The 72089-nt window shown below is 37.6% G+C and overlaps 4 protein-coding genes and 2 long non-coding RNA genes across 9 annotated transcripts in view; 2 read left to right on the top strand and 4 right to left on the bottom strand.

Annotated features, from left to right (window-relative positions):
* LOC139980385 (uncharacterized) overlaps window positions 1-529 on the bottom strand; it is a 4882-nt gene extending 4353 nt beyond the window's left edge. The window contains exon 1 of the long non-coding RNA XR_011797554.1: window positions 368-529. This is a non-coding gene — a long non-coding RNA (uncharacterized lncRNA). The remainder of the gene's footprint in view (window positions 1-367) is intronic.
* A 17923-nt stretch (window positions 530-18452) lies between these two features.
* On the bottom strand, window positions 18453-20843 carry LOC139980303 (uncharacterized). Its single transcript, XR_011797520.1, has 3 exons — window positions 20061-20843; window positions 19130-19472; window positions 18453-18589 (listed from the first exon to the last, which is right to left on the bottom strand). It is a non-coding gene; the product is annotated as an uncharacterized lncRNA (long non-coding RNA).
* Window positions 20844-26145: 5302 nt separating this feature from the next.
* Window positions 26146-35076, bottom strand: LOC139980380 (uncharacterized). The gene is made up of 4 exons (XM_071992020.1): window positions 34914-35076; window positions 30725-31236; window positions 29024-29179; window positions 26146-28206 (listed from the first exon to the last, which is right to left on the bottom strand). The coding sequence occupies exons 1-4, from the start codon at window positions 34936-34938 to the stop codon at window positions 28087-28089; spliced, it is 813 nt and encodes a 270-aa protein (XP_071848121.1). The 5' UTR covers window positions 34939-35076; the 3' UTR covers window positions 26146-28086.
* Window positions 35077-44029: 8953 nt separating this feature from the next.
* Window positions 44030-50292, top strand: LOC139980381 (2-oxo-4-hydroxy-4-carboxy-5-ureidoimidazoline decarboxylase-like). Of its 2 annotated transcripts, none has more exons than XM_071992022.1 (3): window positions 44030-44165; window positions 46037-46236; window positions 46772-47585. In XM_071992022.1, exons 2-3 carry the CDS (start codon window positions 46050-46052, stop codon window positions 47125-47127), a joined length of 543 nt encoding a protein of 180 aa, XP_071848123.1. In that variant the 5' UTR covers window positions 44030-44165; window positions 46037-46049; the 3' UTR covers window positions 47128-47585. The 2 variants fall into 2 exon arrangements, with proteins under 2 accessions (XP_071848123.1, XP_071848122.1); XM_071992021.1 differs by having other exon boundaries at window positions 44044-44154; window positions 46772-50292.
* A 1243-nt stretch (window positions 50293-51535) lies between these two features.
* On the top strand, window positions 51536-69263 carry LOC139979795 (uncharacterized). Of its 3 annotated transcripts, none has more exons than XM_071990906.1 (8): window positions 51537-51849; window positions 53814-53869; window positions 54758-54884; window positions 55733-56533; window positions 56764-56980; window positions 58052-58198; window positions 58549-58724; window positions 60400-69263. In XM_071990906.1, the coding sequence occupies exons 3-8, from the start codon at window positions 54784-54786 to the stop codon at window positions 60653-60655; spliced, it is 1698 nt and encodes a 565-aa protein (XP_071847007.1). In that variant the 5' UTR covers window positions 51537-51849; window positions 53814-53869; window positions 54758-54783; the 3' UTR covers window positions 60656-69263. The 3 variants fall into 3 exon arrangements, with proteins under 3 accessions (XP_071847008.1, XP_071847007.1, XP_071847009.1); XM_071990908.1 differs by having other exon boundaries at window positions 51542-51849; window positions 56794-56980; XM_071990907.1 differs by lacking the exon at window positions 53814-53869 and having other exon boundaries at window positions 51536-51849.
* Window positions 65119-67587, bottom strand: LOC139979794 (uncharacterized). The gene has a single exon (XM_071990905.1). The coding sequence runs from the start codon at window positions 67585-67587 to the stop codon at window positions 65119-65121; it is 2469 nt and encodes an 822-aa protein (XP_071847006.1).
* Window positions 69264-72089: the final 2826 nt, after the last annotated feature.

The raw sequence follows: 72089 nt of genomic DNA, 5'->3' as shown, positions 1-72089 counted from the left end.
TTGGTACGCTGCGCGCTGATCGATGATGGCGGTCCGCTTAGATAGTACTTACGGCCGGAAAACTCCAATCGATTACGCCCCCCCCCCACGTTTCAAATCAGTTTGACGCCCCTGCTAATGAGGGTATATCAATCAATCAGAACAGTGCTAATGTACAATTGTTTGAATGTAAACTTTGTCTACGACCCAACACGGGCAATGGCACAGGTTGAATTTTGTGGATCTTGTAAGATGTTAGTCGCAAATAACTTCAATTTAATCGATTGAATAGTCAAATCTAATCTATTTTAATCAAGTCAAATTAAAATTTGGCTTAAAAGCTGAAGATGGTTATAAAAAAGCAAAAGACAAAACTAGACGTACTCACCAGTAATTTCAATGAATGCTTTATATTGCAGGTTTTGTGTAGTGCTAAATACAACTGACGACAGCAAAGCTTATAGTCACCCCCGTAATATAACACCACTGCAATGCTTTACTGATCCGTGCATACGTTCGTCATCGCTATAAAGACCATGAATGAAGTAATCCGTGCAACCTATATACAGCCATAACCTGCATAACTAGCTTGGTATGGCTGCGTAGCCATTCATGGGAGGACAAAGTCATTTTGCTTTGTTCCTATTTTAAGAATCAGGAAGTTTAAGTTTAATGAATGGTTGTATTGATATGCATGCATGCATAAGGGCTGTATCCTTATAACAGCATTTTGCGTCCTTTTCTATGGTTTTTCACAACCTCACTGATTCCACGATACTATAACGACATACATAACTAGCTTATCTATGCAAATCTTACTTCTAATGGTGGCATAAAAGTCGAAAAATTGACAACTTTCAACTTTGTTTTTCTCGTAGATATTTTTCCGATGGGATCCAAATTAACCGCGCCCATAATATGAATATTTAAAAGTGTACGAACGTCAATGGCCAATGCGTAATACAACACCATGCTTGATTTGTGTAGATTGTCTATGGCAGTTGAACTAGGGAGTTGACCTTCACAACAGGGGTATATATATATATATATATACACGCGTTATGATAGACCATATATAGTATATATATAGATAATTAGTGAGAGAGGGGAAATGGAAACGTCAAAAATGGAGGGGTAGGGTGAGGCACACGCCCCTTCCGAAATCCTTCATCCGTCATTGGCTACCCTGTGTATGTAGGGATCAACGCTGTAATGATGTCACTGTTCCTCTTTCTCTTCCCGGTGTCTTGGCGTTTTCTTCTTCTCCCTCCTTTTCTCCTTTTTCTCTTTCTTCTTTTCTTTTCCCTTCCTTCCTCTCCTCTTTTTTCCCCCTCTTTTTTCCTTTTCCTTCTTTTTTTCTCTCCTCTTTTTCTAACCCGGGGGGGGGAGCGCGCTCCCCAACGCCCCCCTGGATACGCGCCTGATAAATGTATAACTATGTTTGAATTTTTCCTGCTTGGGAAACTCAGCAACTTAACCAGAATTCCGCTGTTTGTTTAAAAGAAAATCAAAGGTTATTATCAAATGTATATCCCCGTTTTGAATTCTATTGTCTGTTAATTCAGCAGGGAATTGACTTATTGTTCTTTTCTTTTTAATAATCTAAATGAAATGCACCATCACCATGGATATAATGTGAAGGTCTGTGCAAAGGCGGCGGAACCGGGTGGGCACAGGAGGCGCGTGCCCCCCCCCACTTTTCCTCAGGTTAAAATTGTGCCCTTTTTCTACATAAAAATTGAGGTGTCTCAAGTTAGCAATTAGAGGCCAGGGAACCAGAATGAACACTCGGGAAGGGCCGTTTCCGGCCATCTGAGGGGTTTGTAAAACCAAAAATTTTATTGTACGCTCCGCGCCAACTAATGGTGGCGCTCCGCTCAGATAGTCGTGCATACACATTTGCAAACCCTGGCTACGCCCCTGACTTTTAATGAATTTCTGTGGGTCAAACTCAAAGCTATTTCGAATGGAAAAAATTGTTAAGACATTAACAAGAAATAAACTCTGTTTTGGAAGATTCCTGCATTAGCAACTAGCTTGATTTCACCTCATTTTGTCTCAAAACAAAACTTGTTCCTTGTTTCCCTATTTGCACATTGGATATTGCAGTGCTATATGCATATTTCCTTGCGGTCGGGGGGGGGGCGTTGATGGCGTGATGTGTATACGCAAATAAGATAATACAATAAGAGTTATAAAGGGTACTAAATATAAGGCTGCATCAGTCCAATCGAATTTCTGCAAAGTGCCCTTTGATGTCGGTGCCCCCCCCCCAGATTAAAAGTGCTTCCGCCGCCCTTGGGTCTGTGTAGTGATTCGAGTGTCACCCTCACTATCTATATAGTTTCCCTGTTCTCAACCTCACCAGGAACCAGATTCCGTTGACCTAAAGTATTCAGATCGTGGATACATGGAAACAAATTATACATATTTAGTAGTTAGAGTGCACCAGATTCAAATGCTGCATGTTCAACAATCGTGCAAATCGAAATATTCTCTACGCAAGAAAAACAAGAAAAGCAAAACAAAAAGTTGACGGGGAATCGAACCCGGGACATCGCGCACACAAAACGGGGATCATGCCAATACATTACAATCATTGTAATAACAGGTCCCGGGTATCGACGTTCTATCACATTAATTTTATTCCTCTTTTCTAGATATTTTGGGCCAAGACCTCCTCGATGATTTTACGACATTTTCAAAATAGGCAGTATGTCCACGTCTCAACGTACTAGTATTGTTACACTTCTCGTTACACTGCTAAACAGTTACTACAAGCTGATTTCGAAGATTTTAAAATCAGAATGTATTAATTTTTTTATCAGCAGACACTCCTAGGCTAAGTGCTGGTAACTAATATTGTAATTTATCCTCTTTTTGGTTCCGTTGATAATTGCAGTCACGCATGCGGATAAGGGTGTATGTGCGCGCGTGTGTGTGAGTGTGCGTGTGTGTGTGTGTATGTGTGTGACGCCTTGCTTGTAAACACGATATCTCAAGAAAGGAAGCTTGAAACTGAATCTCATAGTTCGTGTGTAGGAGTAACACGTTGAGTAGAAGAAGCCTATTGAAGCATTAATGTTATTTGGGATCACCAGGGGTCAAATTGTGTACACCTTGTAAACACGATATCTCAAGAAGGGAAATTTGGACTAATCTCATATTTAATATGTAGTTGTAGAACGTTGAGTTCATGATCCCTATTGTTTTTGGTGGAAGTCAAAGGTTTTGGGGTCACAGTAGGGGTCAAATTGTGTTTTAGGTACCTGTTGCACAAATTGCACAGGACCTCTCCTGTGTTTATATTTGTTTATTAAAGATAATGGTCAGTTCCTAGTTGCTTTTAGCCAGTTGTTATATAGTTAATGATGTGCTCTTCATTACTGACAAATCTTCTTTGCGCATAATATTGTTTTCTGTTATATTTTTTTCTCTTGAGAAGCATAATTAGTTAGTTATGATTCCTTGCACTCTGTGCATTTATAAGCTAACTAATAAAATAAACCTTTTCTTTGCATAATGATGGTAGCGTTGTATCATTACACCTGTTGTTCTATTGTTAATCTCTGTAGGCTTTGTCAGGTGTTAAATGGTTAGCTCAAGGATACTGAGTTACAATAGTATTGATGAACACAACCGACCATCTGTTATTGTAGCTGTTTCTAACGAAGCTCAAGAACAGTACATTAAAACATGCCGATGTGAATAATATCTTTGAATTGTATGTGGGTGTGATGTGAGCTAGTTTAGCCTTGTTACAATGAGGCTTCCCACATAGTGCCTATTTAGAATATTGTTAATTAAAATTGATCTGGAGATTAGTCGAGGGATTTGCACCAAATGTTTGCTAATGCAACGTTAAGCATTCAAAGTTTCATGATATACAAATATATTAGCTGTACTAGAGGTCATTGTCTTAAACTCCAAAAGTCGCATAGTTGGATTAATATTCGGCATAACTTTTTTTCTAATAGGGTTGTGCATGGGTGGAATGGTTTGCCTGAGAAAGTTGTACTTGCAAGTAGTGTCAATGGGTTTAAGAATGCTTTGGACAAGCACTTTAAGCATTGTAATCGGGTCTGAGTGTTTCTGTCTTCAGTTTTTTTTTTCCTCTCTGTAAAGGGTCCTTGATGGGGACTTAAGTGTCCCTCCTGATCCTTTTTTCTACTAAACTAAACTATATACACACGTACGAAAACACATACACAGAACATGGCAAAGTAACCTCGTTTATATACACAAGACTATAGTTCTAACAGAACAAAAAGGTAAATAGCCAAAACCGTTTTTGCAATCCACATAACTGAAATGATCTTCTCTGAGACTCTAACAGTGAACTTGATATATCCTTTAATCAATGTTAACAAAATAGATGACTTGAAAAAGAAGTACGCAAACCCCACGATTGAGATGGAATGTTTCATTAAACAGTCGATAGCTTGTCAAAGTACTTCCTCGATTTTTGGTATTTATACATGTGTTACTGAATCACTGTAGTTAGGTAGGCGGCGATGCTTCCTAGAACACTTCCTTAGTTTCTGAACTATGTGATATATTAATGTAGTCAATAATGTGAAATAGTTCATCTGACTGCGGAAAATAAATCAATGAAATGGAGTTGTGTGTTTCCCTGTTTTTCAAGAGAAATTCAACATTGTGGGATATTATTAAAATGGCTAAATTACCTGAGATCTTAAACGATAGTTTCCTTGCTCTAAAATAATGGGTAGGCGGGACGCGAATTTTTTTTTCCCAAACAGGTTCTCAATTGTGTATAAATAGTCGCTCATGATTGGTCGGAAAAGTTACGTCATAACAATAAAACCCTTCACTTCGAGGTTATCAATATGTCTGCATCCATTCGTTGCAACGAAGATATACCCGTTCAAAATTACCCGCAGCTTTTCGTAAATATATGTAGATGTGTTTGGAATTGGTTTAGACATAGTGAGCACACTAGTATTGTATGATCTACTTTGATCGAAGATTTCTGTGAAGGCATTTATCGATAACATCGCACAGTGAAAGTTTCGTACAGGGGTACATAACACATGCGATATAGGCCTATATGTATTATAACTGTGTACACAGTGCAGTGACGGAAATACATCATACTGTAGCATGGTGGGCTCATAATTGACGCACTTAAGGATTTGATCAACGATTTCTATCAAGGAAAAATCAAAATCACTCAACTGTATGTGTTTTTCATATGTGTGGTTCCTCAGAAATGTAATGATCTCAATATATTTATTGTTCTGTGCATATGCAACGTACAATTGAGCAGAACTTGACCACAAAATGTCTGCCGTGTCAAGTTCTTCCATACCGGCCTAAATTGACACATTCGTCGATAAGCTAACAGTAGTGAAGGCTTTAGTATACATCCATTGACTTTAGATGCTGTTGGCTATACTTTGAGCCTCTAAGTTTAGACAGATCAGGTCCCAGAGAGTAGTGTTGTCCATGATATTGAGGAAATGTTGGTTATTTGTAGGGTGCAAGATTTCCAAATGCCCAAAAACTGAACGTACAAAACCGGGGGAAGGGTGTTAAAAGCTTAAAAATTCCACAATTTAGTCATCAAATAGCTGAAATGGATTCAAACTCATGAAATATGTAATTCTGCTTGACTGCAAAAAGTTTAGGTGGCCTGCTCTATCGTTGCTAGTAATAATTGAAGGTGCGTCAATTACGGGGGTGCGTCAATTATGAACCCTTGACTATACACTAAACTGTTTTGTGTATATTCATTCAAGGCTGAACTCGCGTCGTGAAGTTGATTTTGGTGTAGGCCTACCCATTCCACGAAACGAATTCCGATTTCAATAGAACGGCTGACGAATCTTGGATGGCGTAAACACGAAACCGATAGAATGTAGCGTATGTTTCATAAGTAAGGTCAACATGTTATCCAAGCATTAAAAGTAAAAGTTAGGGCGTTTGCAGGGAAACCGCGTAACAAGACTTTATTAAGTGTCAGTGTGTAACTCAGTGTATGTCTTCGAACTATCAAGCGTTTGATGCTGACGTCCCGAGCAATCTGATTGGCTGAAAACTCCGTAATTGAGAACCTGTTTGGGCAAAAAAATTCGCAGGCGGGACACAGAATATAATCTAAATATTACGAGCAGCAACCGGTATTCTCGTGAAATTGCCTGCAAAATGTTCTGTTGGACGTACAATTGAGCAGCCCATCATTACAGCGGGGACATGGGATACCATTACATATTCATTGCGCTATTATGAAATATGTGTCGGAAAATATCAGAGTGAGTGAAATCGTCATTGGCAATAGAGATCAAGACGTACTTGTTTAATCTAGTATGTACAAACCATGTATTCAGAGTGTAAAATAACATTCTTAAGATTTGATGGAATATAGAGTGAAAACATTATGATATATTTAAAGTTTCGGAGCTTGTCACAATCTGAGCCTCAGGTTAACAAAGCATAGTAAAGGGCTTAGAAGAACATGCATGCATCATGAGCAAATAGCAGATCACATAGCCTACTGTGATTCATTTCATGGAGAAAACGTCACCTGCGAAAAAACCATACATAGATCTTAGATATTAATGTGTAATATCAAGGGCGTAGGAACCGGGGGGGCTGGGGGGGCGCCAGCCCCCCCAGTGAAAAATGTGGAGGGGCGGAAGTATCATTCCGCCCCCCCGCTCCGCAAGTCAGAAAACCCCTGTTTCATTTCCAAATGAGAAAAAAATCTCATTTGGAGCACCAAATTGCATCTAAGGCCAGGTGAAAATACAAAATTAAGTTAACAAAATGGAGTGGGTGTTGAAGTGTGCTATATTGCACCAAATTGCATCTGAGGCCACCTGGAAATGCAAAAAATTCCAAAGGGGAGGGGGAACCCCCTCCCCTTAGACCCCTCCCCCAGGCCGGCCATCAGTCTTCAGCCCCCCCACTCAAAAGTACCTTCCTACGCCACTGTGTAATATTTCATATTCTTTCCAACAACTAATTTGCACGTTGCAGTAAATGTGTCAAGGTTTGTTGTCTACATGGCTTGTGCAATTATCGGTTGTTTGCTTTGTTTAGTCAGTTTGTATTGTCAGTTTGTATTGTCAGTTTGTATGGTCTTCTGGAAATTCCAAATTTGGCAATGTTCATTAAACCGTAACAGAGCAACGACTAGCTCAAATACGTCTTGCAGATATTGCGGATGGGCATTGTAAAATCTGAAAGGCAAAGCTAAAAAAGAAGATAAAAGAACATTTACAGTGCACCATTATGTACTAATTAACAACTGGGACTACTGTAAATTGATTACAATGGTGTTCCTTTAAAAAACACTGTACTGTGCCAGGGTCCGTGTTATTCCGCCATCGGTACTTTCCGCCATAGAAATTGTGCACTTTGCGCCATGTTGTACACGTGTGTAGTTAGTTCCATAATAACATGTTTGATTTTGAATGGCAAAGAAAAAAAGTTAAAGAAATCATGGTTGAGCGCCTGGGGAACTGCCCCCCGAGGCCCTGCCCATGCCCTCTTTTCGTCCCGTAGGACCTGGCGAGGAGTTAGTTCCATTTATACCTTCTAAATAGGTTACACATCGGGTTTCCAAACAGTTTGAAAACAGCCCTCAGCAGTCTGTCCGTTTGGTCTTGTTCCGGTCTCGTACCCATCCCAGCACCTAGACAGTCTAGCCTGTATATGGATTGTCAACCTTCATTTGCAGTTGGAAACTTGATTGCAACGCAACATTGAATACACACCTACATATCTCATTCATAATTAACAATTTATTCTTGCACAAAAGCGGTTTTAATTGATCAATCAGATCAACCAGACGCTTAGACAATCAGATCAAGCCGACGCGAAGACAACCAGAGCAACCAGACGCGAAAACAGCCAGGTCAACCAAACACGCAGACAATCAGACACGTAGATCAATCAGACGCGCAGATCAATCAGATGCGCAGACAATCAGATACGCAGACAATCAGGCACGCAGACAATCAGACACACAGACAATCAGACACAGAGACGCGAAAAATCAGACACTCGGACAAACAGACAAACAGACAATCAGACAATCAGACACGCAAACAATCAGACACGCAGACAATCAGACACGCAGACAATCAGACACACAGACAATCAGACACGCACAATCAGACACGCAGACAATCAGACACGCAGACAATCAGACACGCAGACAATCAGACTGTCAGACAATCAGAAACACAGATACTCAGGCAGGCAGAGACACGGACAAACAGACAATCAGACAATCACACACGCAGACACGCAGACAATCAGACAAACAGACAATCAGACACGCAAGCCATCAGACAATCATCCACGCAGACAATTAAACAATCAGACAAACAGACACGCATATAAGCAGAACACGCAAGAGCATCAGAAACGCAGACACGCAAGACAATCAGACACGCGGACAATCAGACACGCGGACAATCAGACACGTGGACAAAAAGACACGCACACAATCAGACACGCGGACAAATAGACACGCACAGACTCAGACAATCAGAAAATCGGACACACAGACAATCAAACAATCTGACAATCAGACATGAAGACAATCATACACGTAGGCAATCAGATAATCAGATACGCAGACAATCAGACACGCAGACAATCAGATACGCAGACAATCAAACACGCAGACAATAACACACGCAAGACAATCAGACACGCAGAGACTCAGACAATCAGACAATCGGACACACAGACGATCAGACAATCAGAGATGCAGACACGCAGACAATTAGACACTTAGACACGTAGACACGCAGACAATCAGACACGCAGACACGCAAGACAATCAGACATGCAGACAATCAGACACGCAGAAAATCAGACACGCAGACAATCACACACGCGGTCAATCAGACACGCAGACAATCAGACATGCAGACAATCAGACACGCACACAATCAGACACGCAGACAATCAGACATGCAAACACGCAGACAATTAGACACGCAGACAATCAGACACGCTGAAACGCGGACAATCAGACCCGCAGACAAACACACACGCAAACATACAGACAAACACAAAAACAGACAATCACACAATCATACACGTGGGCAGTCAGACAATAAGACAAAGAGCAAGCAGACAATCAGACATGCAGACAATCAGACTATCATCCACGCAGACAATAAAACAATCAGACACACAGATACGCAGACACGCAAGACAATAAGACAGGCAAGACACACCAGACAATCAGACACTCAGACACGCAGACAATCAGACAATCAGACACGCAGACAATCAGACAAACAGAAAATCAGACCATCACACACGCACCCACGCGGACACGCAGACACGCAGACAATCATACAATCTGATACGCATTCAATCAAAACCTAGCTAATCATGCACGCAGACAATCAAACATGCAGACAATCATACACGCAGACAATCAGACACGTAGACGCGCACACAATCAGACACGCAGAAAATAAGATAAGCAGAAAATCAGATACAAAAACAATCAGACACGCAGACAATCAGACCCGCGGACAATCAGACACACGTAGACAATCAGACACGCGGTCAATCAGACACGCAAACAATCAGATACACAGACAATCAGACACGCAGACAATCAGACCCGTGGACAATCAGACACACGTAGACAATCAGACACGCGGTCAATCAGACACGCAGACAATCAGATACGCAGACAATGAGACAGGCAGACAGGCAGACACGCAAGACCATCAGACACGCAGACATGCAGACACGCAGACAATCAGGCACGCAAATACTCAGACACACAACACTCAGACAATCAGACACGCAGAGACGCGTACAATCAGACACGCAAACAAACAGACAAACAGACAATCACACAATCAGGCAATCATACAATCACACACGTTAACACGTGGACACGCAGACAATCAGACAAAGAGCAAGCAGACAATCAGACATGCAGACAATCAGACAATCATCCACACAGACAATAAAACAATCAGACACTCAAACACGGAAGACCATTAGACACGCAGACACGCAAGACAATCAGACACGCAGACAATCAGGCACGCATACAATCAGATAGGCAGACAATAAAACACGCAAGACACACAAGACAATCAGACACGCAGAAAAGCAAATATGCAGACAGGCAGACACGCAAGACCATCAGACACGCAGACACTCAGGACAATCAAACACTCAGGACAATCAGACACGCAGATCAATCAGACACGCATACAGTCAGACACGCATACAGTCAGACACGCAGACAATCAGACACGCAGACAGGCAGAGACGCAAGACCATCAGACACGCAGACAGGCAGAGACGCAAGACCATCAGACACGCAGACACCCAGGACAATCAGACACGCAGACACCCAGGACAATCAGACACGCAAGACAATCAGACATGCATACACAATCACACACGTAAACACGCATACACGCAGACAATCAGACTAAGAGCAGGCAGACAATCAGACATGCAAGATAATCAGACAATCATCCACGCAGACAATAAAACAATCAAACAATCAGACACTCAAACACGCAAGACCATCAGACACGCAGACACGGAAAAGAAGACAATCAGACACGCATACAATAAGACATGCAGACAATCAGCCTCGCGGACAATCAGACACACGGACAGGCAGACACACAAGACCATCAGACACGCAGACACCCACGACAATCAGACACGCATGCAGTCAGACACGCAAGAACATCAGTGACGCAGACACCCAGGACATTCAGACACGCAAGACAATCAGACACTCATACAGTCAGACACGCAGACAATCAGACACGTGGATAATCAGATAATAGAATATGCAGACAATTAGACAAGCAGACATGCAGACAATCAGACAATCAGACACGGAGACAATCAGACACGTAGACAATCAGACATGGAGACAATCAGATATGCAGACACGCAGAAAAGCAGGTACGCAGACACACCTACAATCAGACAACGGAGACATCAGATACGCCGACATGTACCATCAGACACGCAGACAATCAGACACGCAAACACGTAGACAATCAGACACACAGACATGCAGACACTCAGACACGCAACACTCAGACAATCAGACACGCAGAGACGCGGAAAATCAGACGCGTAGACAAACAGACAAACACACAAACAGAAAAACACAAAAACAGACAATCACACACGTGGACAATCAGACAAAGAGCAAGCAGACAATCAGACATGCAGACAATCATACAATCAGACAATCATCCACGCAGACAATAAAATAATCAAACAATCAGACTCAGATACGCAGACACGCAAGACCATTAGACACGCACGCAACGCAAGACAATCAGACACGCAGACAATCAGACACACAGACAATCAGAAAATCAGACACACCGACAATCAGACAATCAGACCTGCAGACAATCAGATACACAGACACGCAGACAACCAGACACGCAGACAACCAGACACGCAGACAACCAGACACGCAGACAACCAGAGAAGCAGACAACCAGACACGCAGAGACATGGACAATCAGACACGGTGACAAACAGACAAACAGACCATCAGACCATCACAGACGCAGACACGCGGACACGTGGACATGCTGACAATCAGACAGTCAAACACCAAAACACGCAGACACTCAGACAAACAGACATGTAGACAATCAGACACGCAGACAATCAGTCAATCAGACAATCATCCACGCAGAAAATAAAACAATCAGACACGCAGATACGCAGACATGCAGACAATCACACTCGCAGACAATCTGGGACTCAGATAATCAGACACGCAGGCAATCAAACACATAGACATTCAGCCTCGAAAACACGCAGAAAATCAGACAAACAGACACGACAATCCGAAACGCAGACAAGCAGACACGCAGACAATCATACAATCTGATACGCATACATTCAAAACCTATTAAATCTGACACACAGACAATCAAACATGCAGACACGCAGAAAAGCAGGTACGCAGACACACATACAATCAGACAACGCAGACATCAAATACGCCGACATGCACCATCAGACACGCAGACACGCAAGACAATTAGATACGCAGACAATCAGACATGCAGACAATCAGACACGCAGACACGCAGACAATCACACGCAGACAATCAGACATGCAAACACGCAGACAATCAGACAATCAGACACGCGGATAATCAGACACGCAGACAGTCAGACAACCAGACACGCAGACACGCGGACAGTCAGACATGCAAGACAACCAGACACACAGACATGCAAGACAATCAGACATGCAGAAACGCAGACAATCAGACACGTGGACAATCAGATACGCAGACAATCAGATACGCAGACAAGCAGACAATCATGCACGCAGACAATCATACCTGCAGACAATCATACACGCAGACAATCTGATACGCAGAAAATCAGACAGGCAGACAATCAGACACGCAGACAATCAGACACTTAGAGACAGAGTCATGCTAGACTTGAAAGCATACATGAGCGGAAGCCTATGTACTATGTTATTACTACTTTGGAATAATTAACAAGGACATTCAATTGAAATGTTCATTCAATTCCTCAGAACCAGTTTTTTTTTTCTCGAGATAACAACTTGTAATGCTAACACTTTTGGCAGTAGAAGTGAACTTGAAGCAAACAGACAATTAACCACCTTAGACAATTAACCACATCCCTAACTAATCCTAATGCAAAATAAACAAAGCATTATTTTGTTAGTGTGCAGACTAATCTAGGAATATGTGTAGTTTACACAAATTACGTGAAACAGATTTATCAATGAATATATGTGGATTACAAAACTAACATAGTTCACTTATCTATGAATATATGTGGCTAACACCACTTTACATTATGGATTTATCTAGCAGTATCTGTGACTTAGAATACATACGAATCATATTTATCTATATATATCTATGACCTAAATAATAGATTAATCAATGAATATCTGTGGATTACACCACTTTACATTATGGATCTATCTATGAATATCTGTGACTTGAACAAATTTACTTTTGTTAATCTAATAATTTCTATGGCTTAGAATACATATGAATCATATTTATATATGGGTATGTAAGACCTGCATGGCAGAGTAATCTACCAACATATGTGGCTTAGAATACTAAAGAATAGGATTAATCTATAAACATATGTGGCTACATCGTTTACAAAATGGTGTATCTATTAATATTTGTGACTTAAAATATTAACACAGTTAACCTATTCATGAATATATGTGGCTTACAATAGTTACATAGCTCATTTCCTTATGAATATCTGTGGTTTCGAATACTTACAAATAGGATTAAACTATGAATATCCGTGGCTTAGAATACTAACGAATAGGCTTAATCGTTGAATATATGTGGCTTAGAATACTTACAAATAGGATTAAGCTATGATTACTGTGGCTTAGAATCCTTCCATTAGGACTAATCTATGAATATATGTGGCTTAGAATACTTACTTATAGGCTGAAACTATCAATTTATGTGGATTAGAAAAAGTAAAAATAGGCATAAACTATGAAAATCTGTGGCTTAAGGCCCGGTCACACTACAGCGATATTTTATCGGAGTACGGTCCGATTTTTCCGATTTTAGGCCGAAGAGTGAGGTTTGTAGTAGTGAATGTAATGAATGCAGTGGAATATTCGAATACCTACTCCAAATCTGAGGGGTTCTGGAACGGACTACATTCTAAAGTGACGTCACATCGAAAAACGATAAAAATCGGAAGAGAAATCGGATAGCTATCCGATAAAAGGAAACGGAGTCAATATCAAAAGTTAGGAGAGGGCTATTCCACATCTGAATGGCTCAACAGATAGCAAATCAGGTCCTATATCACTGTGGCTAGAAGACCCGAACGAAAAACTGGCTGTTTCGATTCCTCCGGGAAAATTGGATAGTATTCCGATAAAAAATCGGTATAGTGTGACCGGGCCTTAAGAATACTTACAAACAGAACTAAAACATGAATATCTGTTCCTTAAAATACTTAAGATAGGATTGAACTATGAATATATGTGGCTTAGAAAAGTTACGAATAGGTTTAAGCTATGAATATATGTGGATTAGAATACTTACGAATATGCATAAACTATGAATATCTGTTGCTTCGAATACTTATGAATACCTTTAGGCTATGAACATATGTGGCTTAGAATACTTACAAATAGACGTAAGCTATGAATATCTGTGGCTGAGATAATTTACAAATAGGCTATAGCTATGAATAAATGGGGCTTAGAATACTTACGAATATGATTATACTATGAATATCTGTGGCTTAGAACACTTACGAAAAGGCTTAATCTTTGAATAACTGTAGCTAACAATACTTACGAATAGGATTAAATTACGAATATCTCTGGCTTGGACCTTACAAATAGGATTGATCTATGAATATCTGTAGCTAACAATACATCTTATATGTTAAAGCTTTCAATATCTGTAGCTTACATTACTTACAAATAGGTTTAAACTATGAATATCTGTGGCTGAGAATACTTAAGAATAGGAATAAGCTATGAATATATGTGGCTCAGAAAACTTACGAATAGGTTTAAATTATGAATATCTGTGGCTTAAATTACTTACGAATAGGTTTAAACTATGAATATATGTGGATTAGAAAAGTTACAAACAGGATTAAGCTATGATTACTGTGGCTTAGAATCCTTCCATTAGGACTAATCTATGAATATATATGGCTAAGAATACTTTATAATAGGCTGAAACTATCAATATATGTGGATTAGACAAGTTACAAATAGGCATAAACTATGAATATCTGTGGCTTTGAATACTTTCGAATTGGCTTATTGTTTGAATGTATGTGGCTTAGAATACTTACGAATATGCATAAACGATGAATATCTGTTGCTTCGAATACTTACGAATAGGTTTAAGCTATGAACATATGTGGCTTAGAATACTTATGAATATGCGTAGCTATAAATATCTGTGGCTGATATAATTTACAAATAGGCTATAGCTATGAATATCTGTGGCTTAGAATACTTACGAATAGGCTTAATCTTTGAATAACTGTAGCTTACAATACTTACGAACAGGATTAAACTACGCATATCTGTGGCTTCGAAAACTTACGAATCTGTGGTTTACGAATAGGATTGATCAATGAATATCTAGAGCTAACAATCATACGTATATGTTTAAGCTTTGAATATCTGTAGCTTACATTACTTAAGAATAGGTTAAAGCTATGAATATCTGTGGCTGAGAATACTTAAGAATAAGATTAAACTATGAATATCTGTGGCTTAGAATACTTACGAAGGAATTAACTATGAATATATGTGGCTTAGAATACATTCGATTAAGATTAAACTATGAATATCTGGGGCTAAGTAATTACGAATAGAATTAATCTATGAAAATCTGTGGCTTTCAATACTTACGAATGGAACTAAAACATGAATATCTGTTTCTTAAAATACTTACGATAGGATTGAACTATAAATAAATTTGGCTTAGAAAATTTACAAATGGGCATAAACTATGAATATGTGTGGCTTAGAATACTTTTGAATAGGTTTAAACTATGAATATCTGTGGCTTAGAATACTTACTTATGGGATTGAACTATGAATATTTGTAACTTAGAATACTTACAAATATGATTAAGCTATGAATATATGTGGCTTAGAATACTTACGAATAGGCTTAATCTTTGAATATCTGTGACTTAGAATACTTAAGAATATGCTTAATCTATGGATACCTGTGGCTTAGAATACTTACGAATGAGGCATAAACTATGAATATCTGTTGCTTAGAATACTTACAAATAGGTTTAAGCTATAAACATATGTGGCTTAGAAAAGTTACAAATAGGCATAACTATGAATATATGTTACTTAGAATACTAACGAATAGGTTTAAACTATGAATATATGTGGCTTAGAAAAGTTACAAATAGGATTAAGCTATGATAACTGTGGCTTAGAATCCTTCTATAAGGATTAATCTATGGATATATGTGGCTTAAAATACTCACTAATAGTATGAAACTATTAATATATGTTGCTTAGAATACTTACGATTAAGCTTCAACTATGGATATCGGTGGCTATGAATACTTACGAATATGCTTAAACTATCAATATATGTGGCTTAGAAAAGTTACAAATAGGCATAAACTATGAATATTTGTGCTTAGAATACTTTCGGAGAATTTAAACTATGAATATCTGTGACTTAGAATACTTAGAATACTTACGTATAGGATTACTTAGAATACTAACGAATAGGCTTAATCTTTGAATATCTGTGGCTTAGAATACTAAAGAATCGGCTTTATTTATGGATACCTGTGGCTTAGAATTCTTACGAATAGGCTTAAGCTTTGAATATCTGTGGCTGAGAATACTTACAAATAGGATATAGCTATGAATATATGGGGCTTACGAATAGGATTATATTATGAATATCTGTGGCTTAGAAAACTTACGAATAGGCTTAATCTTTGAATAACAATAGCTTACATTACTAACGAATAGGTTAAAGCTATGAATATCTGTGGCTGAGAATACTTAAGAATATAATTAAACTATGAGTATCTGTGGCATAGAAAACTTAAAAATAGCCATAAACTATGAATATTTGTGGCTTCGAATACTTACGATAGGAGTGAACTCTTAAATAAACGTGGCTTAGAATACTTACAAATAGGCTTAATCTATCAATATTTGTGGCTTAAGTTCTTACGAATAGGCTTAATATATGAATATCGGTGGCTTAGAGTACTTGCGAATAAGCTTAAACTATGAATATCTGTGACAGTGAAAACTTACGAATAGGTTTAAACTATGAATATTTGTGGCTTAGAATACCTACGGATAGGATTAAACTATGATTAAACTAACATAACAGCTGTATCTATGAATTTATGTTGCCTACAACACTAATATAACAGCTGTATCTATGGATATATGTGGCCTTAAACACTAATATAACAGCTGTATCTATGAATATATGTGGCCTGCAACTCTAACATAACAGCTGTATCTATGAATATATATTGCCTACAACACTAATATAACAGCTGTATCTATGAATATATGTGGCCTGCAACTCTAACATAACAGCTGTATCTATGAATATATGTAGCCTACATTACTAACATAACAGCTGTATCTATGAATATATGTGGCCTTAAACACTATCATAACAGCTGTATCTATGAATATATGTGGCCTAAAATACTAACATATAATTGATGTAGGTCCCTATCTATGAATATATGTGGCCTGCAAATTAACATCACATATGTATCTATGAATATCTGTGGTCTACAACACTAATATAATAGCTGTATATATGAATCAATGTGGCCTTCAATTCTAACATAATAGATGTAACCATGAATATATGCGGCCTCCAACACTACCATAACATATGTATCTATGAAACATGTGGCCTACAACACTAACAAAGCAGCTGTATCTATGAATATATGTGGCCTACAATACTAACATATAATTGATGTAGGTCCCTATCTATGAATATATGTGCCCTACAAAATTAACATAACAGCTGTATCTATGAATATCTGTGGCCTACAACACTAACATAACAGCTGTATCTATGAATAAATGTGGCCTGCAACTCTAACATAATAGATGTAACTATGAATATATGTGGCCGCCAACGTTAACATAACATATGTATCTATGAAACATGTGGCCTACAACACTAACAAAACAGCTGTATCTATGAATATGTGTGGCCTACAACACTAACAAAGCAGCTGTATCTATGAATATATGTGGCTTACAACACTAACAAAACAGAACAAAACAAACTTTATGAATATATACACTTCAACAATAGAGCATTAATATGCCCACATTTTTTACATAAATACAAACAACTTGTGACAGCGTAAAACAACGTTGTGATAATTAAATAAATTACAGTAGGACCTCACCGAAAAATGCACCAATCACGGTTTTATTTTCAGGATTGGTTGCAGCTGGTGTAACCGGTTCCAGAATGCCTCGCTTTGGCCTCTCTTTTGGCGATACCGTCAATACCGCATCGAGAATTGAATCGACATCGGCAGGTACGGAACTGCCGTTCGGTATAGTGCGTTTGTACATAACCTTTCGTGGTCTTCCGTTCGCGACACTTTGTACAAGTGCATAAGTTAAATCTAAGTCGTACCTTTTCGGGAAGGGAAGATAAGGTGTGGGCGAGTGCCAAAGTATTGTATGTGGTTGGAAAAGTAAAACCAAACGAGCTAATATCTAGAACATTGAGATATTTCCTAGCGAGGCACGGTGTGAATAATTGGGTGAAATGCTTGTACTCAAGCGACATACTTTCATGAAAGCAAAATTATGTACTCTTTCGCTGAATAGTAGGTGTTCTAAATGAATAAGATATTTAAAACAAAATGTATTACTCAACTTTAAATGCAAGTGTTATGTCATTGTAACGCCTTCAGCTGCATAATAATGTTCCCCCAAAATAATTCTTTACAAACGTCCGCTCGCTGTAAATCAAAATTGAAAAGTGGTGTACAGCAAAATACTAAATCTGTTCTTTTCGCCATCATCGATGAAGATACAAGTGAGCTACGAGGAAAAAGAAAGAATGGATACTTTCGTGGTCTTCAAATTTGAAGAACGTGGAGAGAACGTAGAGGCATTCGCTAAATATTGTTCTCTCTTAAAGGAGAATGAAATGTCAGATTTCTTTTAATCGCTGTTTGTAGTTGATCCACTTATCGGCGAGATAAGTTATATAGATTTGTGATGAGAATTAAGTTAAATTATTGAGCACGTTTTGTATCGATTAAAATTTGTTTAATTTCCCATTTGTAATTAGATTTTTAAAAATTATTTAAATAAGTCCGAGTTTTGAGTACACGTTTTTCATCGATAAAATAAATGGCTTATATTGACTATGCGTAGTTAGTTTAGAATTACAAATAATTATTTATAATTACGTTGGGATTTGTAATTCATTACGGTTTGTTTGGTACCTGTTAAATAAATGGTTTAAATGAGTCTCAAATGGGGTCTCAATGCACGTCAATAAAATTGTTTGAGTGCAACTTCTTCCAGTGTTAGTAAGACGATCCAGAACATTTAGTATAGAAAAAGTGTACTCACTGTTTTTCTTCTTCATCTGTTCCCTTCCTTCCCTTGGTCCCCTTACTGTCCCCTTGATACTTACCACGGACCGACAAAGTAAAAGATCAGTCGATCACCACTATTGACAAATTGAATCCGACACAACTTAGATTGGAAATAAAGATATCTCTTGCATGTATCCAGGGCAAGGGAATTCAAAATGACGCCGTTTGATTGTTTGTGTTCGGTACGGCGTATAAGCAGAGAGCCTCCTTATCCGGGGCAGAGGTTTGACAAAAGCAGTTCATTGATCTACGCAGGTTAGTTTTTAATCCAATCACTCCGAGAATGCACGGAAATCCTGTGTTTCGTTCCAAAAATCCTGCAAATACACACGAATAACAATTATCTATGAAAATCTATGGCTTACATCCCTTCAATAATAGATGAGTCTATGAATATCTGTGGTGTAAAGTACATACGAAACACGTTTAGCCTATTATATCTGTGGATAAGACAACTGACATAGCTAATCTATTTATGAATATGTGTGTGTATTACATCAATTACATAGTATTTTTACGTAGATGAATATGTGTAGCTAAGAAAACTTTTATGTTTGTTTATATGTATGTATTTATGTACATATGTATGTATTTTTATATCCTCCTGCAAGCAGGAACTCGCGAAGAAGCCATCATTGGCTTATCAAAGCCGCAAGCTGACCGAAGTCAGTTACTTAGATTCATATTAAACGTCCATGATTATGAGTTGTCAATTGTCAACAACTCTGTAACTGGACGACATACGTCCATCTTGGAGTGACTCGAACTCGGGACCTTATGATTGAAAGGGTTAACTTATCATGAATATATGTGGCTTACATCACTTACAAAGTTGATGTATCATTGAATATTATGTATACATATACGAAACAGGCCTAATCTAACTTGTAAAAAAATCTACTTACAAAATGAGCAGAGAGCCTCACACTCTGGACAAAGGGTCTCCATAAGCAGCTCTTTGATCTACGCAAGTTTCGTTATAAATTCAATCACTCTGAGAACGCAAGAAAATCACGTAACTAGTTCCAAAATCCTGAATTTAGTTACGAAAATGTTGAATTTCGTTCCAAAAATGTTGTATTCAGTTCCAAAAATCTTTGTTAGTTCCAAAAATCCTGTTTTTAATTCCTTTCGAATCCAATTAGCCTCCGAGAACGCAAGAAATCCTGCATTTACTTCCGAATTACGGTAAAGTGGGTATCAAAAATATATATAGATTCGTTTTTCAGTTCGAGACCAATTGTTATGCTGCAATGAAAGTAACATTACGAGAATATTGTTGTCAACATTTTTGGTGTATGAAACCATAATATTGCCGAAATCTCCGGTATGTCCAAATTTTGGTATCATGCGCTCCATATTGTTACACGAGTTTGAATTGTTCGCATTGACTTATACCAGACTAATTCTCCAACAGCTTGTTCATGTGGAATAAACGCGAGTTTTTCCGGTTATATTATCTGTCAAGGATAATATATGTAATATTGTTCCATTGAAAACCGCGATAAGGTACATGTGTCCGTAAATATTATTGGTAGTAACATGAAGATAATTCAGTACCAAAACTGTGGAGAAGATAATCCATCCCGAAGTTTGCAAATGAAGTTACTATTTAAGAAAGGTCACCCAAAATACAGCCTGTGTAACAAACAACTTGTTCCACACTCAACCCCAGTCTCATTGAAGGTATAGTGGTGAAGTTAACGTCTGCTTATAAAGGCTATATACTGAAAGCCCACGTACAGGTGTACACAGACAGGCCTGCACGTGCATCGATAGATCAGATAAAGCAGTCTTTTATCTTTTCCGTATTGGAGTATAGCTATGAATTTAAATAACAATATAGCAGTTAAATTCCTGCATACTTTGATGAATAGCTGATGGTCACGACATTCGTGATTATCTGGATGAAGGTATACTTACCCTGATGCGCTTAATCTGACCACTGATAACAGAAACACAAAGAGTAAAGCCTTTTACAACAGTTTGGATGGAAGCATCATGCAACAGACTGCATGAATACCCATGTTCCGTCGCCAAGGAAAAGAGGGGGAAAAAAGATGATTTAGCTTTATATTGGCTATATTGTATTTACACTAATTAATTGTGAGCGCTTAACAAACTTACATTCCCGTAACATTAGAAATATCCCGGTACACTTTATTCATCTCGTATCAAAACGATCAAGTCATATCTAATGAAATTCTTGCACAGATTTGAATAGATTAGTCTTACATTACATACATTTGTTCAGAATTCTTTAGTTGGATTTGCATCTGACGTCACGGCAGATAACGACGAGTTTGGAAAGATATGACTGTAAGACCGACAATGCCTGTATGGTGACGTAACACAGCCTTCATGTGTTGACTTTGAATTTATTGGGAGCCAATCAAATATATTTATTAAATGTATTGAGATCGGTTAATACTTAATGAAAATTAAATTGAAACTTACGGATGCGGTTAAACTAGAATAGATTAATTCCAGTACATATCTTTTTTGTTTCTCCTTTCAGGGAAAATGATTTCAGAAGACATTTTGCTGGCTACTATAGGTCATGTTTGGAGAGCAGACAACAAACTGCAACTGATTATAATGATGAATATGTATACACGGAACACAACAAATTATATTAGTTTACTTCTGATCTCTCTCCTTTGGAAGATGAAGAAAATTCGGATTTCGCCACAATGACGTCATTAGTTAAAACGGGTGCACCGTATGGACTTTCTTACACTCAAGAGACGCTTTAGTCATTTACGTATTTATGTGAATCGTGTATAGTCTCATAATTCATACCTTGCGCTATATTGGCTTATGTTTTTATATGTGGATTTTTCCATTTAAAAAGAGATCTGTTGAGATTTATCATTTGAATAAATCTGAAGTAGCCTTCCTCATATCAAATTGCTTTTACGTTGTCATTCATGCAAATGTTTTACCAGACTGTGTTTACTATAGTTTGTACCATAAATGAAATAACATATCAATATGACTGTTTCTTGGTCCCAAAGGGTTGCGATTATCCGACAGTTTTAATCAGTTATTGATGATTAATCATAATATTTTTTACAATTCGTGGTCATCCCTATACGTGTGTGTGTCTGCCGTGAAGGTATTACAGCTACCAGTGCCGGATTACCCGATAAGAAGATGATGCGAGAACCAAACCGAATATTTTTCTTTTCGATATATATAGTTTTCTTATAATCTAAAATCATTAACTAAACCTTATAAGCTAATGTGTATGAGTGATATGTATTCAGTCCCCCCCCCCCGCCCCCATTTGGTAAGAAAGAGAGGTCAAGTTTTTCCAATAAGACATCTATTTTCTTGTGGGGGGCAATTTCCCCACCCCCGTGGACGTCCATTTTCTGTTTCAGATACAAATAAATACAGATGTTTACTGGAGATGGAGCATTAGGCTAAGAAGATAATCGATCCAGCGAAGCAATCCAAACTAAAGTTATCCCAGAGGTAAAGTTATTACCACGAGGTAAAATCTAAACTAAAATGTTTGTGTGATCATTAATCTGTTGATCTAAAAGTTCGTCGGGTGGGTGGGGGGGGGGTTAAACATTGGCTATTTCATAGATGAGTCACTTCTCCTTGGTATACTGTATATACTGAGTATATTCAGCTTTAAGCATAATTTTTGTCTTGATGTGTTTTGTCCAAAAAAAAATGCAATATTTCCAAGCTATTCCGGGTTTTTAGATATCCACCTTTAAAATATGCTAAATCTATGGAATGGTCCTTTAAGGCTAAAGTGATGATGACGTCGACTACTCGATACAGGCTTTAATGTTAGATGTTCATCCATTATGTTATATAACTCAACCAAATATATGTTATTTTAATTTCATGTAAACAATATATAGCATCGTTGGATGATATCCAACAGCATTTGTTGTTGAGATATTTGTAACAAATTATAAACATGTCATTTGAGGTCATCAGAGTCATATGCTTTCCCACTGGGTTTTGTGTTGCATCTGAGTTGCTGACCTAATGCTCTGTGCGTTAGACTACACAGGCCAGTCACTTGAACTGATGAACCTCATCTGAAGTTAAAGGGATAATTTCTCAAGAACTAAACCTGTTATATATGTTAGAACCTGGACTGGTAGAAGTGGCTTTTAGTGGTCTACTTCATATCAAAATGAAATAATCTTCGTTTTACCACATTTTAGTCCTTGCAAATAATTGACTATTGACAATTGTAACATCGCTAGGCTTATTACAAAGCTTGCAGCTGTCGACTGAACTGTAAGTCTTGTTAAATAATAATGTAGATATTGCTTACTCCCAATTGTTTCAAATTTTCCGTCAAAGCTTCAACAGTTGCTGTCCGATCACCAAAGTTAAACTAAGAATAAACAATCAAAAATCACCATGGATTACACTTGCAATCATTGTTTCTATTAAATATAAAAATAAACTCTATAAAAAATATTAGCAAATACATTCATGTGATCACAAAGGTTATCTCCAATTATAAAATAAGCTTACATATGTTATCAGATAGGAAAAGAAAATGTACTAAAGCAACCTCATTGACTTTAACAAGAACGATAGTGCTATAGTGTGGAAAGTATCAACAGTATTGTCAACAAAAAAAGTGAAACTGATTGTAGTAAAGCCTTTATTTGTAATGATGTTCTCGTACAATTGCTAATAATTTTATGATGTAATTTTCTACAGTTACCAAGTCTTTGGCAGTCAGACTAACCAATGGGAACTAAAAATACTTTAAGCTACATCGACGCAAAAATACAAAACTCTTTTGTTTTGTTTCCTATTATACGCATTATGAAGTCCTTCATGTTATTTCTAAGCTAAAAAATGGTAAACGTCATGGTTTCGATAAAATCCTGAATGCCATTCTTTAGAAAGTTGGACATTCTTTCACAGTTCGGCTAACACATATTACTAATCTACCTTTTGCGAAAGGTATTTCCCATCTGAACTTAAGATCGCAAAAATTATTCCTATTTTTAAATCTGGTAATGAACAACTGATGTTTGACTATAGACCAATATCTGTTTACCTTCAATATTTATAATTATTGAACGACTTTTTCACAACTGATTATACAACTTGATACTTAAACACGACTTATTGTATCCAAATCAATAGAGTTTCCGTTAAAAGCACTCAACAAGTATGGCGGCACTCAAATCTCTGAAGGATTGGGTAAGAAGATATGTACAGCTGCACTCTTCCTTAGTCTTTCAAAAACTGTTGATAACATTGACCACCACATTATTCTACAAACACTTATTGTTATGGGGTACGTGTAGGTTGGTTACTTTAAATTTGTTCCAGTGTTCGTTATCACTTTGTGTCGTATAATGGTATAAGCATCACGTATTTCTTGCAATATTGGCGTTCCACAAGGTTCCATTTTAGGACCACTACTTTTTATCATGTATATAAATGATATTTATATAAATGATAAGGTTTCCTTTATTACGTTTGCTGATGACAGTACTGTTTTTTATCCAACACAAACATGAGGAGAATGCTCTACAAAATATTAGTAACGAATTTCTCAAAATTTTGATTGGCTAAAATCAAATAGATTGTCGCTTAAAGTATCAATGTGTGTTTGCCAAATTTAAAGTTCGCTCTTTCCAGCTAACTGCCCTAAAAGCTCAGTGAAAAAGACACCGTTATATGAATTTACATTTTAATTTTCATTATTTTTATTCAGTTTATCTGTTTTAAAAATTTTGAGCTGAATCAAATTTGCCAGATTTATTAACGAGTTCGTAGATTCTACAATCTTCAATCAAAATTTGCAAGCCCCGCCCAACAGATCATGTGCAAATCAAATCCTTGTTTTGTTTTGGAACCGTTAGGAATATGATTACTTTCACTTTCGTGGCTAGCCTGTGGTCGGTTTCTTCTTATGAATAGTATCTTTGTTTGGTCTTACCGATGTAGCTTGCAAAATTGTGTCATTTCCTTCCATTGCAATAAATGAAGGCTGTTCCCAGACGTTTTCTCAGTGGAATCGGGTAAGAAAAGTGGACGGTACGAGTAAATATATATATAGGTTACATTTGTGTAGTGAACATGTTGATATGGGCGGTCGCAGTGATTTTACGGTAAATCGTTCGCGCTATAAGGGCAGCAGAAAATAAATTTCTTTCTTTCGATTTCGACAGCTTTTCTAAATTCAACCTATATATATTTACTATAACTAAGTATTAATAAATGTACTTCATTGTGATTTAATGACAGAAAATAAACGAAACAAATCAAATCGCCCACAAACGATCTGTGGTGTTTTCTTGAATTACATCATATATTTGTATAGTTCCTTTAAAACTGCACGGATAGATATATCCACGCATATCATATACACGGCATGGACAAAAGTTAATATTGACTTGTTCTTTGTAATGATATCCGTAAAAACTACAGCTTTATTATGGCTATCAGTAACACAAACTGAACCATTACACAACAAATTTAACGAAATGACTCATGGAACAATATTCCGTGTACAACAGTAACGTGTTTGGGTTAATTCGGATATAGTCTAAATCCTATACAATTTACCTTATGTAGCGATACCAACTTACCGGTATTTTCTTGCGTCGATGCCATCCTTGATATTGGCCTCTCGTCAAATTCAAAAGATGAAAAACATGAATTGTTCAATAAAACTAAAAACACTAAAACAATTCAAAACTCAAAATTGTACACATAACACATATTTATTCATACGTGCAATGTATCTCACCGTATATTACATTTACTGCTTCTTTTCTGATACTTGTTTACCAATAACTAACAATGAAGATGGAATCAGTATAGGCCAATACACCTTACTTGTATATCATGTAAACGTCCATGCCAACCACCCCAACACTCCGAAACACACCCCTACAACCGTCCAAACCTTCCCCTCTCTCATCGCATACCATTCCCCTTCCAAACCTTTTCCTCTTTCTTGATGTTTTATTCCTGAATATATTTGAAGGTAAGTTTAGATGATGGAAGGTATCTTGGCACAACTCAAACCTGCTCTCTTAAATGTATTCAAGTACTGAAGGAATATTTAGAAATATACAGGTCATAAGAAAAAGCATCTTTTTGTTCCAATGTCCGTTAGTCACCTCCATATTAACTCAACGTCGATGAATCATTATGTTTCTTTCAATTCAAGAACATAATCGCTTGTTTGTAAACTTGCCAGGTATACACAACAGGGCTAGGAGTACTTAACAGTATGTTCTTGTACTAATATCTCTCACCTCTGGTTGCTGATGGTGAAATATAACAATTTGCTTGGTTTGTTGAAGGAGCAAACAATTCCTGGGCAAAAACAGGGTTAACATGCCATCTCAGGTAAGCAGTTCCAGTCAAACATTACTTTGCTACAAAAGATTCAATTTCCACCCTCAGCTTGTCCTTGCTTGTAATATAAAACACCAATGAAGGAAAATAAAAAAGAGATCAGAGACTACATCAAAGAAGGAGTACGCAACCATGCAGATTAATCGTGATACAGGGCTCTTGACAGATATATTACGGAAACTATTACCAGTAAACCTTGGAATGATCAATCCAGTTTGATTTTAATATACTCATTTCATGCCAATGAATATAGTTAAACTGTATGCTTGCAGCTCAATTTTGAATACATTATGCATGTGAGGTTTCAGTATAATATGTTGGTGTTTCTGTCTTTCTTTCTTTGTGCTTACAGAGAATTGTTGCCATGGCTAAAGTGAAATCTCTTGAAGACATCAACAATTTAGGCTACAATGAGTTTGGTGACTATCTGGCAAATGTTGTTGCTAAGACTCCCATGATACCGTTAGCAGCCTGGTCTGATAGACCATTCTGTAGCGTAAGGGATTTACACGCAACTCTCTGTAAGTTTCTGGATCAACTTCTTTTTCAGGGTGAGTCTCCATTTAGCATACTACTACTTATTGTCAAGGACACAACTGAGAACGAGAAAAAATAGAAGAGTTTGATCAAGTACGGTGTTCTTAGATCTATGACACCTGCACAGGAACAGGAATGGATACCAGGCATGGGAGGGGAGGGAGTGGGGGGAATGGGGTTGAAGGATGTAAGTCTCTTGAGGTTGAAGGATGTAAGACGTGTAAATCTCTCGGATTGTACACGGGTACTTTAATCTAGTACTAATATGCACAAAAGTTCTTGAAGTAATCTGTTTAGCAGCATACCAGTTTGTGAAATGACCATACCTGTAGATGGAATATTCCTTTGTAAACCCATGCTTGAAAATCAGCTATGCTTAGATTTTTTGTTAGAAAGTTGAGGAATACTGTTGCTAAGTGTAGTCTGACATTCTATTTAATACTCTTTATATACCTTTAAGTTCCTAGCTCTATTATATGTATTCAGAAAGAAGGCCGTTTGTGGAAAAGTTAAGTGTCTTTTTTTACAGCTCTGCTTCAGACTATATAGGTTAATCAAGTTGTATTGTTAGTTTGTTACCTTAAAGTAATCTTGTTTCTGTATATATGTACTGTACAGTTTATCCTCAGTCTCTGTTATACTCTTGTAGAGAGAACAATTTGTTTGAAGCAACAGGCTGTAAATAACTCAGCTTTCTGATGCGTATTCTCTAGCTATCTCTGACAAATAGATATCAACATGAATAATATTATATGTTACATACTTAATGACAACTGCAGCATACAAAACTGTACAATTTGTTGATAATGTTGAGGCTGTTGGCGAACAACCACAGGCTGAGTTTAATACCTGACCACCATTTACATAAGAGTAAAATATTCCTTTTAATTGCTAAGTTAATGTATAGATATCTATTTCAACGTTTATTGCCCGCTATATGGTTCCTTCCTCGAGTTGAAACCAGCGGGTTACTTCAGCGCAGCCTCTGCACCACAGCCTCCTAGCCTCCTATTATTGAAATTATTGAAATATTAAAATCAATAATAAGGCAACATATATGATCCATACTGTAACTGTCAAAACCATAGAAGTGATAGCGAATTTTTTCCTTGTGTCTTCCGCCGCGGATCTGTTTAAAGCCTGAAGGAGAGATTTAGGAGAAACGTTATGAGTAACTGAAAGTATAGCATTTCGACTGGCTGCGAAACGTTACAATTTTCAGATTATTTATCAGATTAAAATATAAACTTATATATGTGATAGGGATGCGTAGTAATGAATTATGAACCACATGCAACTAAGAATAATTTGATTCCTTTTGGGAGATAAAATGACGAAACTTTCCTTCCCACTAGGCTATAGGTTGTAGACTTGAACAAGGCTAAGTATGATATCTCATCGCTAACTGTTCTCCGCTGTGTTTGTCAGCTGAACACATGAAGAAGTCTCTACTTTTATTATTATAGAAAGAACAGACTCACAACCAGGCTCCGAGTAGTTTCTTACCATAAAACATTCAAGCATTCGAGTTATGAATTGAGTAGCTAAGAATACACATGATTACCCGAAGAAGGAGAGGTATACAAGGATTCCTGTAATTCTATGGGAAACAGCGAATTTGTGAAGTCGTATGATCAATCTATCATTCATGTGCCGACTTTTCCAAGTTCAGATTCTTGGACCACGTGAAGTCTTTATATATCGTGTTTACACGGTATAGGGCTATACACGCGCACAACACAGACATACATAGCCTCGAAAATACATAGAGACGCCTAGCTTGATTGGCCTGGATGAATTGCCTGTCAAAGGCAGTAAACTTAACTTTAGAATATCAGCGATGCTACAAATCAATTGAGATTTGCAAAATGACATCTTGGGGCAAAACACCTTGAACGACAATCATGTCATATTGTCTGTGTGAGCCATTTACATAGATTAACACATTATAACTCACCAGTGAACCAAGAACTATTGCTGGTATGGTAAAAAGGCATCCAAGAACACACACTGTTGCAATCGCTGACAGCACTATGGAGGTTATAGCCATTCCTTGTATTAAGTTACTTTGACCTGCATCCGATGTATTTATTACCGTGACAGGTTGGAATGGCTGAGAATATAAAGCAAGAACAAAATTATCAGCATATATCTAACACTACCTCACTCGTGTGCACAAATGTTACAAACGGGTTATTATATTAATAACATACCATACTATATGTTCACTTTAATGGCATTGTATCCCATATTATTACAGTTGACGCGTTGGTCATCACGGTATCTTAAATTTTCCATCATTAGCATGTAGAATATTTCGACCAGCCTCTAAGTTTTTCGTCGCTTGTTATCAAGTAACCTTTACTAACCGGTAAAACCAAGTCCTAAGTTGCCTCAGTTGAAGGTTGGCAACACATGTAATTCCATTCGTACAAGCCACAAAATAGAAAAACCCAAAATGTTATTTAATAGCATATATCCAAAAATGTTCTCTTGTTGCTTTTTGACACTTTCCCGGAACAGGAGAACAGATTGACGGATTGGTATCAAATTTATCTGGAATCCGCCACTTCGTATTTAATAAATTACGAGAATGGTGTCTGTGCACGTTATGTAAAGGTAACCTTCAGAATACCAAATGGAAATTTTACGATCTTTCAGGTGTGTACCATGATATTATTTATTAATGTTCTTCTTCTTCTTCTTCTCCTTGGGGACTAAGGCAGATTTTTGAGTTGATTTTGATATTGACATTTCCGATAGTTGTAGATATTGAACATATCATTAAGAAAATATATTGCAGATAAACCTTACTGGAGAATTTTTTTTTAAAGGAAATAAAGTAAAAAGACAAATATTAATTTGCTTTTAACACTAATTTTGACAAATTGCCCGTGTGCATGACGACATGGTGAGATCCAAAGATAACTGTTCATTTCACCATCACTAATCGTTTCAAGTGCTGAACAAATGTAGGAGATTGTTCTTTCTTTGATCAACATGGCTCTGAGAGAACAAGCAAAGCCTGACAATATCTGAAAATGCTGCAGCTTAAGGGAGAACCAGAGATCTGTCCCTGGACCCCGACAAAGTCGATTACGAATAAATATACACCTCCAGTCGACAACCAACCCGAACTACCCTCCTATACGCCTCGCAGTAGACAGTAATTAATGTTAGACAAAAACCGGTTTCGATGGCCCAACTTACTCTACCTGTCACTTTATTCGATCTCAAAAGAGCTAGCCGATCCCCAATTCGATTTACACCATTTGAAAAACAATGAAGTATGGACGAACCTATGAACATATCAACGTGTACAATGTGATATTCCATTGATTATGTATGCATACTATGAGGAGGGCGATGACGAGTTGAAACAACCATCCATAAAACCGAGTATATGAATGTCATGAACCAGCCGTTCATTGAAAATAATAAAGACTATCTCGCAATATTATCTTTGATATATTTCCCTTATCCTCCTCGTTTCAGAATTATGGTGATTGTATAAGTGGGATTCTATTTCACGCATACATATTTCTTATACAATAGAAATGAAACCAATTCCCAAGCCATGTAACGTCAACACCTCTCAACATGGATAACATTATATGTTACATTCTTAATAACAACTGCAACACACAAAACTGCATACCATTTGCTGAAACTGTTGAGGCTGCTGAATAACTACCCCCTGACCTTGTTGTGACATATTGTACGGCATTGCGTGAATCGGTTGCGGCTGAATAGTCTGTATCTCTTGTGGCTGGTAGGGAGGAGGAGGTAAAGATCCTTTTTGGTCGTATTGTTGATATGGCGGAGGAGCGGGATATGTGACAGGGTTTTGCTGGGGTTGATTGTCGGCTGTTTGTTGTTGGTGAGGAGGCATCTGGGGTTGAAGGTACGGCTGCTGAGGTTGTGGTTGTGGTGGAAGCTGCTGTGGCTGGGACGTAGACTGGTAATTCGGGTTAACCGGTGGTTGCGATCCTTGAAGTTGTTGATTCGCAATGTTAGGTGTTAACATCACATTTCCTGCAGGTGGTGCAGATGCCACTGTCGTGTTTGATGGCGGTGGAATTACCCTCATATATTCTGCATCTCCAGTGACTTCTATGTACTCCGGGATCTGGTCCCGATTTTCAGCAATTTCGTAGTAAACATTTGACTCTGCAAAATCAGTAATAACACATAAAACATATAAGTGGTGTACTTTATGATTAATGTAACGTTAATATATTAAAACTGATAACAAAAAACTCAGTTTACCACCAAACTTGACAATTCGATTAAACAGCACAGTTGTTGTGATGATTCCGAATGGAAACTAAAACCAATGATTGCCAAAGAACAGAATATGATATGATGCGATTCTAGAGTTTCAAAAATCTCACGATCTTCGGGTAATCTCAATTTTAATAGATATTTGGCACCACAGTTTGCTTAGAAATTGTAATTTTCATTCAAGGTTGATGTATGCCTCTTTTGGTCTGTGCACTAAATATAGCTCTACTTTTAAAGTAAATTAACACATCATAGATATGAAGATAAATTACAACCATGGATAAACTGATCACAGTTGGAATACTTCTAGGATGAATTTCAAACTGTATTTGATAACAGACGGTCCCATCCAATTCCAACTTGACAAATTTTAGCAATATCAAACTACGTCGTAGTCAACTTTGCCCTATAGCTCAAGCCGATAAAGTAAACCATTAATAGTTTAAATACAATTGCATTTGCATATCTTAGTTAGCATTATAATACATTACTCGGCAACTCTGTACGGGATTGGACACAGTTTTCTACATCGTCACCACCCTCCCCTTCACCCTCTCTCACCACATTTTAACTTCAGGATATTACCTTTTTGGTATATTTTGTATATTTTGTCGCTTCCAGCCATTATATCTCTGTTAAATTGATACTACTCATGTTCTAGGAACATGGCGGCCATATTTTATCAGATCACGGGAAATCTAAAACTATATGTTTTCGGCATTTTCATAATCATAATAATATAAGAATTTGTAAAGCGCTTTTATCCAGTTAAAAAAAACTGCTCAGAAGCGCTGCAGGAGCAAAGTACCCAAAATGGATACAACAGTTATCAAACAAATGGATACGTATTGATGAATAAGAGCGTCTTGAGTTCTTTCTGGAATGTTGACACATGCTGGATTGTTTTCAGATGTTAGGGGAGACTGTTCTAGAGCTGTGGAGCTGATCTAGCAAAGCAACTTTCCCCATCGGTGGAAGTGCGAACAGTAGGAACAGATGCAATTTTCATTCACTAACGATCACTTTGAGTCGACATCTGATAGTTTCTAATATATTATACTAGTTTAAATCGATTCATGCAATCTAAATCGATCGATGTCAGTTTAAACTTATTGACTTATAACATTGATTTAAATTGGTATATGACGATTTCAATTGCAATGGTATATGTTGATTTACATATCGATTGATTGATGTCGATTGAAAGTGTTACGTGGCCTTTTAAAACACTGCTTGAAATTTTTTAAGGGACAAACACTGCACACACATATTAGGAAATACTCCAAGCCATCAGAGTACGACATCAGATTTTTTTCCTTTTTGTTTGGCGGGTGTTAGACTGTTCAAATTTGGCCCTCCTTGGTCAAAGAAATTAAGGTTTTTTCTTAAACAAGCATTGGTACAGATTTCATTTTAGTCCTTGCGTCAAGCTACATCGGTTCCTTTACGTAAGCTCCATGGGTGTCAATAGTTACTTGCTGTTTCGTTTAGATACAGAAGTTCTTATGATAGCATAGCGATCTCTTGTGCCATTAACATAGTACACCTCGGAACAACATATATTATATGTGTTTTCGTTGGTGAGAGACGTTATCTGCATCACAATCGCAGCTATTTGCTTGAAACTTTCTGTATATGAATGTGTTTACCCACTAAGCAATAAAGTTCGAGGAGTTCACAATATAAGACAATTTTATGAAATAAAAACATATCATACGTTAGTGTCGTCAAAACGTCAATAATTATAGAATGTGTAGTGTTTGTTGTGTGGTGACTCAATGGATTCTGGACTATGCATTACAAATATGTGAACTTTTATAGTTGTTGAAAGTAGTGAACAAGGATCATCGTGTTCAAATATTTACTTTAGTTTGTATATTATGTACCGGAGATTACACTATTAAGTTACAACAGAAACACAGAGTCAAATTTCCGCTGTATATGTGTTATGGTGTAAATTGTCTATGGTAAATTTCTCTTTGCCGATCATCACGTATCTTTCAATATAAGTGTTCGTTAGATGGTGTGAGGAAAACTATACATGACATATGTGTCTCGATTCACCCCAACTCACCTTCTCTTCCCCATATCGTCTTTCACACCAACTATATACACTAGCTTATATTTGTATTCATCAAGTTAACCATGATGTTTCCATGTACGTCCCGTCTGAACTTTGACAAAGCGAACTTGGGACAGACCACAAGCAACTAAACCTAGTCAAATACTGGGGGCAGGAATAGAAAACAAGAAAACAAGCACCAGTGGAAGGTTTCCTGTTCTTAATAGTCTAGGGGACGTTTTGAATTATGAAAGAGGAACATATTCTAAATATCCGCCGGAAATTTGATTACAATTCCGACAAAATTGTATAATGATTTGAGATATTAATAGTTAAAGGTGTCACTGTTTATACCAAACAAAGGTATTATTTGACAGTTACTCCACTGACCCCCCATAAAATCTGGTTTGTGTTTTTTGACCTGGATTGAATTGGATAAACTTCCAAATAATAATAATGCCTACTACCTAAGGTGGATGTGAACTTAACAATAAAACCAATGAATGCATTACTGAGAAATTTGCAAGTAAAACAAAATGCATGAATATGACATAACAGCTATCAAATTTACTTGTCAACTTTAAATGTTGTGGAAGAAAGATTGGCTATTTCATATTTGAGTCAATCCTCATTGATATACTGTATATACTGAGTATATCCAGCTTTAAGCATAATTTTTGTCTTGATATATAATAGTCAAATAAAAATGCAATATTTCCAAGCTATTCCGGTTTTTAAGATATTCAAAATATGCTAAATCTCTGGAATTCTCCTTTAAGGCTAAAGTGATGATGACGTCGACTACTCGATACAGGCTTTTATCAATTTTCATCCATTATGTTATAAATTCTAATAACTTAACCAAATATTATATTTATTCATGGAAACAACAGAGCATCATCGGATGATAGCCTGTGTCACCCATATGCCAATACCAATGACGTTACGTCATAACCTACTATTTTTAAATAAGCTAAATTGGGCCACAATGTCTTAAAATATACATCAATCGCACATGAATATTTTTCAGGCTGAGGGTTTTAAAAAATAACAATTTCAGCCTCGATAATCTTGCGTTTATGATGTCGCAGGGTACATGCAAGTATCCAAAAGTATTTACCAAAGAATGCTGTCTGCATTGGAGTTTGATTTTTTCTTTCTCAATTTGTAAATCAAATCGCCCACAAACAATCTTTGGTGTTTCTTGATTCACTTCACACATATTTATTGTTCCCCTTTTAAAACTACCTGGATAGGTATATCCACGCATATCATATAAACGACATGGACAAAAGTTATCACTGACTTGTTCTTTATAATGATATCCGTACAAACTACTGCTGCACTATAGCTATCAGTAACACAAACAGAACCATTACACAACAAATTTAACGAAATGACTCATGGAACAATATTCCATGTACAACAGTAACGTACTTGGGTTAATTCGGATATAGTTTAAATCTTATACAATTTACCTTATGTAGCGATACAAACTTACCGGTATTTTCTTGTGTCGATGCCATCCTTGATATTGGCCTCTCGTCACATTCAAAAGGAGAAAACTATAGAGTGTTCACTAAAACTAACAAAAATAAACTAAAAGTGTTCAAACCACAAATCGTACAATAAACCACTATGCATACGTCCAACGCATCGCACCGTATCACACTGACTGCTTCTTTCCTGATACTTGTTCACCAATAACTAACCGTGAAGCTGGAATCAGTATAGGCCTAACGTGACCTCATTTGTTTATCATGCAAACTGCACGCAATAGGATACCTATTATTATTGAGCTGAAATAAAATGGGGGTTTTGACTATTATAAGTTTGTGTGTGTTTGTTTACCGAAGCTTAAAATTGTAGGCGCGCTTTGCATTGAGTAACTCTAATTCGGGTAACCATGTTTCATGGCGTCACTCGTATTCCTGTTTTACAATTTCGAGACTGTTTAATTGAATTCGCTAAAGCAATCAAACAGCAACCTAGAATAATACGAAATGGTCAGCCAATAATATAATATTTCTATATCATAATATTCAAACTTTAATTTTGTGGTTAGTCGTAATTTGGCTTCATTCTGAATAAGCTATACTTAATATTTACGTCGTATTAAAAATCAGCTGAAGTGAACATAGCTATATATAATGATGAAGTTTAAAGTTATAAGTTCTTTCATGTTCTTTATTCAACCTAGAAAAATTGTGAATCTCACGAATTTATAGAGATGTGTTGTTGTTTATTTACAAACCTTTGGCCAAGTTTTACATGTAGCTGTTGTTTTCACTCAGTTTGTGAAACTGTTTTCATTTGAATAAACAATATATTTTTCTTTTATATCGTCAGGATATAAAGCCTCGTTAGACCACGTACCCTGGGGACACCAAACTATTCTGGTACTACGGGACTAGCGTTGTAGATGACACTCAAGCTCAAGCGTACTTGAGTCTTCCTCGTCCGCCAAAAAGCCAAACTTCCTCGTCCGCATTACTAAAATTAGCAACCGTACTGCCGGGTGTAATCATATCTTAGTTTCATATCAATTCCGGGAATTTCGTGAAGTCCATCTCTCGATTAACTTAACCGGATGTGTAAAAATTGTGGCAGGTCGTAGCGACGGGCGGGGTGAGGAGGAGGGGGTGAATGTACGTGAAATGACTTGCATGTAATAGCAAATGCTGAAAAAAATCCCAAACTTGTGCTCAGTAAAGTTATGATGCAAATGATAGCACCATTTCCGTTTATATACTTACCATACTCAAACGAAAATATCTCATAGAGGGGACCCTTCCCAGGACGAACATCATCCAACACCCCCACCCCTCGCGGGCTACGCACCTGACTGTACAGTGCTTGGTATGTATATGTACTAGTCATGTCAGGACTCGGGACTTGAATTGACTTTTCTCACCGGTTATCAGTAAAATTGGAAACGATTGTCATGCGGAGTTACCATGCAATACGAGTCGAATCCAAGCTTTCACGAATCGAGTCCGTGGCATACCCCATGTTTGTTGGCCATGATTCTTGTAGCTAAGTTTGTCAAACTGACCTTGAGAGTAAAGTACCGTGAATACTTTACAAGGTCATCAATAGTCAGTGGAGTAACCAGACCTTTCATCTGGTGGCTGAGGGAGGGGGCAAAGAGTTCGAGTGAGGGGGGGGGGTTTCGCGCGAGGGAAGTTTGGTAAATTTAGTTACTTTTTCTATATGCCCCATTCCAAACACTTGAAACCATTGTAACGGTAGTGTTATGAATATTTCTTTACCCCAGAATGAACAGTTTATTCCTGAATTCCATACGCTAAAATTCTTGAATGGATAGTCCAACTAATAATATGAACTTGATATGTTGTAGCGAGAGTCAAGGGCGTAGCCAGGACTTCATCTTGAGGGGGAGGTGGGGTGGGTATAATATTTACCTGTCAACGCGAGCGCGCTTTGTGCTATCTGCGTGGGGTACAATGTGAAAAACTTTAGATACTTCAGAGTTTTCATGTTTTAGCTATTCGGTCCAGATTTTAGCCATGTAATATTACTGAAATACTGCATATGATTAGCCTAACCGTGATTCGTTGGGTAGAAATAATTCAAATAGGTAATAACTCACTCAAAAAGAGAAGCTAATTCAAGGGTGGCCTATTCAAATTCGTGGCACTGAGACAGTAGTAATACGAAACAACAACTAGTGGTGTTACGGTGTGATACCAGTTTGACGTTTACAGCCGACACAGCAGGGTTTCCAGTTTTTCGGTAACACAGCCGATCATATTAAGAGAATTTATCGAACAAATCGAGTGAATAAAGGCAAAAAAGGGTATTTTCTTCGATTTCTGCACCTGTATAGGTGGCCTACAATGTGGCTTCAGTGCTTACAATTTGGTAGTTTGCATTCCTTTTCGATAGGGTGACTCTATGTAGGCTGATAACCTTTCAAAAGTGTATGGGCAAAACGCTTAAACATACCGCTATCCTATCAAGTATATTTCTGCTTTGACCTGACATAAGAAAAGAAGGCCTTTGGGTTTTCCTTAATATTTAAGGCAATGCTATTTTCGAAATTCCATATCGCATCAGAGACTAAGCGTTTTACCTTCAGCAGATGAATTTAAGCTCAGAATTAGTCCTCCTAAACAACTTCCACATTCTACATATTTGCCTAATTGCACATATAACTTTCTTATTCATCCAGGAAGGCATACTGCTTTTACGACAAATATTCTTCCACGGAACATGATTTTCAATAATGACCGAATCAGCTAAACAACTCCAAGACTGAGAAGCACTCAATTCTGTAAACAAATTAATCAAATCTGTACCCTTTCGTAAAGTTTCAATTGCCTCTGTATCTGATCTCGAAAATCAGGGACTTTTTCCTTGTTAACAGAATTTACGACCTCTCAAACAATATTAAAGGCTAGTTTATCATGATCGCTAGTTCCTAGTTTTCCTTAACCCGTCAAATCAACAACATTACTTGGATCAGAACTCAAAACAAGATCCAGGATGTTACCCCCCCCTAGTAGGGAAAGTAACATGCTGATGTAAAAAGCAATTTTGAAAAACATCTAGGAAGTTATTCCCCTTCCTACTACTGGAACCATCTATCCAATTAATGTCAGGAAAATTAAAGTCGCCCATTATAACAACATCACCTTTAGCAGCCTCTCTAATTGAATCAAACAGCAAGACATTGTTATCTTCGCTGCTGTTAAGAGAACGGTAAACAACGCCAATAGTTATAACATCACCGGACCTCTTAGAGTGGACAACTCGCACAAGACAGAATTTACAAAGAACCTTGCAACTGAGATTTCTCAACACTTACAATATCACCCTAGCATACAGTAAAACTCCCCCATATATACTATTATGAGTATCCCTTCTGTCCTGACGATACACAACACAGGCGCGTAGCCAAGGGGGGCGAAGGGGGCAGCCGCCCCACCCTCCCTTGAGCATATTTAATAAAAAATTGTTTTAATGTTTTTATGATATCGCTAGTATTTTCAAAAGAGAAAATGCTAAGATGCAACTTACAAGGCCTGGGAAGTGCCATTTCCAGCGATCTGGAGGCCTCGCCCCAAACATGGTGGCGCTACGCTTAGATAGTTTGCAATGCCGAATCTACAATTTCGCCCCTCCCTTGGCAAATTCCTGGCTACGCGCCTGATACAACATACCCCCGGTAGGAAACTTCAGCACTATCAAGGTCCCCTCTTTACCAAGATTATGTGATACCAAACACATCAGGTTTCAGATCTTCAAGAAGAATAGTAAATTCAGCAAAATTTAACGATTACTTCTAGCATTGGTAAAGACAATCTTCAGCCTATCCTGAAACTATGTACCTTAGCATGCCTCCTGATAATGTTAGAACTATGACTATCACTTTCCTTGCTTTGAAAATGCCTTTAAGCACCTCCACAGAAATATAATCCTTATCCAAATTTATGCCTGCCCATCGCCCCCCCCCCCCCCCAATTTAACATTTGTTTAAACATAGCTGTTCAACAGAGTAATTCACCATCCTACCAAACATCAAGGCCCCAGTATTAGCTAAGTGCAACCCATCCTTGGCAAACAAATCCCTTCTACCCTGGAAACATGACCACATGTCACAACTGTGAAGCCGAAGTCAGAACACAGATTATGAAAGAAACTATTCCAATTTACCATCTTATGTGACTGAACCTTGTTGTCAAATCTTGGCAATAGACTACAGATGACAACTTTAGCACGAGTTGATGCTAGGCGACACAACCATTCGTGATACCTTGACCGAATTTGTCGAGTGACTCCTTCTGCATATTATTGGTGCCTACACAACCACCTCCTCATCTGACACGATTTTGTTTACCCCTTCACTGACATCCTAGAATTTGGCACATGGCAAATATACCCTGACCCTTTTTGATTTATCCGCCCTGAAGAACTCTCGGTCCACATACCGCTTCAGTGAATCTTCACACAAGACCATTCTTCCTTTTGACTTCTCCCGTCCCACTGACTGTTGTTTTCAAACACACTTCCATCGTCAATCACATCACAATCACCACGTAATTCGTCCACTACTAACCACACACATTTCCCTCCTGGGAGAATTCATTCCCATCACAAACCTCACGCACTCCTCCACAGGTAACACCTCGAATCCATTGCAATTTGGAACATCTTCACAAAACTCCCTTCCTACAACTGCACTAGTTACAGTCCTACTACTATACCTGACTTCAGTCCATTCACAGTTACAGCTATTCAATAGCTCCTCTAATTCCTTAAATTTCAATCACTTATCGCACACAAACACAATATCTTGACTTGAAGCTGAATTAAAATCACATTCCAAGCCAGAAACCTCAAACTCGATCCACATATTATACTCATTACAGCAAACTAAACGATCGGGCACATCTATATATAACGAATACACTAAGGCACAGAAAACGCGCGAATGTAACAGAAGCCAAGCTATCTTCGTTGGTATTTTTGCAAATGTTTTACAATTCTGCGACATCTTTTACTTTGTTCATCACTTACTTCTGGTGGAACAAAGTTTAAATTTCATACTTCACAGAAACATAATTTTCCAATGTGCAATTACGTAGCACAATTTGTTCATAAAAAGTATTGATGTTGCAGCTCTGTACTATGGAGATTTGAAAGGCAGTCATAATGGCGAGTGAATTTTGCGTTTTGGCTAGTAAACTTTTAGTCACGGTCGCAAAATAACGAGTACATTTAAAACAATTGTCAGGCCTGAAAACCTTTAAAACATGATTTCTCGTGGTAGAACTTATACTTTTCATATATAGGCTACATGGTATATGGATTTTGTAACATATTGTACTCATTCTACAGTATTTTAAGTCAAGTCCACAATGCTCACCTTGGTGTTGAAAAATGTAAACGAAGAGCAAGGGACATTATGTTTTGGCCTCAAATGAGTGCTGAAATTGAAGATTTAATTCCAAAGTGTTCCATCTGTAACACACACAGAAGGCAGAATCAAAAGGAACCTCTAACATCTCATGAGATTCCTCAAAGACCTTGGCAGAAGCTGGGTGCTGATCTCTTTGAGTGGAATAGAAATAACTATTTGATTTTAATTGATTATTTCTCTGGGTACTTTGAAATTTCACATTTACCTAGTAAAAAGAGTGAAACTGTTATAGTAATTTGTAAATCAAAATTTGCACGCCATGGTATTCCAGATGTTCTTATCACAGATAATGGACCCCAATTCAAAAGTTGGCAATTTGACAGTTTTTCGAATCTTTATAAATTTCATCATATTAAGTCTGGTCTATACCATCCTCAGTCTAACGGCATGGTAGAGAAAGGGGTGCAGATTGCAAAGGCTTTGCTAATGAAGGCAAAGAAGAGTGGACAAGATCCATACCTAGCTTTATTGGTCTACAGGAATACACCAAGAGATAATATTCTCGGATCACCTGTACAACGACTGTTTGGACGAAGGACAAATACCCTACTTCCAGTGACTGAACATTTACTCAAGCCGAAAATACTGAAGCCAGAGACAGTACACAAAAGACTGGTAGAGAAGAGACAAACACAAAAAACATATTACGACCGACAGACAAAGAAATTACCAGAATTGCAACCAGGAGATAATATTCGCCTACAGACTGACAAAGGTTGGAAACCAGCCACTATTGTATCTAAGGCTGATCAGCCCAGATCATACTATGTAGAGACAGCTGAAGGTGTGCAGTATAGACGCAACCGCAAACATTTACTTAAAACTGGTGAAACATTTAGTTATGACAGACATGACGACAATGACATAGTTAATTCTGACAATGAACAAACCTCTTCACAGAACCAAACCACGAACACTGATTTTCGAAGAAGTATTAGAGCAAAGACAAAACCACGTTGGCACAGTGACTAAGAAATGTGACCAAAAGAATTTAATTTGGTAGTGAATCGGTAGTTATTTGGTAACCTAGAACCAGTAGTCGAATCTTTGCTAGAGATTGAGTATATATTTATGCAGTTTTAGGTCATTATCATTCAAGTATATTTCTGGATAAGTAAATTGTTTCTCATCCACATCCTTAAATTTATTTTAACTGAAAAAAGGGAGATGTAACATATTGTACTCATTCTACAGTATTGTATTTTACACCACCCTTTAGCAACCACAATATGTCCTGTTGTAACCACCAACCTACCCTAAAAAGCATGGGGCTGTGGTCACTCTTTGGAATGTTTGTATATGACGCATGTTAGTAGAAGTAGTTAAGAGTGTGTATAATGAGACACTCTGAATACAGAAGTCAAATCTATAACAACTCCTCTTTGAGTCATCTCTTGTATAATTATCATCACGAATATTACAGATTTGCCATACTGTGTACAAGAATCCTGTTGCTTGTCAAATGTCATTTGAGGTCACCAGAGGTCAAACTTTGAAAAGCCTTTTACATGAAATCTAACGATGGGAATCGTTGATAATTCTAATATTTGGTGTGTGGATGCATCACATTGAGTACAATAATCGTATTGTTTTTGGTGGAGGTGTGTATTGCCACGTACAATAGACTGACCTGGGTTTACCATGCCTTAGTGTAATTGTACATCAACATAGTGGTTCGGGACATTAATTAATATTGTAACAGCTGTTTCTGGTTGACAAGCAGAAGTCTAGTGCAATGAAGCCATCGAAACCTCAATGCGTTTTCATTCTGGTTTCAGTAATACTTTTAATTGGCCCAATCTAATTTAGAATTTGGATAAACTTAAAAATTAGAATACATGGTATAGCGATGGGATTTTGACAATTAGGTTCATTTTTTCGTCTTTTCAATTGTTTTGTCGTCTTTTTTTCTGTACTATTCTTTCATCAGTACATTTTAAGCTATCCCATTGTCTATGATTTACTCTAACTATGGTTTAAATAAATGTGTATATGAATGTCAGTTTCATCGAATTAGGCTTCATTCATTCAGCCTTTACAAAAGTGTTTGTCCAGGGCCATAGTCCATTGGTTTTATTACATTAATCGACTGAAATCTGTAAAGTCGTTGGAAACAATATTTCGGTTAGGCATATTCTAACGAATGATCATTCTGTGTGAATTCACCTGTGCCATCTTGAAATTACGTAATATATCATGCTGCAGCTTCCAATAACAACTTATATCGGATTAGTTTCGGATGATAAAGCAATGGTATAAGGTTATAAACATACACAAAATACAAGCAGGGAGTTGTTATCTCCCTGATACAAGATACAAGTAGCATGGTAGCTGGTTATCTCGTAGGGTAGAGTTTGTGGCGAAGGGGGGGGGGGGCGAATGGCGAAGACAGAAAGCAAAATGAAAAGGATAATATTTAACTTGAGACGCAATTGGCTGGTATAGATTGAGAATACCCATCAATTACGAATTAACGTCAACCGCGAACTGGTTAAACCAGGGAGTTAATAACAACTCCCTGCTCCAATTATAGCACGCTATAGCTAGGAAAGTTTTGTGATTACGTAATCGACCTGCCACGTTCGTAAATCAACCTCATGCTCTACAATTTGCCTGTATAGCTTCTTAACACCATTAGGCTCTTTGTGTAAACACTGTGTGGAAGTATGTCCTATGTCTATAATGTAGTTATAATCACACAGCGTTCACACAAAGAACCTCATGCAAGAAAAATATGTGGCAAGCGTTGCAGACCAATGAGTGAAAAGAGGTGATGTTACGACATACGACCAAGGCAGGTCGATAACGTAATCTCAAGAAACTCTGCCATGATAACGTGCTATAGTCGGGGTCTATACAGATCTAAGACCTATAAATGCACTGGTAAATTTCGTCCATTTCTTTGGATCACCAATGTCATTTTCGGAGCAAGTGGGGGTGCAAGACATTTGATTGGGTATCCCTTTGTACCCTCCCCCGCTGGTTACGCCACTGTCAACAGTATAGCCAGTGGCGTAGGAAGGTACTTTTGAGTGGGGGGCTGAAGACTGATGGCCGGTCTGGGGGAGGGGTCTAAGGGGAGGGGGTGTCCTCCTTCCCTTTTGCTTTTTATTTGCATTTCTAGGTGGCCTCAGATGCAATTTGGTGCAATATAGCACACTTCAACCCACCCACTCCTTTTTGTATATAATTTTGCATTTTCACCTGGCCTTATATGCAAGTTGGTGCTCCAAATGAGATTTTTTTCGCATTTGGAAATGAAAAAGGGGTTTTCTGACTTGCGAAGCAGGGGGGGGGGCGGAATGATACTTCCGCCCCTCTTTATTTTTTACAGCTCCCCCCCCCCCCGGTTCCTACGCCCTTGAGTATAGCTAACATGTCAGTGTTGAATAGCGAGTAAGGATCCATCCAAAAACTCTGACACGCCCGGCCTTACACCCGTCCAAACCCATTCCTTTCCCTTCCAAACCTTTTCCGCATCTTCCTCGGTCTTTCCATACCCTCTTTCCCACCTAGCCCAATCTCAACAGCATCAAAGTACTTATATCCACAGTAACACCCCAACTACTAACTGGATACGAAATTTTCTAAAATTAGCTTACTTCGATGCGGCAAAATGGTCACTTGGTTTCAAGTCCTTTGGGACCGTTCCGATGATATCTGTGCCCTGGTACGTACGTAAACTAGTGTAGATCAGTCACGTAGACACACAATGTAAAAGTCGATAGCTGTTAGTGTTACTCATGACTGTAATTTCCCAGTTTCGGCCTGGCGATACGAGTTTTGCCTATTCGTGGTAATTGTGCTGTAGGTTGGGTTTTATATAATGGTTTTTTAATCAGTCATATTGTTAGATATCGGCCTTACTTAGGAGTGGATTAGTTTATTCATTACCAGGCCGTAATTCGTAACTTCATTGTGCCATGATGATAAGCTAACTTAGGCCAGCCTACTACTATAGCGTAGGCCTCAATTTAGTCAAGACCTACCTTAGTCCTATGCCAGTATACGGCTAGTGTAGGCCATAATTTAGTCAGATAAGCCATTGTTGTTTACATCATGATAGCATGTCCGTAAACCTAAATGTTCACATATTGAGCCATATCTTATTCCTAAAACATCTTGTAAACTTGAAACAATGAAATGGTTACAGAGATTGTGAGAACACAGTAATGTCAGTAAAAGATACAATTAAAGGGTGTGAAGACTGGCGCAAAAAGAAACACCTAATGCCGGTAATCTGACCTAGTTTCGAATGAGTTGTAACAGAAGTGTTAGACACCACCATCTATCCCAGAAAATACACACACACAGCTTGCTACCATCAGCACATAGACACTAGTGTATAGTCAGTACATACAGCTGCAGTCAAAACCCACAGCACAGTGTACAAACCAGAGTCGTATATTTGGCTCTGGTACAAACAATACAGCAACCGACATCTCAGGTCCAGCTAAAGATAACAAGGTATCATGTTTCATTACTGTCTGCATTTTGTAGCAACACAAACAAAACGTCACTTGCAAGCAATGGAAAGTTAACTTTTTCCAGATGGCCGCACGCTGTTTGGGCGAGTCTTCAATGCCTTTAAAGTTAAACTGAGAATGTATGACAAGAGTTTGCGTGCTAAATTCATTGCACCTCATCTTCAGTGCTTGGTAGGCTATAATGTAGGTTAACATGAAATGTCTGAAACATTATCCATAAAGCTTTCAGAAATTATACAAATATAATATTCATACCCAATATCAAGGGGGTATAATTTAAAGGTACCGTATCTAAATTGTTTCCTAATTGTTTTGAAAAATCTTTGGAATTTCCCTTTCCTAGTTTTCTTAAACTTCAATGATGCAGTTTTTGCCTCTATAGTAGGCTTACAAAATTATACAAAGTTGGTGATATGTTGTATACTTCATAGTAACAGTAGGTAGCAAATATATTTTTTAAGTAGCCTACTTAACAATGAATAAGTACAGTATGCCTAAAGCAACGATTTAGGTACAAAAATGGCTTTTTGGAAATCATTACTTTTGTACTGTAATTTGTAAGTTTGTGGAGTCAATTTTTAGAAATGATAATTTATATTTCATGAATGTACTGAACCACGGCTTGTATCCTTGCATGTATTTTGAAGGTACAGGTAAGTCTTGCTTATGGGAGGTTTCTTGGCACTACTCAAACCTGCTGTCTTAAACATTCAAGTATTGAAGGAATATTTTGAAAAAAGTACATGTCATGGGAAAAATGTCTCTTGGTTCCAATGTCTTTTATTAAGCTTCAGATTTACTCAAAGTTGATGCAACATTATGTTTCTTTGGATTCAAGATTCAAGAACATTGATTCAAGAACATAATCTCTTGTTTGCAAATTTGCTAAGTACAACAAAACAGGGATAGTGGTATTGTACAGTATGATTTTGTAAGTTGTATTAATATCTTCTCAGCTCTGGTTGCTGATGGTGCAAAAACAAACTTTCAGTCAAACATTAATTTGTACCTAAAGGAAACTATTACCAGTAAACCTTGGAATGATCAATCCAGTTTGAGTTTAATAAACTCAGTTCATGCCGGTGAATCTAGTTAAACTGTATGCTTGCTGCTCAATTTTGAATATATTATGCTTGTGCTGTTTCAGTACTATATGTTGGTGTTTCTGTCTTTCTTTCTTTGTGCATATAGGGGAATTGTTGCCATGGCTAAAGTGAAATCTCTTGAAGACATCAACAATTTAGGCTACAAAGAGTTTGGTGACTATCTGGCAAATGTTGTTGCTAAGACTCCCATGATACCATTAGCAGCCTGGTCTGATAGACCATTCTGTAGCGTAAGGGATTTACACGCAACTCTCTGTAAGTTTCTGGATCATCTTCCTTTTCAGGGTGAGTCTCCATTTAGCATACTACTACTAAAGTTGTGTCAAGTGTACACAAGTGTCAAGTATTAGAAGTCAAATGAAAAGCTTTTTGGATGAAAGTGTCTCACCCATGTAGGAAGTTATGAGAAAGTAAATCGTATTAACACAAAATTACAAAGGCTGAAACAGGGTGTGTCGTACACTCCATGTAAATCATAAAACTTATGCACTGACTGGGTGGTTGTATGACCATTTTAAAAGCCACTAAGCTGTTTATAGCTTCCTCATCCAGGGGAATTTAAAGAATGAAGCGAAACTGAGTCACCCTATCTCTCGACACCATTGGAATACCAAAAATACAGACAAATTTGACTCCATGCCACGAATCAGGTTTAATGATGGTTTTACAAATAGAATTACTCTCCCTGCCATCCTCTTGTGGTGTCCAAAATTGAAATTTTTCATCAACAAACCTTCAAAACTTTCTCAAACCTTTCAATTTGATACAGACTTAATATAGCTATGTTTTGCAAATGCTCATTTCTCTTCTTGTGAAATAGGTAAGGAAGGATTGTTAAGATGCTACCCTGATCTGCCCTCCAGACTTGCCATATCCAGTAATAGTTTTAGAGACATTAACGAACCAAGCAGAAGAGCAGGTCTTCTAACGTTATCCTCGGATGACCTTGAACTCATCACAGACTTGAACGATAAGTATACTCGTAAGTTTGGCTTTCCGTTTGTGATCTGCGTCAATGAGAGTAAGAGGCATGCAATAGTGCAAGGTTTGCAGTTGAGATTGAAACATTCACGACAAGAGGAAGTTCTTATGGGAATAGCAAATGTTAAACAGATTATTTGGTATGAATTATTCAAGTTGGTTCAAGATACCACAGAAGATTCAAGTGCCTTTTGAGGACGGTACCCGAACAATTGATCATGAGGAGGCTGGTTGACGTTTAAAGAGATGACCGAAGGAGATGCTGAGAGGTCATAAATGATTATGGCTAAGCGGCCGAGAAGCACTTTGACAATTTTGCCAAACAAGGGAAGAAGATGGGTACAACACATAGCCCTATTTCAGCCCCCTTGGATAACTTTTAATTTACAATGGTAATTATTTAAAGTGTAACTTTTGGCAAATATTTCGTATTTATATTTCATAGTCCAACACAGATTAAATTTTGTTCATGCTGTTTCCCATTTACAACCTCCTGGTTTGCTCTTTTTAGGAGAAAAATGATTACAAACCTTCTTAATAGTGAAAGGAACTGTGCAGTCACACAGAAATGTCTGCTAGAAATGCTGTTTAAGTGGCCGCAACTTTTCTGAGAAACAGCCATTTCAGCATTTAATTCTTAGACAGTAGTGATACAATAAAGAAAAAGAAGGGAAATCTTAGGAAGACATTGATTCTGTTTGCCTTTTGGTCATAAATGTTGAGGATGAAAATCAGTTACCATGAGAGTACAAGACAGAGGTTTGGCTAGACTTCTTCTGTGAGGATGGACAAGTGCTTTTTGAGAGGGGGGGGGGGCAGGAAGAACCTATTTAAATAAAATAGAAAAATTCTTGAAATATCTGATGCACTGGATATATCCTTTAGTAGAGATAAAACCTTTATAATAATCTAAGAAATCTGTTACATCCTTTATGAATAAACTTACAAACCATTTCAGTACCAGAACATCTCTAAACTTGTCATAAACTTACAAACCATTTCAGTACCAGAACATCTCTAAACTTGTTATAAACTTACAAACCATTTCAGAACCAGAACATCTCTAAACTTGTTACAAACTTACAAACCATTTCTGTACCAGAACATCTCTAAACTTGTTATAAACTTACAAACCATTTCAGTACCAGAACATCTCTAAACTTGTTACAAACTTACAAACCATTTTTGTACCAGAACATCTCTAAACTTGTTATAAACTTACAAACCATTTCAGTACCAGAACATCTCTAAACTTGTTATAAACTTACAAACCATTTCTGTACCAGAACATCTCTAAACTTGTTATAAACTTACAAACCATTTCTGTACCAGAACATCTCTAAACTTGTTATAAACTTACAAACCATTTCTGTACCAGAACATCTCTAAACTTGTTATAAACTTACAAACCATTTCTGTACCAGAACATCTCTAAACTTGTTATAAACTTACAAACCATTTCTGTACCAGAACATCTCTAAACTTGTCATAAACTTACAAACCATTTCAGTACCAGAACATCTCTAAACTTGTTATAAACTTACAAACCATTTCTGTACCAGAACATCTCTAAACTTGTTATAAACTTACAAACCATTTCTGTACCAGAACATCTCTAAACTTGTTATAAACTTACAAACCATTTCTGTACCAGAACATCTCTAAACTTGTTATACACTTACAAACCATTTCTGTACCAGAACATCTCTAAACTTGTTATAATTACCTCACTAGATTTCTAGATTTCACTAGGGATTTCTTCAACTACGCACAAAGCGTTATCTCTTGCGAATGAATTGAATAAAATTACCCAATACCTTTCTTAGTTTTAAAATGATTTTTTAAATTAAACTCACTAGTGAAATGAAATCCCATATGAAAATGACAATATTTTTCACTTTTCCTCATTTGAAGCAATATTTAGATGTAATGAATTTTACATCAACTAGTACACTTTGGTCAATAAAACTCAGTATGAAAATGCCGTTATCTTGCTCTGCTAAATGAAGGAGAGAGTGTTTTAGAAGGGATAGGCCTATTATTCCCTGTTTATTATGCAATATGTAGAAGATTTTATCACGTTTAACTTTGTGTGTGTGTTTGCTATATTATTTCTAAGCTGTTTGAACAAAAGGTACTATTTGATAACTAATATATATGTGTTCACCTATATCCATTGTATTTTATAAAATTGTGTTGTGTATACATCTGTAATCAATACACTTTCTTAATATATTTACATCAGCCAGTTTTAATTCACATTTTTAGGTCAAAAGGTCATGAGTCCCAAAGCGGTGCTCAGTGGGCCTGTGAGTTTGCAACCTCTGTTAAAGTTAATATATAATATCTAATTATTGAGGCTTATTTCTTCCTTTATCTGTCTTGAATCTGATATTACTCTAGATCTAGCAGTAAACAAAAGCATGCAGCTGTTTTAACAGGTCTTATTTGTTCTTGCTGTCCAATATCCTTTGAGATGCAAACATTTTAGTTTCAATAATGTTAAGGTAGTCAACATGTTCTTCATGTAACAGATTGATAAAGTAAAGGAAGGAAACCTGTATTTGTATCCTGAGGCACCCTGATTTATGCCATTTATACAGTGAACTTTAACTAATTCTGTCCTGCACACATAAAGTGCACACAAATTGTGAAATTGTTGCATGTTTGCAGAAAGACCAAACTAAGCCATGGATCAATGTGAAGGGTATCGTCATTGCAATTGTTTTAAAGAGATCTTTGTGCTCATAAAATTGTGAAGTAGATCCTATGCCATTTCACATCAAATGTTTAAGTTCATGAGAAAGTCTTTTGCCTCTAAGAAAAGGAAATTTGGTGCCTGAAGTTTTTTGTTTTTGTTTTGGCGAACATAGTTGAAAAGTGCATGTGGCTAGTCTCTTCTTTGCATAGCTAAATCAGGGCTGAATCTGCTATTGTCATTAAATATTAAGACTGACTACTGGCCAAATCTTGTTTCTTGAAGAAGAAGAATAAAAACACTGTATAAACTTTGTAGAGAACATGGATTTAGGAAAATGGGTGAATCTGGTTGGAAGTTGCATGTGGTACTGTACAATACAAAAGACACCACTCCTTGTAGGTGGTTTTTGTGTAATTCCTATTGATACAACTTATATAATATACATGTATATGTCCTTGTACTCCTTGTTATTAAACCACTTATAGGTAACAACCTTCCAATCATGTACTTTTAATTTATTATATCCAACTCACTTTTTGTATGTATGTTACGTCATATAACCTTTGTCATAGCACAAATATAAGCAGAGGTTCAGAGAAGAATTGCACAATTTTTTTCAGAGAAAAATAAAAAGAGAGAGAGAAGATTCTTAAAGAGTACTTTACAGTTTGTCGTCTTTTTTTTCATGTATATATCAGTAATATGAACTTGTTGTCTTATATCATTAAATAACCATTCTTAAATAGTTTAATAGTTTGTTATTTAAACATTTATTCAGAAGTAGGAATTAAGATGTGTGTTGGCTGAAACATTTCAAACCCATGTAGAATAATTGAATATCAGATTCTCAAAGTTCATATCATATCAAGTAATGTTTAAAGCCAAGAGTCACATATTCCAAACAGGTCAAAGCTCATAGGTGGCCAAATTTATGTGAAAGTGTCTCAAATTTCTCCTAAGCTAACAAGCTTGTTGACTCCTTATATTCAAACATGGTGTATGTCTTGGCAAGCCCTATGGAACCTCTGTATCACGACAATAAAAGGTCTAAGGTCAATGAGTCCCAACCTCCAAAATGGCCAAAACTATTATAAGAAATATTTCCATCCTACAATTTTACTTAAAATATTAAATGTCAAATAGCATAATAGTAACTCAAAGGCCAAACTATAAATGTCTCAGATATCTTCTAAACCATCAGACCGGTCAACTTCAGACTTGGTGGTTGTATACCTGGGCATTGGCTGTTGAATCTCATAGAGTGATAAAACAAACAGGTCAATGTAACCAAAAATCTTTTAGTTTGGCCAATGACAACCAGTTCAATATATGACAACAGCAACAAAACCATTACTCTTATGTAGGAAATCAGACTCATTGTTGAGTCCTGTGTTCAATTAACTTCTAATGCCAAACTTTCTCAAGTTTTATGAAAATGAATTTTTTAAAGGATATGCAGAATGACCTCAAGTTGGTGGGTGTTTGCAACGACATATCAAAACTTTGTGAATAATGACATAAGTGTCAACTATTAGAAGTCAAATGAAAAGTTTTTTTAATGAAAGTGTCTCACCCATGTACAGTAGGAAGTAATGAGTAAGTTCAATCGTATCAACGCAAAATTACAAAGGCTGAAACAGGGTGTGTCGTACACTCCATGTAAACCAACGAGGTAAATGAATCTGGAGGATTCATGTCAATTGGGTGCGCGCGTACCATGTATGGAGGGTCATGTGATGTCAACGAGGTAAATGAATCATTCATTTACCTCGTTGATGTAAACTATAAAACCTCTGCACTGACTGGGTGGTTGTATGACTATCTAAGAAGCCAGGGTTATACTTTTATGGTGAAAAACATCATAATAGGATGTGTCAGACAACATAAAACGACATACCATACCGATCCCTCCTGATCCTTTTTTCTACTAAACTAAACTATACCGAGCTTAGGTTTTGTAGTTGTTCCATGATCCCTTTATTCAAATTAGCGCATAGCTTGAAATCTGTTATTGACAAGGCAGTCATAACAAAAACACGTTTCCTCCATTTCCTGTCAGTCAGTGAGTTCAACGGAAAACCAATTTGAAATATGTCATTGCCTAATCGAAGCCATTGATGTGGAGCTAAAATTGTAAACTGACAGAAGAAAACACCGATTTTGTGAATGTGATGCAAATCTAGCCTACAACTAGTTACGTACTCGCACAGTCAAAGGTAAAGTGAGCACTAAGCCTAGGTAAGAGTCACTACAATCTTACAGAGTAACAGTAAGGGTAGAGTAAAAACTATCGTAACGCTAAGCTTTTTTCTTTTTTTTTATTAACTTTATTCGTAACCAGGGATCCTGTCACTGGTGAACCAGTGTTCTCCCCAGGATCCCTGCACATATAAAACATACAAAATATAACAACACATAAATAAATAAATATATATAAATGGAAGGCATACACACCTAAAATATCAAAACATACTCTCCGAACTAAGATCTAAAATCGATTTCAAGCCTTTAGTGACACTATCTTGACTAAGTAGGAATAAGATAGTTGTGTGTTGGCAAGCCTAGGATTCATGCTGATCACTACATTGTAAGTAACCTAGGCGGCCTACTGTAGGTAGGAAAATCCGTAACGTGTACGTGTTGGTTAATCTAGACAAAGCTTTTCGTAATTTGTCTAAGTTATATCATGTAGGTTAATTAGTATTCATACTCATAGGCATACTGTAGCCTATCCAAGTAAGGCTAGTAAAACAATAAAATGCCAGGCCCTCTTACTTTTAGTTTTACACAAAACAATAATAAGATGTATGTAGGGCCCGTATTCAAGATAGTGACTACTGTACAGTAAGTACTAAGGGTATTAACGTTATTTTAAATGATAGCAGTGATGAAGATCTCGCTGACTTTGCTCAGTGGTTCAGTTTTCTTCTTCAGCTAAGTGATTAATGGATGGTTTAAACATATTGCACCAGAAGTAAATAGGCCTATACTATTTACCATTACAATATCTGCAAGGTCGGGATTCAAACTGCTCAAGACAATTAAAAATTTCTCAAACTTCGGGCATGTGTTGAAGTTTAATACCAAACAATTCCACTAAATGGGTGGAATCACATGAAAGTGTCCCAAAATACAAACTTGCTGTTCCCTTGTTTCTCTGTGGCAACTTTGGATGTTTCCCTTTAGGCATAAGGCTTTAAGGTGAAAAGAAATTAGGCAAAAAAGTTGAAATAACAAAGAAGTGAAAATAACAAAAAAAAAGAAGGAAGAAAAAGAGATGAGAAAAGGTGAGGAAGAGCTCTAGACAGACAAAATGGAAAAGAAAGAAATGAGAAGAATCTAGGGACTATTGACACAGGAAGGGAGAGGAGAAATGGAAATGGGACAAGAACTGAGGCAGGCAGGGCATACTTTGTATAAAATTTTTGGTACAATCACGATGTCATCTGCTTCAAGTGAGGGGTCATTCAGTCACTTGAAGCTACCGAAATTGTGTCTAAGATCCACCATGTATGAAATAACAGGCTGAAATTCTCAGCATAGAGCACAACATTTCAGAGGACTTCAATTTTGATGCAGTCAACTTTAAAGTATACATGTAGAGATTGGTAGGACTCAAATTTTTTGTTTCATTTGAATAAGAACACCACTATAGGCAGTAAAGAAATCTTTTGACATTATGAGAAAAGCAACAAAGTGCACTCATGAGAGATATAAATTGCCAATGTCTTGTCTACAGTCTTACAGATGGACCTTGCAATATGTTGTTACTAATAGTTTCCTATTGAAAGACCAACGCAGAAACAAACCAAGTTAAAACTTGAATCAATACAATGAACCAGCATTTAGTCAGTTTACGTGCAGGACGTACTTGTCTTACAACATTTGATGATAGATTTTTTTTCTATTTATGTCATGTACACGAATAACCTTCAGTGTAATGTGTGTAACTGTATAATCCATTTTTTGGGATAAAATTACGGCTACGTATCAATGTTTCTGTTCATCACAGCATGGAAAATAACAGAGGTGTACAGTAGCTACAGGGGGAGGGAAAACCTGTGCCCTAAACTGTAAAAATGAAGACATGAACATATAAAAGTAGTGTAGAATATAAATATCACTGTATTTTGTAAAATGTAGCTTTTGAACTGTTTTCTGCTCTTCTTTCTCTCTCTAGACAAAACATTCCATGAAACACATGCTAAGTGTAACAAACCCATTCCAAACTCACAGGTACAGTATTTAAGTTTTAATCAAAAACCAGGAATGCCCTAATACTGAACCCAATGCCTAGCAACAGCTATTACATCACACCACAATACAGTACTATAATACTTTACATAGCAAGCTAGCTCACACGTATACTGTACATGTATACTGTACACAAGCACTACAGTCACTGTCTAAAAGAATGCTATCCATCCTAGGTAGTTATTGTTCCAAAGCCCCATGCAACCCCTACCATCTTCCCCACCCGCAAGCCCCCTGCATCATCAGCCATTAGTCCAAGTTTGGCTTTTATAGTAAAATTGGTTAAATGGTGGCTTTTATTGTCTGTTTTAATTTGTGCGCATCCGATGCAATTTGAAGATAGTTACTGTAAATGCTTCAGTACTCAATTTTGTAAGTACCCCAGAGCTTCCAGGGGCACCCACGCCCTCCGGATCCAGTGCTCAGTGCTTTCGGGGCTGTTGGGTCATTCCAACCTGAAGCCTCCCATGAATATGCAGGACCCACAGCCCCACGCCCAAAAATATTTAGCTACTGTACGCCCAAGAAAATAATAAAAGATACAGTTCAGACAGTAGAAGCTCAAAGGAAAGAAGTCCAAGAACAGTAAATCACAGATGATCGTGTCTGTACAATGTATCAACTGCTTTAATTCAATATTATTCAGTTTTACACAATTAAATTTAAAGTGCTCATGAGATCGGGGCAATCATTTTAATCCCCCCCTCCCCCGATACCAACAGGACTGGCGACGTGCCTTATGTTGACAGTGTCAAAACTTGCTGTATTATTATACACCAGATGTAGAATATTTATATATTAAATAGATGTACTTTATGCGTTGGTTATACCAACTTATCCCAATTGCTACTTGTAAATTGTTTTTCACAGAACTTACAGTACCATCTACATTAGAAATGAAGTCTGCAAAGAGAACTATTGTTTCAACATCTGTTATCAAGTCAGAGGGAGAAATGACAAAGTCAAATTTAGACCAGTATAGGTCTCCATCCATGTGGTAAGATCATATTTAATGGAACCCAATATTTGCAAAAGATCTATTAGAGATGGCACAGTTTATTACAGAAGCGAGAACTTATCCAGAGAATAATTATTAATTGTTCACATTTCATATAGGGGTTTCTAGGTTTGTGAAGATTTTGTTGAGAAAAAAAGTACTACTGAAATTAAATACTATGATTCAGTGTTTACAAAACCAGTATAGATCTTTACATAAATATACAGTATGTGTAGCCAGTTTTACAATTGTTAATAATTTACTTCTAGACTGGAAATGATAGGGTACACTTTTTTGCTTCTCATCTGAAACAGCTTTGATTGGCAATGCCACTAACCTACCATACCTACTCCTTGCATTGTTTTGAAATGGTGCGTGGGATTGTATTTTGCCTGTATTCATGACAGCAAAGTAAACTGCCCTTTGATATGCAAATTATGCTGAGTTTACCTTTATGTACTGTACACTTGATATTAAAGTATTCTAGGCCTTAATTGTCCATTGTCACAAACAAGAAATGGTTCAAGCCACTCATTCTCCGAAATGAAGAAATTCTAAAAAGAAGATTGCACACTGAATGGAGTCAGGAAAAGTACTGGTACTAGAAACTTAACTTGAACTCAATTTACTCAAAATAAAGTGACTCGTTACAACTCTGCTGGATTGCCATGACAACCAGCTGCTATTAGCAACAAATAAGAAGGAAAGGGTTTTCTTTTTCTCATTCTTCCTCCACAATCCTCCCCATTTTTTTTTGTTGCTTAATGGCTTTGAAAAACTTATGTAGCATTCAGTTTAAGATGTCTTACTATGTAACAGGTGATTGTAATATTGTATTCACCTTGCAGGGAGAAACTAGAGAAATGGAAGACAGAGAAGAAAATGAGGCAGACCTCAATAAAAGCTTCCACGAAGAAACCATTTAAAGCTGGATCCACTTCAATGCAACAAAATAAAGGCAAAGTTCCTTCCAAAGCCAGCGAGAAGATGAAATTACTGGTTGAGTCGAATCTCAAGACTAGCTGGAGTTACAACACATCACCGAGACATCTGAACTACAGGAAGACTTTAGCTTCTGCCAGGAGAACTCCCCAACAGACTGACAAGAGAATGAATGGAAAAGAGAATCGTAAATCTGTGAGGAAGAGTACAAATCGAAGAGAAACACTGACCCTGTCCACTGGTAAAGTAAAGATGGACTCTAGATCTAAAAGGGACTCCAAAATTGTTTCTCAAGAAGTAAGCAAAAATGATACCAGCAATGCTAGAAGAGAAACATTGACCCTGTCAACTGGAAAGAAGCTAAACACTCAACATGAGAAACAAGAGAGAGACTTGAAAGATGAGGATGAGGAAAATGACTTGAGACGGGAATTGCAGGTGCAGAGGAGAGCTGCTAAGAAGAGATCTGCTAACACTTTAGGAGGAGAGCAAAGTGGAAAGAAGATGAACTCAGTTGCAGAGAGGAAGGACAGGAGGATGACGAGAGAAAGACCCTGGAGACAGTCAAAGGTAACAAATGGAGGCCTTGGAGAGGAAAGAAAATTGAGAGCTGAGAGCCATAAATGGTTACACAAGACTAGTCTTACTAAACCAAGTGTTCACGAAAGACCTTCTACTTCTCAGGAAGGAACACAGGAAAGCATAAGGTATGTTTTGCTTGTTATCTATTCAGCTCACAATCAGTTGTTCTTTGAAACTGAGTTTGGAAATTTGTAGATAAAGGCTTAATTCAACTTACCCAGTGATTTGTGTTATGCCCTGGGTTATACAGCAGTCCGCTGATTCATAGATTATGTTGTTTACATTTCAGCATTTCATTATATTATTCACCATTTCGTGAGGAAAATCCCTGCTTTTATTAAATAAATTTGTGTAGGGAGATGACCACCTCTTCTTTCCTTTGCAGAGAAAAACTTGAACAATGGTTGATAGCTAAAGGAAAAACTCCTAAGAGGGCAGCTAAATTTATGAAAACTCCCAAAGTGACTACCAGATCAAGGATGAGCCTGGAGGAAGATGAAGAAGCAACATCTCTTGACAATGTACTAACAGTTGATGAAGCTATGGATGCCTGCAAGAACCTTCTCAATGAGGTAATGTAACCTTAGAACCCTTAAATAGGATCATTATGTGTTAGACTGATCTTCCAATGATCAGTTGGAAGAGGAAATCAAAAGAAATCGTGACTCATTACACACAACCTTAAACAATAAAATCCATATATTACCAATAATAAAACCAAGTAATTTACGACTCTGTACATACAACCGAAAATACAGTAAAACACGCAAATTACCAATAATAAAACCAAGTAATTCACGACTCTGTACATACAACCTTAAACAATAAAACCCACATATTACCAATAATAAAACCAAGTAATTCACGACTCTGTACATACAACCCAATACAATAAAACTCATATATTACCACTACTAATACCAAGTAATTCATGACTCTGTACATACAACCGATCACAATAAAACACAAATTACCAATAGTAAAACCAAGTAGTTCACGACTCTGTACATACAATCGATTACAATAAAACACACATATAACCAATATTTAAACCGATATGTACACTGTAGGAGAGATGTGTAGGTTTGGTGAATAGAACACCAATATGTACACTGTAGGAGAGATGTGTAGGTTTGGTGAATAGAACACCAATTTGTACACTGTAGGAGAGATGTGTCAGTTTGGTGAATAGAACACCAATATGTACACTGTAGGAGAGATGTGTAGGTTTGGTGAATAGAACACGAATATGTACACTATAGGAGAGATGTGTAGGTTTGGTGAATAGAACACCAATATGTACACTGTAGGAGAGATGTGTAGGTTTGGTGAATAGAACATCAATATGTACTGTACACTGTAGGAGAGATGTGTAGGTTTGGTGAATAGAACATCAACTTTGGGGGTGATACCAATTTATCAATTACCAATTTTGGGTATTTAGTTACCAAGCAAACTGAGTTTGATGTTAAACACATATTCAACCTACGGACGCCCTGAGTATATGCCTTTCATTTTCGTGGTGTTGGACAGTACAGTGTGTATGTATGTTTTTAGGTTTGCAGGCCTGCATATGATCTATGTATTACATACAACTGTGATATTTCCTGAACATCAACATTGTTTTTTTTTTTATTTCACAGGGTTGTCCAGCAGAATATCTATTTGATTGGCTAACAAATATAGAGACTAAACTACCCTACTTGAGTGATATGGAATCCTTTCTGGAATGTAGGAAAACAGTACAAGAAGCCTTCAATGGACAAAGCATTGATGAAATAATTCCAGAGGTGATTCAACATGTTTAATATCAAGGGGTAAAGATTAGGTAAAAAATAAAAAATACATTCAGATTGCAGTTTAGAGGATAGAAGCAAATTTTATATAGAAAATATTAGTAAATGATTCTGTTTATATATGCAAGAAACATTCATCAATTTGATAAAGTGCTTATTTGTAACTTAAGTAAAATACTAGCATATTGCTTAGTACTATAAATACAGTTTTGACATACACAAAAACTGTTTTTGTATGTTGAAATTTACCGTTTTGTTTTTCTTTTTCAGTTCAGTAACTCTTTTCCAAAGGCATACTTTATTTTATTAAGATACTTTTTCATGTATGTTTTTGGTTTCATCAGGCTATTATGGATGAGACAAAAGAGGTTTCCATAGAAACTGTTCCAGGACCTCCAGCTACACCCACTCCACGTAAACCTCGAAGATCCTGCTATCAATTGCTAAGTCCTTTGGGAGAACATGAAGAATCGTCAGCAGTGAAGTACCAAGTCAGAGATGCTACACCATACTTTAAAAGGTACACAGCGTTAAAACCTTTGGTAGCAGCCAAGTTGTGTTATCATCCACAGGATTATTGAATACTTAGGTCAAGAGAAACACTGCATAGCAGCACTATGGTCTACTAAGGTCACGAGAAACACTGCAAAGCAGCATTTTTGAATACTTAGGTCAAGAGAAACACTGCACAGCAGCATTATGGAATACTTTGGTCAAGAGAAACACTGCATAGCAGCATCATTCAATACTTAGGTCAAGAGAAACACTGCATAGCAGCATCATTCAATACTTAGGTCAAGAGAAACACTGCATAGCAGCATTCTGGAATACTTAGGTCATGATAATCACTGCATAGCAGCATTATTGAATACTTAGGTCAAGAGAAACACTGCATAGCAGCATTCTGGAATACTTAGGTCAAGAGAAGCACTGCATAGCAGCATTCTGGAATACTTAGGTCAAGAGAATCACTGCATAGCAGCAATATTGCATACTTAGGTCAAAAGAAACACTGCATAGCAGCATTAATGAATACTTAGGTCAAGAGAAACACTGCAAAGCAGCATTTTTGAATACTTGGGTCAAGAGAAACACTGCATAGCAGCATTATTGAATACTTAGGTCAAGAGAAACACTGCAAAGCAGCATTTTTGAATACTTAGGTCAAGAGAAACACTGCATAGCAGCATTATTGAATACTTAGGTCAAGAGTATCTGTTTAAGGCTAACATCTACACCATTGAAATATATTTCCCAGGCATTTATGACAGGTAATTGCATGGAGAGCTATGCTTTAGTTTCAACAAAGCTGTTTTTTGGGGTTTAAAGTGTACTAAAATTATTTGATATTGCACTATTATTGTGTTTATGAGGTAAATATCTCCTGAGACACTTTACTGTTAACTTGATGTTTAAAGATCTGGCAGTTTTGTCATTCAATAAATTATGGATTTGCTAGATATGCAAAAACATAAGGTTATTAAATTAAAAAAATAATTATAAATCTATCATAGAATAGATATTGACTACCAGGGTGAAGCATCAGTAGCTAACTGTGCAAGATAAAGGAAGTTAGCCAATTTGTGGACAAACGTTGGCCAACTTCTCTAGAGTAGTTTGATCCAGAACCAATCAATATTAGATATTTCAATTTTAGCCACTTGCTAAGAAAAAACCAGTGCTTAAAATATCTCCTGGCTAAAGTCAAGTTCTTACTGGCATTATCCTGAATTTACACACAGATCAGGTAATGTACAGGCCTAAATAAGAGCAACCACAAACATATTCTGATAATAAAAAGTTATGTGCAGCTTATGTTATGATACATAAAACTTCTTTTTCTTCTTTTATATTTTGGAAGAAACTAGGTATTTAGGTAAATTTAATGTTTTTCTAAGGAAGTAAAACAGGTAAAAGTCAGAGGTCCAAAGTAACTAAATATCTGTTTTGTTCTATCATGTGTGATGTCAATCAAATTTCACTTTATCTGAGGATTAGGACATTGAAGATCAACAAGAATGTCACTGTTTGATAACATTAACTTTGTGAAAGCATTCAAAGAATTGATAATTTTATCGTTGCCAAGTGGGGAAAAAAATTGATAAGGTTATGGAAAATTGAAAACATACACAATATTTGACAAATTTTGACAAAGTCTGTTTATAGCTGAAAATGATATTTTCTCTCCCTATAAGGATCCAGCAGGCACTGGGACGTACATCAGACACCCCCTCAACGATGATTATCACTCCAGTAAGAAGATCTGTCCGCCTCTCCAAACGAAAATCGGTCAGCTTCGCATCACGGGAGCGAGGTGAGGTTGACATGTGCGTCAGCAATCTGAGAGAAATTGAAGATTTGCCTCTGGAAGAACCGGTGCAGCTTGTTCTGAGATCAAACAGAGCATTAGAGGAAGAATTTGATCTTAATGATGAAGAGATGTCAATCTGAAACCCAATTGATTGATCAATTGATCCATTATTGGGAGCTTGCAATATTATTTTAATCATAATGAAATGGTTTTGTGCTTCAAACCATTCCAGAAGAATCTTCAATTAGAAACTATGCACAGCCTATTCACCGTAGCTGCCTTTGCTTGCAGCATACTGTCCCCTTTCGTGCAAACACAGAAGCAAAAATAATGTTTTTAGTTTAGTGCCACAAGCAGATCTCGTTTAAATTTGGTACCGTTTCGTACCGAATATCAAGACTTTACATTTTGCCTACCACACTTACATTACAGCTGTACCTAGGCCTAGCCTAATCTGAATATGAATGCCTTCAAGTGATTCCCATTGTGTGTGAGGACTAATGAGTCACAGCATCAGTGTAGAGCATTGTACCATTAGCTGAAGGGAAAACAGGTGGGTGAAATTATATATGTACTAGGGGTGCAAAATGTTGGTTTCTAGAAAGAAAATTTACAGATTTGTTTGATCAAAAATTGTAGTGAGATACATAGGGTTGAGTAAATTGATGGAGTTTACTTGGCTTTTAACTGTATAATAATTATTGAAATCATTTGTATAAAATCATAATATGTGAACGTCTCTATGAAATGTAAATACTGTGCCACATGATTAAACATTAAATACTGTAAGTTGATCAACAGGTAAATAATTCTTGCTGTGAGAGAAAGGCTGTATTTAGCATGTTTGTGGGGGGGGGGAGCTTTGTTTAGTTTAGAAATAAAGTTTAATGTATGAGAAGGCAGCCACCTGTGGTAATCAAGCCAAAAGCCAAGGATGTTTGAGGTTGCATGCGATGGACCTCAAATTTAATTACTAAAATGCTTGGTATTTCATTTCACTCCAATGGATTTCGTACATGGGTTGGTAACAAATTGCAAGTTTCGTATCTCAAAGTTAATCCATCTTCACCAATCTACTAATGTTGTTAGTTGTCTGTATGGACAATGAGACCAATGACCTTGCATTTTAAAGACAGCAACTTATGAGATGCAGACTGCTCATAACATTCACAACCAATTTTTGTCCTAGAAATTCCACAATTAATCAATTGATGGCGGAAAGTTAGTTTCCCTTGACTTAGTAAATTTAAAGTGTTTCATTCAAAACATGAGTACATATTCCTAGTACTCTACCAGGTTTAATGGGAGAAAACCAAATAAAAGAAGCTTATTAAATTTGTTTTTCTGTGTCAAGATATTTGACCATGGATGTACTTTTCATAAGTCAAGTCCTAGTAATCGAGCTTGGTATGATAAAATTTAATGTCCTGCTTGTTCTCCATGCCAGTCACATGATCAGAAGTGTTGTCTAGCTGGAGGGAGTTACAGTCGGCAGGGGTTTAGTGGTGGATGGAGGTGGGTCACCAGGAAGGAAGCAAAGAGGGCAAGGGCCGTACTTGTGGGATAGAGGAGGGGAGAGGAACAGAGAGTAGTAAAATGTTTGTTCCTACTTCAGTTCTGTACTACAGCATTTGAAATGGGCAGCACTGTAAGAATGCTGTCAGAATGTCACACTTTGCCTCTTTATTCTCAACTCCTTTTAAGTGTGCACAAATACATTATGGAAACTTTTAAAAAGCCTTTTAGATTTTAAAATGTAATTACATTTAATTTATTCATTTTAATTTGCAAATTTGACAATCTTAGCTAGAATTAGTCATGAACTTGAAGGACTGTATCCAAATTTTAACATGTTTCATTGTGCATGTAATATAACTTTGTTGCTATTTATGTTTGATAGCTTCAACTGTAATTTTAGCCAAATTTCAGTCATAAGATTTAAGATAGAAACGTTAATATGTTATAAGTGCACTTGTATATAGACTCACTATCCGGTGTATTAATGAGAAATAAATCTTCAAGGAAATGATAAAATAAGAAGTTTTCAAGCTGCTGAAAACTTCACAACTTACATTGTTGTAAAATCAGTCGTCACCTTCATGTTCTTACTGTTTGTACTATTGTGAAGCATGAACCTTCCATTGCTGGAATGAACATCATTCTATTAAATGTTAATAACAGAATAGATTCAATTCATCATTCTATTTAACTGTTAAGAATTTCAGTGAACAGAATAGATTCAATTCATCATTCTATTTACTGTTGAGAATTCCAGTGGACATAATAGATTCAGTTCAGCATTCTATTTAACTGTTAAGAATTTCAGTAAACAGAATAGATTCAGTTCATCATTCTATTTACTGTAAAGAATTTCTGTGAACAGCATAGATTCAGTTTATCTGTCACAACTTCCGTGGGATAATACAAAATGGCACCTTCTAGCGCCCCCTCTGTTGCGACCCCGGGTTTTTCCTTTGGCCTTCGAAGCCGATAAAAATAAAATTTTAGATAGATTCAGGGAAGTAAACTCAAAGGACCAAAAGACTACTGAGACGCCTCTGAAAGTTAACAAAAACGATATATTTACAATGATACGATCTCTACTGATTTGTACAAGGATTATTGGTACTAGAAATTTGGAATATTACAGACAGATTTTACAATATTATACGGCCGTTAAATTTTTAAAAGATTACTTAACTTATCTTACGCGGCGCGTGCCGGCTCTCGGTTCCTTTCGTAGCTGTTCTGACCTCCTTGCGTCACCAACAACGATGTCGGGATTCTCCCTCGTAGGCTGGTATCCCGTGACTTGGTCAGGAGCAAAACCGTTCCCCGCTGGTCCAATTCGACTCAACGTTTGTATCCCAAGGATGGCTTCCTCCTGGGTGAACTCCGAAAAACTCTGCCGAAGTCACGCCTGTCCCGGTTAAACGACGCACCAATCTTATAAACAAACAGTCCACCGGTTCCTCCGTCCATCCCCTCGATTAATCTTTTATCTCAGATGAATTTCTTTTTACAATAGATCGGAAAACTCTGAACTAAACTCTAAATCACCGAAAATATCTCTTCTTATATAGCCGAGGTTAAATCTCCCGAAAGTTCTTTTCCAGGAATCCTGACGGAAAAACATCGAGAATCATCCATGTCTAAAAGATACGACTGATAGTGCATCGTTCATTGGTCGACGATATCCGGTCACCTGCTAAAAATTACTTCCCGTATGTTCTGGAAATTTGCACTCGTTAATACCGAATAGCGCCATCATTTCTCGACGCTTCCAGAAAAAACGCACAAGTTGTCAGTCACGACGTGTGACCTACTTATCACCCTGACCAGCATATACTGAATACACGTACAATGAATACAGTCGTTCGTGACAATTACTCCCCCTTTAAGATCAATATTTTAAATATTTCATCTATAAATGGACGTGTATGCAACTTTAAATTAAACATAACTAATGAATATTGATAACCATCTCAAAATACTCAAACTAACAATTCCATAAATGTCAAATTCTATAAACTATAAACAATTCTATAATCCGACAAAACTATGTCAATCATAAATGTATGATAGCATAACAACAATCAATAGTGTTACAATCAACACATCTACATCTGATTAAATGAATGAATAACCCGCTTACATTCGGCTCATATAATCTGCGCCAACATTGTACTTTCCTTTGATTGATTCTAGTCTGAATCTATACTTTTGTAGTACTAATGCCCATCTCATAATTCTTGAGTTCAGCAACTTTGCTCTATTTAAATAAGTGAGTGGTTCGTGATCAGTCTGTAAGACGAACTTACTTCCGTACAGATATACATGGAATTTCTGTACTGCCCAAACTAATCCTAGGCATTCTCTCTCAATCACTGAATAATTTCTTTCCCTCTCCAATAACTTTCTACTAGCATACGCTACAGGAAATAATTCTCCTTCATGTTCCTGTAGTAGGACTGCACCTATCCCTACATCGGATGCATCGGTCCTCAGAACAAATTGCTTATTTACATCAGGAAGCCTGAGAAGGGGTGGACTAATAAGCGCTCGCTTCAGATCATTGAACGCCTTGTCCTGGGCGCTTCCCCAAATCACTCTATTGGGTGAACCCTTCCTCGTCAGGTCCGACAGTGGGGCAACTAGTGCAGAGTAGTTTGGTATGTAGTCTCTGTAATACCCCGTGAGACCAAGAAACGACCTGACTTGGGTTTTCGTCTCGGGTTTTGGAGCTTTTTTGATTTTATCAAGGGTACTCTGCTTCGGGCCCAACTTCCCGTTTCCAACTGTGTGGCCCAAGAACTCCAATTTAGTGAACCCTATTTCACACTTACTCGGACGAGCTGTCAGTCCGCTCTCTCTCAACGTCTGAAATAACAACTCCAAACACTCTACATGCTCGTCCCATGTCTCGGTATGAATCAAAATATCATCCAGATAATTGACAACATTTGGCACATCTCTCAAAATGGTTCTCATTAACCTAGTGAAAACTGCCGGTGCCCCAACCAATCCAAAGGGCATCGTTTTAAATTGCCATAACCCATCTGGTGTCACAAAGGCAGTCTTCTCTTTCGCTGACTGTGTCATTTCAACCTGCCAATATCCCTTCGTTATCGATTCGACTGAAGTACTTGTCATTCGACAATTCCGAGAATATCTCTGTCATGGTTTGCATAGGTTCAGCTTCATACGTGGTTACTTTATTGAGCTTCCTATAATCCACGCAGAATCTCTTCGTACCATCAGGTTTAGGTACCAACACCACAGGTGAACTATAAGGTGAGTTTGAAGGTTCAATGACTCCCATGTCAATCATTTTCCTGACTTCCTCTTGTAACGAATCTCGCATCGAGAGTGGTACTGGGTAAGGCTTTGCTTTGATTGGTTTATCAGTAGTTAACTTGATGTCACATTTGAGAACATCGGTTTTGCCAGGTACATCAGTCAGGACATCAGTGAACTTGGATAACACTCGTTTAACCTCGTGTGATTGGCCTACACCTAATTCGTCATTTACGACAACATCAGATGCCGATTCACTCTGATTAGTCTGCAGCGCAGGCAGTTCGAAACAACTTTCCTGCTCCTCATCCTCAGACATTGAAATGACTGTAGTCCCAACCACATTTGACTTGTTCCTACTTATGTACTCTTTCAGCAGGTTTGCATGAAAACTTTTCGACTTCCCATTGACATCGATTGAATAGCTCGATTCGCCAATTTCACTCAATACGGTGAATGGCCCCTTCCACTGCATCAACAGCTTGTTTTGATCAGTAGGCAAGAGTATCAACACCAAATCACCTGGTTTGAACTTGCGACTTTTAGCCTTCCGGTTATAGTACTTCTTGTACCTCTCTGACGATTCCTGTAACTCTGATCTAGCCAGAGCGCAAGTCTCCTCTAGCCGTTCTCTCAAATCTAGGACATACTGATATGTTGACCTAGTTTCAGGGTTGTCCACTTCAGATGTCCACATCTCCTTCAAAATGGCCATAGAACCTCTCACTGTCCTACCATAGAGTAACTCGAACGGTGCGAAACCTGTGCTGGCTTGCGGAGCCTCCCTATACGCAAATAGTAGTGGTCCTATATAGCGGTCCCAGTCTGACGGTCTCTCCTCACACATGCGCTTTAGCATTCTCTTCAAGGTACCATTGAATTTCTCAACTAGACCGTTGCAGATCGGGTGGTAGGGGGTAGTGGTGAGTTGTCGCAGTGACAGTAATTGACTCACCTCCTTCATCACATCTGAGGTAAACTGTGACCCCCTGTCAGTCAGGATCTCAGATGGGACTCCCACTCTTGAAAATATGTCCACCAAAGCTTCTGCCACTCTCTCAGTATCTATGTTACGCAATGGAACTGCCTCGGCAAACCTCGTTGCATAATCGACAAGTGTTAGGATATACCGATTCCCATGCTTGGAAGTAGGACTGATCGGTCCGACAATGTCTACCGCCACCCTCTTGAATGGTGTGTCAATCAAGGGCATGTGACCCAATGGGACCTTAGTGACCCTTCCCTTATCACATGTTCTCTGGCAAATATCGCATGACTTGCAATAACGCATTACGTCGGATCCTACACCTGGCCAGTAGAACTGAGACTGAACTTTGTCAGTTGTCTTGGCTATCCCTAGGTGACCCGCCATAATACTGTCATGAGCCAGTTTCATCACTTGATTTCTGAACTTTTCGGGTACAACCAATTGGTCACTAGGCTTGTCATTCCCCGAAACTTTGCGATATAGAATATCATTCCTTAAAATGAATTCGGAGATCCCCTCTTTACCTTTCAGTGGTCTGGGATTCCCAACATGCTTGGGGCAATTTTTGAGGGTTGAATCCTCCTTCTGAGCTTGTCTCAATTGCTCAGGTGTTACGTCATCCATAGGAACATTAGCCGTTTTTAGGGGTTTCAGATTTTCATTTCGTTTTTGCTTTTGTGCACGTGTCTCTACGGCACCTCCAATATCTGAGTCATCGCCTACGTCATCACTTGGAATCATTTGATCCGCAGCGACTTCCGGTTCATCACGTGACTCAACACTGGTTCCTATTTCAACACTAGCTGTTTCTTCCACATTGTGAGGTTCACACTGCTCACTTGGAACTTCTTTTACACTCCAATCTGGGTCGGGATTCTCAGGACCTCGAACACCAGGAACATTCCCAATTATTAAGTCATACACTGGCCTCTTCATACAGAGAGCCTTGAGGGATCCTGTGAAAAAGGGCGTGTCCACCGCCACGATAGCTTCTGGAATCTTCCTCACTGTACCGTCAATCAGTACACACAGTTGATCTACACAGGTCAACTGATCATTGGAGATCAAATCTCTCCTAACGATGACACCAGAACACCCGCTATCGCGTAACACTGACACCTTCCTCCCTTTAAGATAGCCCTCAACCACCGGCATGCGCTTCTTAACATCTGACAAAATTTTCTCAGTAATGTCGGTAGGCTCCTCACACGCCGCACTGACTATTGGGATCTCGTGACCACACGCTAAATTAATTGAATAGCTGTCACTTTCCTTGATTTGTTTCATCAAACACAGATTCGCGGTTTGTCCGCTACGATGATCTTTTTGCGACCCATCGCTCGATCCTAGCTTGTCGGGTTTGGCATTTTCAGTCGCAACCGCCGATTGCGCTTTAAACCTCTGCCTGCAATCGTTTGCCTTATGCCCCAATTTCCCGCAAACAAAGCATTTTATGGCTGAACGCGTGTTTCTGTTTTCACCAGCGTCTATAATTTTGGTTTTGTATTCCTGACTGTTAAGGTTACCGTTAGGTTTTTTCCCATTTCCCTTATTTGGTTGGAAGGATTTCACACATTTTTCAAGATCCCTGTGATGCGCTTCTAAGTATTTGTCAGCCAGCTCTGACAGCGCTTTAGAAGTCTTGCAGTCATGTTCTCTCAGGAATAATGCCAATTCCTAGCTGCATACATTTAGGAACTGCTCCCGCAACATGAGATCTGAAAATTCCTCGAACGTTTTGTTAATTCCGCCCATTTCCAACCATCTGGCCATATAATTTTCCAACCTTGCCATATATTGAATTGATGTTTCTCCTTTTTTGGGCCTTTCTCGTCTGAATTTCTGACGGAAGCCTTCCTCTGTAAATTGAAATCGTTTCAACAGGGCTTTCTTTAGCTTTTGATAATCTTGTGAGTCATCGGGTGGTAGCCTAGAGTAAACACGGAGACTTTCTCCCTTTAGACACAGACTCAAATTTAATGCCCATTGTTCCTCTGGCCACTCTTGCGCTGTTGCGAATCGCTCGAAGCGCAGCAAGTATGCGTCGAGGTCTTCCTTCTCATCAAAGTGAGGCATTTTGGGCGTTGGGATTCTATTTGGCTCGCGGCTTGAAGTGGAGCTACGGGAGGAATTCAAATCGGCATTGCCATTGCTATTTTGCTGCAACTCAGCTTGCTTTTCAAGTTTAGCCAATTCAAACATTCTTTGTTTTTCCGCCTCAGCCCTTTGCTTTTCCGCCTCAGCCCTTTGTTTTTCCGCCTCAGCCCTTTGCTTTTCCGCCTCATCCCTTTGCTTTACCGCCTCAGCCCTTTCTTTTTCCGCCTCAGCCCTTTCTTGTTGCCTTTCGTCACGAGCGATCTGCTGCTGCTCTTTGACGAAGTTTAAGAGTTCGCCACCCGTAAGACCCATTTTAGCCCCCAACTCAGTTAATTCTCTAATATCCATCATTCAGTCAGGCAAACACATGTACCAATAACAATATATCAAATATATATGGTTTCAGAAACTTCTCAGTTTTGTAAGTCACTTCGGGATATACTCCTTTCTGGTGTTTTACACTTTTCCCGTTTTGTTTCTATCTTTTAAACACTTCCCCGTTTTGTTTCTATCTTTTAAACAATTCCCCGTTTTGTTTCTCTCTTTTAAACAATTCCCGGATAGGTCCCCATTAATTGTCACAACTTCCGTGGGATAAAACAAAATGGCACCTTCTAGCGCCCCCTCTGTTGCGACCCCGGGTTTTTCCTTTGGCCTTCAAAGCCGATAAAAATAAAATTTTAGATAGATTCAGGGAAGTAAACTCAAAGGACCAAAAAACTACTGAGATGTTTCTGAAAGTTAACAAAAACGATATATTTACAATGATACGATCTCTACTGATTTGTACAAGGATTATTGGTACTAGAAATTTGGAATATTACAGACAGATTTTACAATATTATACGGCCGTTAAATTTTTAAAAGATTACTTAACTTATCTTACGCGGCGCGTGCCGGCTCTCGGTTCCTTTCGTAGCTGTTCTGACCTCCTTGCGTCACCAACAACGATGTCGGGATTCTCCCTCGTAGGCTGGTATCCCGTGACTTGGTCAGGAGCAAACCCGTTCCCCGCTGGTCCAATTCGACTCAACGTTTGTATCCCAAGGAAGGCTTCCTCCTGGGTGAACTCCGAAAAACTCTGCCGAAGTCACGCCTGTCCCGGTTAAACGACGCACCAATCTAATAAACAAACAGTCCACCGGTTCCTCCGTCCGTCCCCTCGATTATTAATCTTTTATCTCAGATGAATTTCTTTTCACAATAGATCGGAAAACTCAAAAACTCTGAACTAAACTCCTCATCACCGAAAATATCTCTTCTTATATATAGCCGGGTTTAATCTCCCGAAAGTTCTTTTCCAGGAATCCTGACGGAAAAACATCGAGAATCATCCATGTCTCGAAGATACGACTGATAGTTCAACGTTCATCGGTCGACGATATCCGGTCACCTGCTAAAAATAACTTCCCGTATGTTCTGGAAATTTGTACTCGCTAATACCGAATAGCGCCATCACTTCTCGTAGCTTCCAGAAAAAAACGCACAAGTTGTCAGTCACGACGTGACATTCATAGTGATGCTTGATCAAAGTGCAGCGTTTGACACTATACGATCAAGATCTTTTACTACACCGTCTTACTGAATCGTTTGCAGTCACAGGTACCGCACATTCATGGCGTGTGTCTTATTTGAAACAACGTACCCAGTCAGTTATGATAAATACAAAGTCTTCATCTAGTAAGGACTTACTGACAGGCTTTCCCCAGGGTTCTGTATTTGGCCCATACATGTATCCATGCATTGTATACATCTCCACTGTTCGCAATTGCAGAGAAACACGGAATTAACATACACATGTAAGCTGACGACACACAGTCATATGTTTCATGTGATCCAAAGGATGCTGATACTGTGCGTCGACTGGAGAGTACGATATCAGAAATACGAGAATGGATGACAGACAACCACCTAAAATTGAATGATACTAAAATTATCTATCTATCTATCTATCTATCTATCTATCTATCTATCTATCTATCTATCTATATATATATATATATATATATATATATATATATATATATATATATATATATATATATATATATATATATATATATATATATATATATATATATATAATTATTTGTAAAAGAAGTACAAAGAAGTTTCTGTAACACATCACAGAAATTACGATAGGAACTACAAAGATTGCTGCAAGTGTATCAGCCAGTAACATAGGAGCCGTTTTAGACTCAGAATTAGGCATGATCCCCCATATTAACAGTGTTGTTAGGACGTGCTACTCGCATCTCCGCCAGATATCACATATCCGCCCATTCCTGACTCGTGATGCCACTGCTACATTGGTCAACGTTATCATCACGTCTCGTCTGGATTATGTAAATAGCCTGTTGTTTGGACTCCCCAACTCTACAACTCGCAAGCTGGAATTGGTTCAAGAAAATGCTGCTCGTATAGTTTGTAAGAAAAGCAAAAGAGACCATGTTACACCACTACTGGAATCACTGCATTGGCTTCCAATAGATTTTCGAGTGAAGTTTAAAATTAACCTACTCACCTACAAAGCTCTGCACGGTCTCGCCCCTACTACCTGTCTTGTCTCCTTACAACGTACAAACCTAGCAGAACCATACGGTCATCATCGAAGGAATTGCTCAAAGAGAAGAGAACAAGATGCAAGACCGGCGACAGAGCCTTCTCAGTCAGCGCTCCCAGATTATGGAACGCCTCACCGAACTCTGTGCCTGTATGCAGTTCTCTTACCACTTTTAAATCTGCTTTAAAAACATATTATTTTAGACTCGCTTTTACTGGGTAAATGACTGTGTTTTAACTTTTATTATGCATAGATAGTACGTTTGGAACTACTTACTTAATTCTTAACATTTTTTACTTTTAAATGTATTTTTTATTTATTTACTACGGTTAGGGTTCTATTTTTTATCATTTAGTATTGGGTGTTTATTACTATCTGTTTTAGGCTTTTACAATAATTGTCTTACTGTACTATAGTTTCTCATACTTATTTATATTTAGACATTGACTCTATTTTACTATTTGCATACTTCTGAAATTGTTTTGGACTATTGCGTTTTAGTTTTTAGTATCGTGTAGTATACGGATGTGTTTTTTATATTGTTGCTTTTGGCTGTTACATTTTTTTGCCTTATTGGTTCTATATATTAGTATTTTGGTTTTTGTTACTATTTGTTTTCAGGTTTTACATTTGTAAAGCGCTTTGAGCAGCTTTGCTGATTATGCGCTATATAAATATTACTTACTATTATTATGTAATGTACATACTATGTACATGTTATGCAATGTACATGCTATGTATATCTATGAAATGTACAATCTATGTGCATCTATGTAATGAACATCCTTTGCACATCTATATACTGTGGATACTATTTACATCGATGTTATTTACATACTATGTAATGTAAATTATGTGTATCTAAATCTTATGTGCATGCTATGTGCCACTATAAAATGTATATACTATGTACCTCTATGTAATTTATGTAGTATGTACATATATGTAATATGCATACTGTGTACACCTATTCTATGTACATACTATGTGCATGCTATGTATTGTGCATGCAATGTATATCTATGTAATTTACAATCTATGTGCATCTACGTAATGTACATGCTATGTATTACAGCATTATTTCTCCATGCAGCATGTAACTGTGCTGTATTCAAAAAATAATACATAA

Source organism: Apostichopus japonicus, chromosome 14 (genome assembly GCF_037975245.1).
Source record: "Apostichopus japonicus isolate 1M-3 chromosome 14, ASM3797524v1, whole genome shotgun sequence".
NCBI classification, from domain to species: Eukaryota; Metazoa; Echinodermata; class Holothuroidea; order Aspidochirotida; family Stichopodidae; genus Apostichopus; species Apostichopus japonicus.
Note: the sequence above shows the minus strand (reverse complement) of the source record. Positions and strands in the feature narration are given on the sequence as shown.

Bases quoted from the DNA above. Each gene is read 5' to 3' on its own strand.
- LOC139980380 (XM_071992020.1), bottom strand. From the start codon at position 34,938: ATGGCATCGACACAAGAAAATACCG. The intron at 31,237-34,913 runs GTAAGTTTGTAT...CTGATTTTGCAG, and splicing joins ATCGACACAAGAAAATACCG to AGTCAAATGTTTACTACGAA. The intron at 28,207-29,023 runs GTGAGTTATAAT...TCTCTCCTTCAG, and splicing joins CAATAGTTCTTGGTTCACTG to GCTTTAAACAGATCCGCGGC.
- LOC139980381 (XM_071992021.1), top strand. From the start codon at position 44,102: ATGACTGTAATTTCCCAGTTTCGGCCTGGCGATACGAGTTTTGCCTAT. The intron at 44,155-46,036 runs GTAATTGTGCTG...TTGTGCATATAG, and splicing joins ACGAGTTTTGCCTATTCGTG to GGGAATTGTTGCCATGGCTA. The intron at 46,237-46,771 runs GTGAGTCTCCAT...CTTGTGAAATAG, and splicing joins GGATCATCTTCCTTTTCAGG to GTAAGGAAGGATTGTTAAGA.
- LOC139979795 (XM_071990907.1), top strand. From the start codon at position 54,784: ATGAAGTCTGCAAAGAGAACTATTGTTTCAACATCTGTTATCAAGTCA. The intron at 54,885-55,732 runs GTAAGATCATAT...TTCACCTTGCAG, and splicing joins TATAGGTCTCCATCCATGTG to GGAGAAACTAGAGAAATGGA. The intron at 56,534-56,763 runs GTATGTTTTGCT...AAATTTGTGTAG, and splicing joins GGAACACAGGAAAGCATAAG to GGAGATGACCACCTCTTCTT.
- LOC139979794 (XM_071990905.1), bottom strand. From the start codon at position 67,587: ATGAAACAAATCAAGGAAAGTGACAGCTATTCAATTAATTTAGCGTGT.